This window comes from Ammodytes marinus (genome assembly GCF_949987685.1).
Source record: "Ammodytes marinus genome assembly, chromosome: 2".
Taxonomy (NCBI): domain Eukaryota; kingdom Metazoa; phylum Chordata; class Actinopteri; order Uranoscopiformes; family Ammodytidae; genus Ammodytes; species Ammodytes marinus.
In genome coordinates this window covers 3,482,949-3,555,037 of record NC_137231.1, presented here as the reverse complement: position 1 = coordinate 3,555,037, position 72,089 = coordinate 3,482,949, and the positions used below count along the sequence as shown (strand labels likewise).

Here is a 72,089-nt window from a genome sequence, read left to right as displayed (position 1 = left end):
TTTAATATACCTCTCAGCAAAACAGTGAAAAGCATCTGCCCCCAAAGGGTTTAACTATTCCTTTAAAAATTGCTCTCTCACCTCAGGGAAAGCAGAAAATCAGCTGCCTGACAGCCCAACAGTCCATTAGTGTCTCAACATGCAGGACCTTTTCCAAATGGGAACGAATCTCTTGTGTTTTCTGTCTTGTAGCTGTCATCTAAAAAGGCACCAGTCATTTCTAAGAGGACATGCAGCCCAGTTTGCTTTGAAATTACTTTAATAATGGACAATTTTGCGCACCTTGCAATTTATGTCCACTGCCAATGTTCAGCAACGGTGAAGGAAAGAAGTGTTAAAGCCAATTTTGGACCACCACTATTTCACTGCTTTACAACTTCATGTTCACAACTACAGACAACTAAAGACAGCCCAGTTTAAAGCTAGTTTAAACATGTAACAAATATGAAAACATAATGTACATTGTCACTTTGTAGTTACAATTACTCTGTGTGTATTATGTCCATTGTCCAATAAATAACGTGTAGGCTAGTGTGTTCTATGTCCATGTAAATCAAATCAAGATCCATTTGTTAAATGACACCAATGTTATTTACAATGATAACTTCCTACAGCAAAAACCCCCCACACTGTTAATACTTATAAAGTAACAGCTGCCACCAGGGCTCTGGCACAATACTGAATGAAAAACTGAATGAGATTCTTACATAATGCATATGGGTGTATTAGCATGCTGATAGCTTTCTGTTCTTTTAATGGGTTGCATAATGCATGCTGATTACATGTGTCAGAATGTACTGTATTGGCGCTCAGTATTGGCGCGGCGTCGCAATAATAAACCTATATGTACTAATATATGGCGATACAGCATCTAGTCACGCAGAATTTGACCAACACCTATACCACTTATAATCAATTGGATGAAACAACACTCTAAGGGTAAAAAAAAAACATGTTTTGTTTTTTTCAAATGGGAAGACTGAACCGTTGCTATAAGTGTAGAGAAAGTTAAATGAGGACTATATGTGTCAAGATATTTCATGACCAGCCCAGTGCTGCTCAGTAACTAGGGAAACTGGAATCAGAGAGGCCAAGAACGTTGCCATACCAACTATTCTGTCTGTCGGTAATCTTTTGATTTTTGATTATTCGCCAATGGCTCGCCAAAAACTGCTTATGTTTGTTACATGCATTCAGTATTTAAGTTAAAAGCCTTGCCTTGTTCATTCTTATTTGTCAAAAGCTTTGGGAAACAGTATTCTGCAAACCAAGCCCTCTCAATTCCCCAGCTGAATAAAGAGGCATTATTATTATTATGTAAAACAAATGTTTCAAATATTATTATATGATATCACAACTAAAAATGTGCTCTTTCTATGGTTAAGAAGACCGTTAAAGGTTCAAAGAAACGTGTTACTCTTTTTGAAATAGCCTATAATCTAGTTGGTGGTCTTGTGTTTTAAGCAGAGTTACAGTTTTCACACGTTTTACAATATAGAGACTCAATAACAGATAACATGACATGCCAAGTTAGTGCTATAAATCTGATGGATGATCCACAAAGGCACAAGGACGCATAGAGCCACACAGGGTAATTGAGAGGATAGTCAAAGCTAAATCCCTGCCGACGGGAAGCATGATGTTGATTTGTTGGTAGAGCTCTCTTGACAGGCCAAAAGAGTTTGAGCTCTGCCACAGTCGCTCTTTGCATGTAAAGGCAAGGTTTCTGCAGAGACGAGTTCATTTGTGCAACTCTGTAAACAGCATCAGTCAGAGTGGGGTCTGGCTTTCGGCAGTGTTTTTCTGAGAGCAGGGGAGGAGAACGTAGGTGATATTATCATGGGATGAGAATGTGTTGCCCTTGGGTGATACAAAAAGTGGTGGTGCCCACACACAGCAAGCTTAAATACAGACAAACACCTGTAAAGATTGTTGACCTTTCATCACGGAGAAGCCGCTTTCAGTTTTTATGCTCCACATATCTGGAACAAACTCCCAGACAACTTGAGGTCTGCTGCAACTCTCAGCTCTTTTCAATCAAGTCTGAAGACTTTTCTGTTTCACTTTTAACCTGTCATTTTATTGTATTTACCGTAAATGTTCTATTTCTATTCATTAGCTTTTAAATGTATTATTTCTATTCATTCACTTTTTTCTAATGTGTTTTATGTATTTTAATCTTGTCCCTGTAAAGCACTTTGAATGGCCTTGTGTCTGAATTGTGCTATAGAAATAAACTTGCCTTGCCTTGCCTTGTGTTGTTAAAGAAGAAATGATGTCCGTAGCCTACATCATTGCAGACTGCCATCCATAGAGTAACACCACTATCGCTCGTCAATTGAATTGTTTGAGTTAACCGTCATCTATTATCCTCTTTTCCTCACAGGACTGCAACGTCCCGGAAGTATGCGCTACAAGTTCAACTTCATTGCAGACGTGGTGGACAAGATCGCTCCAGCTGTGGTGCATCTGGAGCTTTTCCAAAGGTAAAAATGAACTAACTGAAAGCAAAGAAGATGAACACATTTAAACAGTCATGCTTCTACCGGTACAACATTATCCCTGCGTTCCAATTCCCATACTTCCATACTATTTAGTATGCCAGAAAAATATTTAGGACGTCCCAATACATGCACGTCAATTGTAGTATGCTGAAAATACATAAATGCCCCACTAACTCCAATAGCATTTTGGAGTATTCGTCTTTATTCTTGAAATTTCTCGACCTAATTAAAAAAAAACTTCCTTATCTGATTTTTTTTTCTCCTATGGATCGATCTAAAACTCTTCTGTACTTTAGTATGTAGTGTAGTAAAAAGAAAAAGTATGTGATTTGGAACGCAGGCTTTATTCCCCATCATGCCCTCCCCCTCTCTTTCCAGAGTACCATTCTCTGGGGAGGTGGTCTCTGTGTCCAGCGGCTCTGGGTTTGTAGTGTCGGAGGACGGCTGGATCGTCACCAATGCTCACGTACTCGCCAACAAGCAGCGAATCAAAGTGGAACTGAAAAGTGGTTCACAGTATGACGCTACAGTGAAGGACGTGGACCAGAAAATTGACATTGCACTCATAAAAATCAAACCAGAAGTGAGTATCCACTGTTTCCTCCTCCCAGCTCCCAGAGGGGTCTAAAGGGCACACTCACACTTTGATGTGAGTTGATCCGTGCGCCGTGCTCAGGCGCGATTGTGCCCCCCTCCCTAATCCTCCCCCTGGCCAGGCCCAGGCTGCACTTTCACTGCTTCAAAATAACCAGGCCTACAGTAGTATCCACGATTGCCACTTGCCATACGTCACCATAAGTCTTAATACACAGGTACTTGTATCCAATTATTTTGGAATATTTTCATCTAACAAAATTTGCATCAAACATTCCACTTCCACTTCAGACCAACGCACAACCCTTCGGAAAACAGTTTTTTTTATGTCCGTTGCACTCATGGACTGATGACTCTCAATGGTCAACAAACTAGGCTTTTGCCATCAATCTTGCTATTAGGCACGGCACGAATGCCTACTGTGAGTCGGCCCTGAGACCAAATTCTGTCTCATGTTTTCCTCTTGCCTGGCTGCTTGTCATCAATGTCCAACATCAAAGTGTATTAATCCTGCGCAAAAAAGTGTGGTGGATAGTCTATGGAAAAGTTGATCTCCAAAATTAGTTTAACCTCGTAAACATGGTCAATTTGTAATCCGACTTCCTTTGGGGGCGGTAATTGTTCATGTCTAGTAAATTCGAAGGGATCTGCAAGTTTTTTTCTTTTGACTTTTTTGCCAGCTGTTTTGTATTGTAAAAGGTACTCCACTCCCGACCGCATCAAGTCAGCATGAATCATCAGGATTAACATTTTTAGTAGTGATCCGAATGCAAGAACACCTCGGGATCACCAGGAGTAAACAACTGGTGAAGGAAATTTGTCTTAAAACAACTAGGGAGCAGTGACAGCTTTACCACTCTATATCTCTCTTTCTTGTTACATTCCTCGTAGAAGGAGCTCTAAAAGTTGCCTAAAAGGTAAATTTCTCATAAGGCTCGACGCCCCCGGGAGATGTGGCTATAAATGTGACTGAGTATTACTATCCAACCTCCAAATGGCCTCAGTCTGAAATAAGGGGGAGGCAAGCAGAGACATGCAAAGGCGTAGTTCATACTTGATAAATCGCATGGTGAAATCACATAGATTGATGTTAAGAAAGAATCACTTATTTCTTGCATAATGCTTGGTCTAAGGAACACATGCCGAGATTGAAGCAGAGCACCTGTCATTACCATGCTTTCAGCCTGAGAAGTAGCAATGAAGAATAAAACCTATACCTCCAGAAAAAAGTGGGTGGATGGTAACTATAGAAAACTCAAGAACATACAGTAAGTTAGACTGAAAAGTCAAGTACATCAAAACCCACAGTATTTTAGAACTTCAGGTTTCACAATCAATTCTCTTCAGGCAAAGCTGCGGGCAGAAGCCATTTTTATTGTTTGAAGTGAACCGTGTTAATGGCACACCGCACCGGTTTAGCACTGCAGTCCTGTATTACTGTCAGGCTCACAATAGAAAGTCATTTTATTCTTTGTTATTATTTTCAAACTTGCAGTCTTCCGTACCAACCAATGGTGACCCTTGCCACACTGAGCAAATAAGCAGCACATACTGTAGCTGCAAGCCGTAAAGGATACATTCCCACTATAATCAGTGAGAGTGACTACACAGGGCAACTGCAGACGGACTTAATAAGCAAAAGCAAATTTCGAAATGTCATATAAAAAAGTCAAGTAATCCCTGCTGAATAAGTGTAAAAGAAAATCAGGGGCCCAAATCAAAATAATCGACGTGTGCAAGTCGAAAGTGGATTATGGGGTCTGAATGTGGTGCTGTCTCTCTGTGCCTTTGCTGCAGAGTCCCCTGGCTGTGCTGGCTCTGGGCCGCTCCTCTGACCTGCGCCCCGGGGAGTTTGTGGTGGCGGTGGGAAGTCCGTTCTCCCTGCAGAACACTGTGACCACCGGCATCGTCAGCACTGCCCAGAGAAAGGGCCTGGAGCTGGGCTTCAAGGACTCCGACATGGACTACATCCAAACTGACGCCATGATCAATGTCAGTAGGACCACCACCTTTAGCATCGCAAACTAGGCATAGTGCCGGTAGGATATTCTCACTGTATACATGGTAACTTTAAGACAAAATAACGCTGTATCACGCTATTGCGGTGTATCACAGCTCTCAAATGTGTTATTTTTCAAATGTCTGGGTTAAAAACAACAAAAGAGAATTTCGGCTGAACACAATCTTTTTATTTTGAAGCAGTATATAGAATACTTCCCAGTGAGGCTCAGTTCTTCGGGTTGGAATCCAGCCCAAGTCATTCTCTGCATGTCATTCCCATCTCTGACACATTTCATCTGTGTCTCTCCAAACTGTCTAATAAAAAGCAACAAAAAAAAATGCCACAAAAAGTTATGATGTGGGAATAAACTTGTTTGTTAACATCCTGTGTGTGGGGGGGGGGGGCAGGGGGGGGCTAATACCTGAGAATGGTATGACGGAAGATAGTGGTTCTAAAACCATTACTTTTTCACACCGCAGTATACCTTGAAACAGCTTACCGGCCTATGCTATTGCTAACACAATCATTTTATTGTCTTGGGTTCTGCATTTCATTTGATCAATCTTGACTAATCAACAATGACTAAGAAAAATGTCTCGTTGCTCTGTCGATTCACAGCACGGGAACTCTGGTGGGCCGCTCATCAACTTGGTAAGAGGATTTAGAATGCTGTTATCATATGAAGAGTAGATAATGCCACCGCCATTTGCATGTTTGTTATTCTTTCTGCTACGTAGGTGATTCTCTCTTGTATTATTTATGCCGGTGAGGACTAAGGTCACGATTTTGTTTTATTTAATACCCAAAGTCCTCAGTCTGCTCCCTCATATTCAACATTAAGCTTCCCTCACAGTCATGATTATGGAGGCCTTTACATTACTACTGTGGAATAAAATCATACAAATGATACATTCATTTATCAAGGTTGCTGCCGCCAAGCTTCCTTACCGTAAAATCCAGCTCTTGGCCAGAGTTGCCGTAATCACTGTGCATTTTTTCAAATTGTTCCTTCGCCATGAAACATAGATAAGTGACTACAATAAGCAGGATGGCTGTTTTTTTTATCCAAGGTAAAATGAACACTTAATAGACAATGACCTATATAGTGGGATAATAAGAGGTTGAATACAGTAGCGAAGTGACACAATCAATGAAACACTTTAGGCCAAAATCTCATTGCTTTCTTTCCTTTCTGTGTTCAAAAAGGATGGAGACGTGATCGGCATGAATACTCTGAAAGTGACGGCAGGAATCTCTTTTGCGATCCCCGTGGACAGAATACGCCAGTTCCTTGCCGAGTCCTACAACAGACAAGTCAACGGTGTGAGCGGTGATCTAATGTTATTGGATGTATTCATGCTCTGTGTTCCAAATCACATACTCTTTCTTTTTACTACACTACATACTAAAGTACAGAAGAGTTTTAGGGCCACAGGAGAGAAAAAAAAAATCAGATAAGGAAGATTTTTTATTCATGATGTCGAGAAATGTCAAGATTCAAGAATAAAGATGAATACTCCAAAATGCTATTGGAGTTAGTGGGGCATTTATGTATTTTCAGCATAGTACAATTGAGGTGCATGTATTGGGACATCCTAAATCTTTTCTTGCTTACTAAATAGTATGGAAGTATGTGGATTGGAACGCAGGGACAGTCTCTGGTGCATTACTATAGAATAGTCATTCATTCATTTGTTCAAATACTGTAACTCATGCATTGATTGGTTCATTCATTTCCCATTAGGAAACACAGCACAGAAAACAAAATACATAGGTGTCCAGATGCTGCAGCTCTCACCATCGTAAGTAAACATCAGAACATCTTGTTTCCAAAATCCAATTGTTCAATTTAGCAATATAGTATCTCACAAAAGTGAGTACACCCCTCACATTTCTTCAAATATTTCATTATTCATTTAATTTTATCTTTTCATGGGACAACACTGAAGAAATGACACTTTGATACAATGTAAAGTTGTCAGTCTACAGCTTATATAACAGTGTAAATGTACTGTCCCCTCAAAATAACTCAACACACAGCCATTAATGTCTAAAGTGCTGGCAACAAAAGTGAGTACACCCCTAAGTGAAAATGTCCAAATTGGGCCCAAAGTGTCAATATTTTGAGGATTTTATCTTTGTATACTGTATATACATTTTACCTAGTGTGGTCCGATGGAATGTATTATAAGTGTTACTGCCAATCAACCCTTATTTAAAAAAGCAAGTGGCATGAGGTGAAGGGCAGAGGATCAGTAAAATATGTTATAGTCCATTCTGTGGAGGACACTAATGTCATTCCAAAATAGCATGGTATCCATCCAAATAGTTGTTGAGATATGTGAGGTTGACTGTATTATTTTTGTTCCTATAAGTATTTTTTTTTTATTGGAAAACATGATATCAATCACTACCACAATTGCCAACATGCAAACATGTGATTAATTTTTTGTTTGGAAAATGCACATGGAAATATTAATATTACACACAGCCGTGGAAGAAATTAAGAGACCACTCCAAATGTTCAGTGTCTCTTGTTATACTATTAATAGGGATATGTTTGAGTAGAATGCACATTTTGGTTTTATTTTATAAACTATTGACAACATTTCTACCAAATTCACAATAAAATGATTGCCAATAAGAGCATTTCCATGAAGTAATGTAGAGATGAAGATTGAAGAAAAATCCAGACTGGTCTCTTAATTTTTTCCGCCGCTGTATTTAGAAAACTTCACCTGGATCCACTCAGCTCTGAGCTGGCTTTTGGAGTAATCTAGTTCACCTTTTAACATCCTGCAGCTCTCAGGCTGCAGATTGGCATGTGTCTCTTTGAAGAACATTTTGAATTGAGTCCAGTTAGAATAGAACGGTCTCTCAATTTCTCTGATCCATCTTTGCTCGTCTAGTTTCATCCGCGAACTGCAGGAGCGTGATGGTGAAATTCCAGATGTGAGCTCAGGGGTTTACGTCTATGAGGTCATACCTGGAACAGCTGCATCCAGGTAAGAGTTGAACCACTATGTCTTCTACTATATTTTGTGAAACCTCATTGCATTAAAGCTCGTAATTATACAAGAAGGGGCCAATTATAATATATGGGCTCTAACGATCCATTGTACACCAACTGCCCTGCACCACACAGAAGGCAGAAACAGTTAGCCACTAGTTAGCTTGTGGACATTAGATTTAGCAGCCAAAGTTGCATCATTTTCACATGGGTTTGCCAAAATCTTCCCGGAAGTTAGTAGCCTACTCATCTGGGCATTTCTCGCCTACCCAAACTCGCATACACAACCGTCACATACTCAAACTGACATCAAAATGAGTATGAGTAGGACGTTAGTATGGCTTTCTGACAGTGGACTGTGAGGGTGTGGTCATATCAAACTGTCTCCATGGCAACAGTCATTGTTTTTATAGAATATTCAAGCAGAGAACTGCCATGGCAAAGACATTAGAGCGCCCCCTAGAGGCTCAGGCCTCTGCATGTCGTCCCCTCTTTGCCACATTGCAGCTCTGTCTCTCCAAATCGTTAACCCTTTATAATAATGTTCATTTATTACTTATTTGCAAGTCATATATAAGTAATTAGATAATGATGATAGATAATAATTGACACTGTAAAGCTGAGATGGAGCGGTGACTCCTCGTCTCTGGCGTGGTGGATAATAAGCAAAGCGGTAGATTCTCTTTAGCCGTTATGGCGTATTTATTCTCCTGAATATGTGACTGACTACTGTCCAGTCAATTCAACGACAATATACAACGTGACAGTGTGACCTGCTACTGTCCTAGAACGTAGTGGCATCATCATGTTGTCCCTTCAGAGTAAGGGCGCAATCATATAATAACACTTAACACCCCCACTCGTACTTAGCTCACTGGGTTACCTCAAAAACAGAACAATAACAAGGTTTCCCTCTTTGGCTTATCACACAAATATACTCTGCACTTTTAAGTGCCAAACATATCCTGAGCAAACTTATTTAGCTTTAGCTTGGTGGTTGGCTTTGTCAACACATCGGCAATCATTTGCTCAGGACAGTATTCCAAAGTTACCCTTCCATTATTTACAGTTTCCCTGATGACATCATCACGTTGTCCCTTCAGAGTAAGGGCGCAATCATATAATAACACTTTACAGACACATGCTCATGGCAATGGTATTCACCCACGGCTACCTAAATTGTCAGCTTTTGTATACCAGACGTTATATAGTTAAAAGATTAAACGTGTTTGTCACCCATTGATGTACGTTTCAAAGAAAGATACCAAAGCACTAAGTTTTCTTGTCTATTGTAAAGCCTTACCTGGAGGTAATCAGTGTGATGCTCAGCAAGAGCTCGTTCAGGCGCTAGGTTTTACAAAATGCAACAGGATTGCTGTGGACCGGCATTCAGAGGCCTCTGGATATATTTTCTGCGGCGTGGAATGAAAGCATCCCTGCAGTTGGCAAGGCTGCATATTGAACTGTGCTCTGGTTGCTCATTATACTTGTGTTTCCCACAGGCAAATCTCTGATATCGTTCTCTAGTTGAAGACAGGCACTCTCTCTGACTCTTTAGAATCTCTATATTCCCAATAGTGCAACGCCAGCACCAGTAACAGTGAAGCCTGAAGCTCTGAACAACACACAGAGATAGTCTAATGCCTTGTTTCCACTGAGCACCAAAGTTTGGTTTTCGGCACGGCACAGTTCGGCATGGCAGCCGACATTACCCTTTACTTGGTAGGGTTTATGCCGGATACAGTGATATCCGCGGTCAGAGTATATACAGTCTATTGGTCAAAGCCTTGGCCCGTGGATTAACTCAATGAACAGGTAAACCGGCACACACTAAACCAAAGATGCACGCTGACATTTTTCTTTAAACACAAGCCTCTTCACTGCTGTGATAACATACAGCGGTTTACCTCTCCCGCGCAAATTATTGTGTTGACCAATCAACAGACAGCATTGTGTAGCTTGGTACCCCAACAAAAGGGTGAAAAAATAAGTGCACACCACTCGCTTATTTTGGTACGCTTTCCAACATTTGACAGTGGAAATGTAAATAAAATGTGTGCTGAAACGCACCTCACCGAACTGGACCACTGGAGGCTTAACATACATCCAGTACAGCAATGGATGTCAATTTACCACAGTAAGGCTGAGAAGTCGACTCCTTGCAACCCCCTCACTGCTGCCACACTATGTAGTCTTCACTCTATGGAGTTGCGTGTTTTGTCAGCACCAGTCTGCATCAGATCATCAGCGTAGAGTAGAAAGCTCAAATGTAAATGTCAAGCAGTGCAGTGAAGTGCATATGAGAATGCCATGACCACAACGACTCCCATTGCCTCCTTTGTGTCTTAAAGTGGGGAAGAAAAACCGACACAGGCACACACTCGTCTAAAGGTCAATGATGTTTTTCTTAGGGTGTGGGATGAAATGAACACTGTTCCACTGAGGCTGTATGTGTGAGTGATGTATGGCACTGTTTTTTCTCCACAGCGCTGGCATGATGGAGCGCGACGTCATCGTAGCCATCGACGGACGGCCAGTCCGCACCATGCAGGACTTGAGCAAAGCTGTCCAGAGCGGCAGCGCGCTCTCAGTGCGGGTGAGACGAAACCACGAGGACGTTTTGCTAACTATCATTCCCCAAGAAACGGACTAATACAAGTACCATGACTAAACAGGTCAGCAATCGAAAGAAACATATGCCTTAAAAGTTACAGTGCGTAACTTCTGGCGCCCACATGAGGAAGTCTGAGTAATTACAACAACAACAATGTCGGCGCAACAGTCACAGTCACGGGGGGGGGGGGGGAAATCCTGCAATGGATATCACAAACTGTTGCTTAAAGGGTCGGGATACCCAAATCCATATAGATAGAGAAGTAATGGCTTTGTTTCCCCACGTCAAATAAATCCATCTCTAAGATGTATGCCTCTACCCATATACAATAACCAGAGAGATGTCCCCAAACTGCATGAGAAGTCCCACTGTCTGAAATCAACAGAGGAAAACATGACACAATTAGCAGTGTCAGCGGTGGTATAAATATCTGACATTTTGAAAGATTAATTTCACTGGGGAACTTTTAAAGCCTTGGGCTGGCCTTGTATCATCATTCAAAATATTCAGAAGACGCACAGTGGGAACCCCGCCATGTGTTGCTATCTGTAGCAACTAATGGCTACATTCATAAGCTCTGTGCATATTTACTGTTACATAAAACATTTGACACACTGCACACTTTGTACTGCATTACATGTGATAATCTAATCATAAAAAAATGAACTTCCTTTGTACATGTTAAATTTACTTTGCCTAGCCTATGATATTTTTTAACAATTCCTGACTGTATTTCTTTAAGGCCAGTGAATATTTGGAATGTTTACTAAGAACTCTCAGTCTCTGGAGGGCACCACTGATTCATTTTCCAGGTGAAACCATTTAAATTGCATGGTTGCATGGTAAAGTGAATGGTTTACAGTCTAATACACTGAAAAACGCTGAAGCCTGGCGATACTAAAGTTGAGCCAACAAGGATCTTAAGGGAACTTACCCACTTCTATCAATCTGTATATCTGTATGTATACTTCAAAAAATAATTTCAACAGATATTACTTGATATTTGGCCAGTGTTAACATACTGATCCTGTGTGTGTTTGGTATATATAGTATACGTATGCATTGCATTGTAGTTGATGTATTTCTTTGATATTGGTGAATATCAACTGTGTACATGAATGAAATGATACCTTTAAGATGAAGACGGAACAATAAAGATTTAACCATTTAAAGTGTTACAAAGTGTCTCAGGAGAGGGATTGCTGGCAGCGGCCATTATCATCACTGTTACTATGTCAATAGTTTTACAATCTTGTTCAAATTAATATCTGTGTTAAACAGATTCATTACAGTCACTTTCCAAACTTGCCTAACATTAGTATCAGACAATGTGTCATCACCATTTTTTCATTGTTGAAATATAGCTAAACAATATTTTGAACTACAGTAATAATCATTGTGCATAAACTGGCCCTTAGTCCATCTCTCAGGGCAACATTGTCATACGCAGAGCCGGCCCAAGCCTTCAGGGGGCCCTAAGCGAAATATGATTAGGGGGCCCCTCTCCAATGTTAGCGCTGCTGAAATTATAGATCTTTGTGAAATATTATTCACACACCCAGTGTTTTCCGCTAGTGCCTCCGCTGTGCAGCTGTGCGAAAATATTAGACAGCCGAGATTCAGACCCTCCTAGGGAGGTCCGGGGGTATGCCCCCCCGGGAGATTTTTTTAACCTTTTTAAAGTGAAATGCATGAATCTGGTGCACTTTGAGAGGAAAATTAAGAGGCTAAATCTGAGAAATTTAGTGTGAACAAATAATTTGGAGACACTGGGTCAGATGAATTAGAAGCTATTGAAGAAGGACACATGGATTTTATAAAATATAAAATAAAATATTATGTTGGGTCCTCTGGGTTGGGCTTGGAGTTCTTTTTCTTTTACGGGACATATTTCTCTGTAATATAGTGAATGCATTTAAATGCAGTGAGAGGAACGAAGCAGAAGAACTCTTGTCCTGCTATCTTTTTTTCCACAGACGAGGCTGAAATAGGCTATAGACCAGGGGTGTCAAACTCATTTTGGTTCGAGGGCCACATACAGCCTCTCTGATCTCAAGTGGGCCGGACCAGTACAATAATGGCAAAATAACGTACATCAACTCCAAATCTCTAGCTTTGTTTTTCAGTAATATGCTTTATCACTCAGTCTACATTTGTAACCTACATTATCACGGATCACAAGGGATCTCTGTACCCCCCAGGAAATGTCTTAGTAAAGGTTGCTGCTGGCCATGGGAATAGGAGGTGCGGCGCGCAGCGCCGCAGCAAAAATTTGGGGGGTATTTTGCTCAAAGATGCCAATACGCACTAATGAAATAAACAACTGTTTATTTGAATACACAAATACAACAGGCACTGACGTTACAGTTGTCCAATTTTGTTTACTATATGTACAGGGACACATTTTGTGCAAACATGCAGACAGTACAAAATAAAATTTAATAAAAGTGCAACTTCTACTGTTTTGATTTATTTTTAAATACAGAGGTTATTGGTTGTTTTGGAATTCGTTTTTCCCAATTTAAAACATAAAAATAAAGCAGCATGGAAAATTAGGAAATAAATCTTGTAGGCCTACACTAGCATGCTCCTGCTCGTTTCGCACGTGCAGAGCCGCGGACACATCGCGCTTGCTAGTACATTAATTGTTCAGCACTAAAAATAAAAATTGTTTTATTTATTTTTTATTTTTTTGGTTTTTACTTTGCCATAAAGCACTGGAGGAAACATTAATAGCGGTGAAGCAAGATTGCCATTTACCATTTCCCACGTTGCTAAAATGTGCTTTTTTTTTTATTTAGGCTGCCCCCTAGCGGCTGGGGTGAGCATTTTGGTTATTTCTTTAAAAATTCATATCTCCTCACAGGAATGGGCTAGAGACTTACTTTTTTTTTTGAAATGCTCATAAATGTGTGCTCTACAAGTCGCGGGCCGGATTAAATCATCTCGCGGGCCGCATCCGGCCCGCGGGCCGTATGTTTGACACCACTGCTATAGACCATACACAGTGCATGGGAAACTGAGGGCAGCCCCATTTCCAATTGTTTTTAAATAAACTCAATACACACTGTGCATGAATGTGAACGTGACATGATCAGATAATTTCAGATTACCTCACAGATTTTTAGGCTATTAATTATCTAGACCAAAACATTTTATTCCTTTTTTTGTATGATAACTCACATTTGCATAATATGATGTTAATATCAAACACACAAACTAAAAAATAAATAAAAATAAAAAAATATTTTTTTTTATTTTTTTGAGGGGGCCCCCCTGGCGGTCGGGGGCCCTAAGCGACCGCTTAGTTCGCTTATGCCTCGGGCCGGCTCTGGTCATACGCATCGTTCTTTTGTTTAATAATGCATAATTTTTTATTGTATAGATAGATTATCCTTAACTTGGCACATATTGGGGTGTGATATGCTAGCAGCCACTAGCATAGCCTTGAGCCAAAACCCTGCATTTGTAAACCTTGCTCTGACTTCCTTGAATCAGAGCAGGAGCAGAGTAGAGCAAGTACCATCAACTTCTCCTTCAAACCACTGAAATGCTCTGACCAGACTTATGGTCCTTTTTAATAGTCAAGACTATCTATTCAGTTATTTTAAGGTAGATACAGATGCGTGTGGATTGACAAACGATAAAGAGACAGTTGATTGATTGACAACTTGGGTTTACTGAATCCTCCATACCATAAAAAACAAAAACACTTTTGGAGAACTATTCAGACAATTATTTAGAAATATCAAGAGCATTAAAAAAAAGAGACCACACATTCCTGTTGCATTGTAACATAGTACAGCTTTAAGCACTTTTTTATTTTAAGGAGAAACCAGCCAATAAAGAACATTTGAAAAGGAAACATTGTCAAATCAACAGAAGACCAGGCGGAAATTTACCTGGAACATTTTCTTTTTTCTCTCTCACTCAACACATACAGCATTCATAGCTAATAAATAAATGGAGTGGATTAAAGTTACAGAATATAAAAACCCTTTCCCAATAGAAAGTGTCTGTTTGGGAGATCAATATTATATACAGTATAATACAAAGCCAAGAGACGCCAGAATATTAAAGGAGGCATTCACACAGCATGTTTAAGGATCATTACATGCTGATTTAGAGCAATTCTGCAGAGCTGGCTTTAGATTTGAGAAGGAAATAGAGCGGATAATTACATTCAGATTAAATCAAAGATGTATGGATGTTTGAAAAAAAACTCTTTATCTATATATTCGACAGGTGTGTTAAACAGCATATTAAATTACCACACTGGCTATTAAGTGGAACATTGCCACATGTAAAGCCGTGTCTTAATGCTTTCCCCATTCAAAAAAAGATGTTGAGCCTGCTGAAAATATATCGCCGCTTCTTGCTGCTGCATGAGAAGAGTTGACACGTTGACGATCACATCTTCTGCAACTTTTTACGACCTCAAAAAGGGTTTTTATGGATCACTCAGTAATGAAACCTGATCCATCTATGAACGAGCACATAAACCTTCCGTTCAGGTAAAGATGAGGGATTTAACAAAGGGATTTGAATATTTAATGTGAGACCTTAGCCTCGCACGGAGAAAGTCAATGAAGACTTGGAACATTTGTTTTAGTTTTGAGACATTTGAACAAGGTCAAGTCTCCACACCTGAATGCAAAGTAGGGCTTTTCTTTCTTTCTTCTTCTTTGAGGGGAAAGCTAAATCCAAGCTGAGAGCACTTGAGACCACCTCCTTTACTTGAAGATGTTCCTTCTAAATTTGAATTCACTTGTAACAGTTTTTTTTATTATTTTAATTGCCAATTGTTTTTTTTATAATTTTAATTTCTGTTTCCATGTTGTGAGTGTATGTGTATGCATGTAACTTGTTGCTGCCTCTTGGTCAGGACTCCCTCCAAAAAGAGGAATGTACTGCCTGGCATGTTTCCAAACATTTCAGTCAAAAAACTGAAAAGCACTAAAATCATGAGCTTGTCAACGTTGACTTATGAGAACACTGTCCATCTTGCCTTGGGGGGGGGGGGGGGGGAAATGAAACATACTTATAAGATCATTGCTCACTGTTTAACTGGAATGGAAGATTCTTGAGACAGTATGCAAGATTATGCAAGTTATTGTTGGTGTACCAATAGGCTTTGTGAACCTACAGTGTGTGTGAACAGGATATGGGGATAGGAATAGTACTGGAGTTACAGATACGTAGACTTACAATGTAACATCGAGACTCAAATCGCATTTTTTTTTATAATGTTACCAGATATGCATCAATCTCCAAACTTCCTATGACATGACAGACAATTCCAGAACTGGGGGCCACAGATCCCGAGATGCTGTACTTTTTATTTTACTTAAAGAACATTTTGTGGCGCTTTTTTTTGTTGCAGGATTTAAGTTGCCTTTCACCTGTAGTTCAGTTCATTTGTTGGTGAATAGCCATCATAGGTTAACTTGTATAGCTCTGGGAAGGGTTCATGCCTTGTACAAATAAACCAAGGGGCTGTAAGCATGGAACGACAGGCTTGACATTTAGGTGTCAGACTGGGGTCGTATTTCTACTAGAGACCACGTTGGGGAATACAATGTTGAAAAATGACAGTAAGTCTTGCTGTACTTTACTGAGCTTCTGTATGGTATCTGGTGCCACAAAGAGCTCCTGATTATGACTTGTGTGATATATATTGCTAGCATTAACTGACACTGGACCATGTGTGTCATATCAACAAGACCCTCTGGTTTACTTTGCTTTTACACTAACTAAGATCCTCTTCAGGTGGTCCAGTTGTTATGTGTGTAGCACAGATCAATTGACAGCTTTAACACAGTCTAAATGCACTGAATGAAAGGCACAAGACAGACAGACTACTATAAAATATCTTGACTGAGTGTCAACTGTCACAAGGAAGTGATTTATGCTAATCAGTTGGTAACCATGGTAACACATCTGTCAAGTGATTTCCCCTTCATTTGTGAGTGAAAACTGTCAACCTGTCAGTCAAGCCAAGTGTCAACGTGAAGCAGAACCAAATGCCAACCATGCATCACTCACTCTAGTTGCCTTGATCCGGACCGTATGAGCTGAACTACAGGGTGTGATAAGTGACAAGCTGACAATTTAGTAAAAAAAAAGCAAAAAAAAGCGGGTACTGTTATCATGGTTGCTCCGGTGAAAGCTTATGGAGGAGAATAAGTTATTTCTTATGCATTCTCAAAATGGGGGGGGGGATGTGAAATTAGAATGAAATGAAATCATCGCTTGTTTTCCGTCCTGGAGTCCCTGGGAACCCTTGTAGGGAGGTCCTCCGGAGGTCCCTGGACTCCACTCTCCCCTATGGAAAAGCCAGCACACAGATTCAGAACCATGGGCAGGCTGCAAACACATCACTGGAATTCTCAACATGCGACTGATTGGGGCGGCAGTGGCAAAGTGGGTAGGGAGGTCGCCTCTGGAGTGCAGGGTCGGAGGTTCGATTCCCCGCCTACCCGCCACATGTCGAAGTGTCCCTGGGCAAGACACTGAACCCCAAATTGCTCCCGATGGTTCAGAGAGCGCCTTGCATGGCAGCTACTGCCATCGGAGTATGAGTGTTTGTATGAATGGGTGAATGTGGTAAGAAATGTAAAGCGCTTTGGGGCTGAGAAAATCAGCTAAAAAGTGCTATATAAGTCAAGTCTATTTACCATGTATGCGTGTTCCTGGGGTCAGTAGTAGGTGCACCAGTTGCTGTAGTCGCTTGGCATGAGGCCTCCGGTGATGAGCAGGATCAGGTCCACGAACCACCAGATGCCCAGGCCTCCCAGGGTGAGCAGCTTGCCCACCGCGGTGCCCGTGTGGCCCAGGCAGAAACGGTCCACCCCGAAACAGCCCAGGAAGAACGAGTACAGCAGCGTGGTGATGAAATAGTGCCCCGTATATCTGTGAAAAACACACAAAAAAGCAACAAGAAAAACATGTCAAGTCAGCTGGAATGAAATATAGAAAACTGTTGTGCAAATAAAGAAAAGTTATGAGAAATGTCATTTAAACGCTGTTGAATGTCTGATCTCTATGCAGTTCCTACAGAAATTAACCTCATATGCTGGTGAATGCAGAGAGATGCTAGGAAAACACACCCTGCGTTCCGAATCGCATACTTTCTACTATTTAGTATGGTAGAAAAAAAGATTTAGGATGTCCGGATTCTTGTGGCCAGATGTAGGATGGTTAGAAGTACCCGGACGTCACATCGACGGAGCCTCCATATCAAAACGAACAGGGAAGCGACAGATATAAAAGCAAGAGGCGTTGTTATGATGAGAAAAATGAGTAAAAGTATGTCCCAATTATATGCCTACTGCATCCTAAATAGATTATTTTTATCGTCAGATGTAGTATGTAGAATAGAAAAAAGAAAGAGTATGCTATTCGGAACCCAGCCATGGTGTACTGTGAAAATATGGCAATCAAAAAGAGGAAAGTGGAGCTTCTATACATTTGTAAACATTGTCCTCTAGTGGTGAGATCCTTCAACTACAGCAGCAGGATCAGTTCCTGTCTCAATCCCCATACATTTGAACAAATTCAAATGAACGGATAGAATCAACCTTAGGACCCTCAAATTCATCAAGAAATGTATCCCAAAACATTTTTAATGGTCCATAGAAATATGTGACAGACAGGGATCACACCTGATTGATTGGTTTCTCTATCATATCTCATTGGAATTGGAACAGCTCCAGGCTAGACTTTAGCTTTAAAACCAGTGCACAAATCTTAAGACATTTACAATGTTCTGACAATTTTATCACAACCAAATCGCAAAGGGCGTGCCATTTCCAAACTGTCTGCTTCCTCATTTTTTCTGTGGCCAACCCCATCTCAAAGCCTCATGGCTGAACTGGAATGAATTGGATCCTGCCCCCCTACAGAAAGCAAGCTATTGATTCTGGTGACTCTACAGCCTTTTCCTCCAGTGCCAACATCAGTTTCAACTTTCCCTTTGCTAATGAGAGTACGACCCCCCCAGGCCTATTTCTCACACAAACACTGTTTCTGAAGAAACAGCCCACTGAATTATTGAGCTCAAGACCTTTCCGCTGGCACTACCATGTAGCCTAACTTGGACTATGCCACATAACTCCTCCAGCATCTATCCAGCACTATGTTGACTATCAAGGTGACACATAACGGGGTGGATTCTTAGGCTCAAGCCGAGGTCTGCAGCACCATGCCAATTCATTTATTCTTTATCAGTGGAGTACACCATCCCATGTCCCAGATGCACACATATACTAATACAGTTGTTTTACTAAAGTAAACTGATAATAACTCCCCCTTTTCATAAGCATGGTCTATAATGACAAGGAAAAGTTGTATTTCCATTGTAATAGTCAACTCATTAACACTATGCTTCATGAAGTTGCCGCTATGTTTTGGCGTTAGTAGATATATAGTGTTGTGTCTTACTTGATACAGGGTACGTTTCCTCTGAGGAATTCTCTTGGTCCGGCACACTCTATATCGCCCAGTGCGGTACAAATAACTGGTGTGTGGTTCACGTCTTTTTGAGTCTGGCCACCCCACTGAAAGGAAAAAAGCAGTAAATAAATGAATTGCCAATTAATTAATAGCATGATATGTTTTTTGTTTAACCAACACTTACCCCAACACAGCCATGGCCCATCTCCAGATAGGCACTGAGGTTGCCTGCATGATCCACTGGGTCCTGACAGTATATAAACTCCTCCGGTCTAGAGGGGCAGACAGACAGTGAAGAATGTATTAAAGCCACACATGTGATGTGAAGCTGACTAATACACAGTCCGCCAAACCCACTCGCACTAATGTAAACCAGTTAGAGCTTGATTTAAGGCATATTTATAATCATTTCTACCTTACAGCAAATTCGGCATAGACTACATGTTGCCAACGCAGGAACAAAATGTATAGTAGTAGACTAGCCCTAAACAAAAATGCAGGTCCACAACAACTGCTCACAGATGTTCAAACACCGAGGAAGTGAAAGACTGGCACGTTTTATTTGGCCTAGTTTTCACGGTTATATTTTAAGAACTGTTGGTCAAACAGCGCTACCTTTGTTACTGTATTATTGATGTACAGCCAAGTAATATGTGAGAATGACCTGACATAATTCTAGTCACTAAAGCATTCGGTGAGCTAACAAGCTAACGACAACAAAGCGGTGTAACTCACAGGTAGCTGCAGAGGACGACTGGTGACGGGGGTCTGTACTCAAACGGCTCTGTATTATTATTCGTACTTTCCGCCGGTATTTCATATTTCACCGTCTGGGGAGGCTGCTCGCTGAACGGGAGCGATGTAGCCCCGGGGCCAGTGGACGCATTGGGAGTCTCCGTGGTGGAGGTGGAGTTCTGAGAGTGAATTCCGTCCAGACATTGTAACAGAATCACCGTCAACAACAACAGGAACTGTCCACACAACAGAATGTAGCTGACCGAAATCATTGTCACCCTCGAAACGCTACAGTTACCCTCATAAGATAGCCAGTCATGGTTGAGAGCGACTACATTTAATGCTAGCTATCATACTCATTTTATAAACGCTAGCTATCTGCGAAGGTTTGTTTGTGTCTCGTGCGTATGACGTCGTCAAAGAGCGCTTGCAGTAGCTAGTGCGCGCTACGAGCGAGCGAGTGTAGTGTTTTGTGTCCATGAGAGGGCAGCAGAGGACAAGTAAATAGCAGCAGCTCTTCAAGAGAGAGGAGGAGAAAAGAAATTAGGACAAACTTAATCACAAACTTGTGTCCACGCTGTTTCTATAGGCTATGGCATGTTAAGTTTCCACCATGTTTCTTTTTCTAATGAAATACGCACGTAGGCTACTACGTGTGTGTTGATGTGAAACACAGTCTTCTCTAGCTACATTATAAAAGGCAGGCGGATTGGCCCAGCTAGCAAATTCCTCCTGGAGAAGTCTGATAAATGACTCCAGGAGAACGAACCAGAACATAATGTGCCAACACGTCTGTCGTTTGCTGGGAACTTTTGAGAACTGTATCGATGCACTGGTGTTTTTAAATTGTATTTTTTATTAATGCACTGACTTGAAATAGCTTACTTGTAAAATACAGTAGTACGTAGGGTTGGAGCTGCAGCATCGCCACATTACTGCATGCAGTTGTGGTTCCAGGGCAAAAAAAGAAAACTGATGGTTGTGATGCGCGTCTTCTAAAACTCACCAACCTTGATTGACTGAAACCGCATGGAAATAACTGTACAGATGGGTTCTCTAATTCAGTTGTTTTCCTTGTGTGCTACGTGTTCCAGTCATCTCCTAAATAGATTTTTTATGGTCCATCTGCTAAAATGTTTAATATTACTCTTCTTTACCAATAAAATTCCATTGCGTCGGACATAAGAACCAATATACATGTTAGGAAATGATTAGGTTATGCTATAATAGGCCTACAAAAAGTAGCCTAGGTCAGCACAGTAGCACATTGCACAGTTAACTGAAAACATAATTCATAGAGCAAAAAAAAAGAAGAAGAACATGGTTTTGACCAGTTTGTGAGAGACTCATTATTACAATAGGCCTATATCTTAAATTCTAGCTACGGAGATAGTATGTTCTTTTCGGAAGCTCGTGTGTGCCATTTTTCTCCAGGTGATTTGAACGCACCGCCGGTGGGAGTTCTCCTGTTACTTTAAAGAGGGTGTGTCTCGCTGGGAAATAGCCGTCAGTTTGTTACTTGGCAGTAACTTTTTCTCCTTCCCTCTATACCTCCCTGTCCCTGGTTTTTATCACCGACGTCTCTTCTATTAACTTCAGTCCGTTCAGGTTATGTTGGAGAGGAGGTGAGGGGGCCAAATACTGGAGTCAACGTCTCTCTCTCAACTCAATTCCTACGTTTGTCTTAAAGACCCTTTTGTACACCAGTGGACTCAATAGGGGACTCTTGAGTTTCATCCACCATGGGGGACGTGATTTCCAGTCACCTGGATGAAGCCAAGCGGGAGATTATCACAGGTGAGAGGCGCGTTTTATGGACGTTTGTTTGGTGCGTGCTGTTTTGGCACGTGTGCGTTTTTACGCAGTGATCACTGACTGTCAGAAATTTCGCTCTACGGGAAAGGTTGTACGTGATTTAAGGGAAATGCCAAGGAGTATTTTTTTATTTTGTTTGTTTGCCATGCCGTGAGTGTGACTGCTGGCGCTTTTACAAGTAACCTTTAGTCTATTTAATAGAGTAAAGGTTACTTGTATCTTGCTGTAATCGCCCGCGTTATCAATATTGAGCTACTGTTGCATTAAAGTCGAGTTTTGTCTGGATGTAAGCAGAGGGGATTGGAACACGGGGTCAGAATTCTGATCAATCCCCTCCCCACCCTGCAGATAATCGCCTAAAAACACTTTGAAGACACTAGGATACTGTCTGTTTTTGTTTCATTCATCTCTTCTGTCAGTTTGGTCCCCGTTATAACACGGTTAATGTGACTTTTCCCTGTGCGCCTGTCCAAAAGCTTAGCTTCTTTATTTTTCACAAAGTAGGCCACTGGCACTATTAAAAAAAATATCTAATCTCTCTTTGAACAAATCAACCAAGGCTAACTGTAAATTGTAACATATACATTGCATTGAAGTCCTCAAATCTTCAGGAAAAGCATGTGCACCCTTGACATAATATATGCAGTAGCTAGAGCTTTGATTCCAGCTGTTTCTTCTTGTATGCTACAGTATCACTTAAGTATCATGCTCGTTTCCAGGAAGTATAGATTTGTTACAATATGTCAAGTCTGAATATAAGTTAATATACACGTTGTGTTCTCTAGTAGCCATGGTGTGTGTTTGGCTTTTAGTTCTGCAACTAATGATTCATGTTGTTATCTATCAATCTACCTATAATTTTGTTGTTTTATTTACGAAACTGTAAAAATGTCAGAAAATTGAAAAAAAAAAAAAAAAGAAGTCCCACCACAATAAAACAATAGAGAAGGTTTGGAATGTTTTAATTGACAATCATCATAATTAGAGCTGCAAATAACTATTATTTTTATATTTTATCAACCGATTATTATCTTGATTAGTCAATATATGTGTTGTCTACACAAAGGTTGTGTGTTTACAAACTTCTCACAATCTCATAACTCTCAACATGTTGTTTTTTTATTGAAATTTCTGAATGTGTCAGGCAATGAACAAGTTTATATTGTAAAACTAAATTGATTAATCTAATCAATCAACTATCAATCATTTTGGCTGTGTTGGGCTATACCACACTTCAAAACCACACTGAAAATCAGCTCAGGTTTCAGTGTAAATGTGGTCTAATGAGGTGGAAATAGTTGACGGGTAGCTTGATTAATATGGGAAAAGGTTGGAGCCACACCCACCAGCCCCACCCTGTCTGTTGACTTAATCACAGCTGATTAACTCAGTCAGGTCCATTCACTTTCATCAGCTTTTGGACTTTGTTCTTCTTTTTAGTAACGTACATAAATATGAATTATATAGCCCTTTTATGGAAATTGTTACGCTTTGTCACTTTCTATAGACAGTGACTGGCAGACACAATAATGATGTGAAATAACCCTGAAGAGATAGAGGCTGCTTCACCCTTATCAACTCCAGCTCTTCTAAATGAGCGTTTGCCCTTGTTATTTGGCCTGTTGAAACTTGTTCATTTATACTGTAAGTGAAGTGAATTGAGCAGAGTTGACTGTAGCAGATAAGGTACAGTGCATTGTGTTGAGGAGAGAACTGGATATGCTAACCTTCCATGTATATCAAATGCAATGGTCCTGCCTCTTGTCCTTCTGACTCACAGGAAGTTTTATGTTGTTTATGACCAAATACACTGAACAACAAATTACAATAAAAATCAGCTTCAGTTGCACTTTGTGTGTCTAATTGGTGAACGATGGAACCTGCTATATGTCACCATGGTCATTGTTTGTTTGTTGCCTTGCTAAAATTGAGCATTTAGCTGCCGTCTTCCCTGTGAACTCCTCTTGTTGTTTTCAATAAGCAAAATAAGTTCTAACTTCTCAAATGCAAAAGGAAAAAATGTGATTCAATTCAGATATTTGGTCAAAGAGATATTAATGAACACTATACATTGGTAAAACATCAATCAATCCATGATGATGCTTTGGATATATTTTGGTTTGTAGCAAAAAAAGTACCAGGGTCCCATCCCAAATAGTTGATTTACTTCCTGGACAATATTGGTAGCAGAATGTTGGCCCCAAAGGTCCCTTGTTTACTGTATGTTTGAGGTAGAGGGAAAAGCATCTGGTCAAAATATTACAAAGTTGCCATGTCTGCAATGTAACTTATGGTAATGTAAATGCAACAGGATTATAGTACAATACACAGAGGGATGAACTGGGGGTTCAACAGAGCCCCAAAGATGATTTTTTTTTTGGGGGGGGAGGGGGGCTAACTTTTACATACTAACAATTCTCAATTTGCAAAATCATATGGGGAAATAAGTTCTTCATCCCATTTCAACTAATGGCCTTCCTTCGATCCTGCAGACCCAATGACCTTTCTGTGATCAATTGGCTTCACTGTGATTTCTTCATGAGGTTTTTAAAACACATACAGCTGACTAGAGGCTACTTCTCTGGAAGAAATAGAGAGAAAGCTATGTCACAGGCCAGGCTAGGTCATCTTTTATTTTTAATCTTAGCGAGTTAGCCAATTTGGAGTTAGACGAACATACACGTATCACATCTGGAATCCGAGGAATGCATGAAAAAAAAGTGTGTGTGTGTGTGTGTGTGTGTGTGTGTGTGTGTGTGTGTGTGTGTGTGTGTGTGTGTGTGTGTGTGTGTGTGTGTGTGTGTGTGTGTGTGTGTGTGTGTGTGTGTGTGTGTGTGTGTGTGTGTGTGTGTGTGTGTGTGTGTGTGTGTGTGTGTGTGTGTGTGTGTGTGTGTGTGTGTGTGTGTGTGTGTGTGTGTGTGTGTGTGTGTGTGTGTGTGTGTGTGTGTGTGTGTGTGTGTGTGTGTGTGTGTGTGTGTGTGTGTGTGTGTGTGTGTGTGTGTGTGTGTGTGTGTGTGTGTGTGTGTGTGTGTGTGTGTGTGTGGGCCTTGCGCTGCACAGCCAGCGTCACACAGTCTCTCTGCAGCCAAGACAAGCCCAGTGCCTGGCTGGCTCCAACAGAGCTGTCTAGATTTCTCATTGAAGGCCATAGTTCACTACACATCCACATGTTGTTCACTCATTTAGCCCTTTTCCTGATGCTTTGAGAGAAGTTGATAAACCACTGTGCCAGAAATAGAATGGGTAAAAAAAAAAAAAAGTTTTTCCCATGATTTGTTGAGTAATTCATGTTGAATGATTGCTTCATCACAAGGTGCCATTGTACTTCAGAGAGTGATTTATGAAAAGCTGATGGATAAGCCACACCTATCTGGTTGTCATCACACAGTCAGAGAAGCCTTATTGCCTTGTAACTCTGATAAGAATAACTGTGGGAGTCCCTGTACTGGGTCATGTGTGTGAGCAGCCAGCAGTGTGTTCCCACTTCCCTCTTAACCTCACCATGAGGTCAGCTCTGGAGGGAGATGTGGGGGTGTGTAGAGAGGATGGAACTGACCAAAATCACATGATTAACCTCTCATTTCCTCTTTTTTATAATTTATTTTTTACAATTCAGGGCTAACCATCAATCAGTAATCCAACATCCAATGATACGAATACAATTGATAGAAGGAATAGAAAAACATACTAGTTGATTAACACAATAAATATACAAACTAAGAATAGTATTAAGTATAATAAAGATAAACTCAGTGGTCTTTCATATTAACCAGAAAAACTTTTTTTTTCTTTTAGAAATTGGCATGAACTCACACATGTGCACAAGTCAGGCTCTACACATACACTTGGAGAAGCTGCTCCTTTTTTATTTGTGAAGATCAACCAGTCAGTGTCATCCTCCTCTAATAGGAGGAGGATGTATCAGGAAGTTTAATCTGTTTAATTGTGATGTGGGTTTTATTAATTATATATTTGAATCAGATGCCTTAAATATATTTGTTAAGGTTAATTCTTTCAGGAGATTTTCGGTGTTTTATGTTGTTCATAAATATAGGAACTTTCTTTTCAGCTATCCAGTTTACCTTTTAATAATCATTCACTCATATTTTCAGATACAAACCTAATTCATTGTTTTTTTTTATTGAATTCAAATTATTTTACATGCAACATCATTCAACTTTTCAATCCCATTCCTGTATTTTATACTCTCTTATCATTCAACTACTTTCAACAATCCAGTTTAGTGTCAGCTTTTCAGCATCCAGCATTCACACGCTTTTCTGCAGGAATTGCATTGTTCACACATTCACTCCCGTGCAAAGTTTTGGCCACACTCAAAATTTTGGATGGGAATTTTGTAGTTATTATTATTATTATTATTATTATTATTATTATTATTATTATTATTATTATTATTATTATTATTATTATTATTATTATTATTATTATTATTATTATTATTATTATTATTATTATTGTTACTGGTAAGGGGTGTAAGTTTAGAGGTATCCCCAAAAGGAACAAACAACTTTTGAATTATTATTTTAATAATATAGTCAAGTTTCAATATTTTTTCCTGACAGGAATCCCTAAGAATAAATATCCATTTTGCCACTTTTAAAAAGAGTTTCTTTATGTAGTCCCCTCTATAGAAACATGGTCAGTGGGTGAGGGGGCCAGGAAACAGGAAATCCTAACAGAGTGTTTTCAGCCCTGGCTCTGTTAAATGGTCAGGCTCTGGAGGGAGTGTTATAGGTGATCAACAGGCAAAAGCTCTGTGGCCTGGGCGAGGTGTGGCACTCTCACCTTCAACACACACACCCCACCCGCTCAGCACAGACGGCCTTGTTCTAAACAGGTTCACATAGCGGAAATACCTGCTGATGGGACCCTGCAACGCACGCATGCACACACACACGCACGCAGATACGCACAGACACACACGCACGGACACACACGCAAACACACAACACACGCACACTTTTGTTGGAGGTAAAGCATTAAATGATCTCATGAAACTGAGCCATATGTTTTTCTGGTGAGGTTACCCCACAGTCAAACCCAGAGAAAAGAGAGTTGTTATAACTTACCATCAAGTTCAGTTATCCAGAATTCTGACCTTTTATCAAGATCATGAAATAGAATTCATAATGTACAGTACCCTGCACCATAATTCAGATACCGACTTTCATATCAGACAGCCCAGTCCACCTAAAATAGGTTTTCCTGCTCAGGACATTTCATATTGTCATTTAAGAAACTAAAGATTGTAGGCCCATAGAAATCAGTCAAGATTGTTTTTTGACAATAGTTTATTGTCTTATAATGTTGTTGCTACTATAGCCGAGAAAATGGAGCAGGGTTTTTCCTGAATAGTTATTGTTGAAGTGGGCACCGAAGGGAAGTTTTGGGCTTTTGCCTTTTTATAAAATAGTTTGCTTGGACGCTACATTGATTTGTCTTTAAATATGATACATTATCACCTCATTCAGTTGATATCGTGAATGCATCCCAAACAGTTGTTTATTTACACACACTTATACCTTAACATAAGCCTTCATTTGGAGCCATGTTTCTATCAAACTTCTGAATATTACATTAGGTTAAGCAGTGTGGTGTTTGGTGTGGGGCAGGCAGTATACTGTGGTTTTATTGGATTTAATATATAACTAAAAACAGATCCTTTTTACTGCTGACAACCAGGTTAACGAGAGTAGCTCAGAGTAACTGATTTTAAAAGACAAAAATAGTATTATTCATTGTATGAACATATAATCAACTCAGAAAGGACAGTTGTGATATTGTTACGTGCTGAGGATTTGTGACCAAATCTTTCAATTTACTGTATTTTACTCTGAGCGCTTACATTTAGTTGACTGAGGACTGTTACAGGAATCAGGTGTGTGTGTGTGTGTGTGTGTGTGTACTTTATTAGGTACACCTGTTCAATTGCTTGTAAAAACAAATGGCAAATCAGCCAATCACATTGCAGCAACTCAATGCATTTAGGCATGTAGATGTGGTCAAGACAACATGCTGAAGTTCAAACCGAGCATCAGAATAGGGAAGAAATGGGATTTAAGTGACTTTGAACGTGGCAATGTTGATGGTGCACGGCAGGATGGATCCATGCTTTCATGTTGTTTATGCCAAATTCTGACCCTACTACTATTACTGTTGCCTTTCTATCATTGCGCACTGGCCTGCCCAGTCTCCTCTGACCTCTGACATCAACAAGGCATTTTCGTCCACGCAACTGCCGCTCACTGGATATTTTCCTTTTTCGGACCATTCTCTGTAAACCCTAGAGATGGTTGTGAATGAAAATCCCAGTAGATCAGTATTTCTGAAATACTCAGACCAGCCCGTCTGGCACCATCAACCATGCCATGTTCAAAGTCACTTAAACCCCTTTCTTCCCCATTATCATGCTCGGTTGGAGCTTCAATAAGTTGTCCTGTTCACGTCTGCATGCATAAATGCATTGAGTTGCTGCCATGTGATTGGCTGATGTGTATATATATATATATGGACAGTGCTGGTGTGTGTGTGTATATATATATATACACACACACACACACACACACACACACACACACACACACACACACACACACACACATATGTATATATATATATATATGTGTGTGTGTGTGTGTATGGACAGTGCAAGAACTTCCGATGGATCTTTGAGTCCTGCATCACATACGGATCAGCAGTGGTGTGGTCCTGAGCTCAGGATAAAGCCTAGAGCAGATCATTAACGGTGGTCTGCTGCCTAACACACCCTCTGAAAACCTTCTCTGGAGAAATGTTCGGCCTTTCCTCCAATGACCACAGTAAACATGTTCAAACTCAATCTGCTTTTGCCCTAGATCCTTGCACAAGCACACAGCCGCTGCTCTCGCTTCAGCTCTGATGGGAACTTTGTGTAAAATTTATGAGTCAGCCTATGGGTCTATCTCAGTGGAATGTTTTTGTTAAGGCACTGTGGAGAAAGGAGGAGGGGGAGTTGTCTTGTGGGTCTATTAAAATATCAGCCTCTTCTCAAGCTCGGCCCTCCGTGATCAAGATGTGTTGAGCTGACGTCAGTGATAAGACCAGCTGACATGTAAACGACATGCAGTGTTGGTTGAATTAGATTAGATTAGCAAAGCAACAACAGAGAAGTCCTCATCATCATTATAGCTGATGGCTGGCCTCAGTCAGCACTCCAGAGGCCTCCCTGGACAATACGTCTAGCTAGTTGGCTGCGGCATCGCTCAAATAACAACAGCAGCTCGTACAGCTCCTTAATATGTTTTAACAACTTCATAGCATAACACGAAAAAAGATTTTTGTGTGGAATGTGAGCCCAACTGTGTCGAGTAGTTTTTCTAGTGCTATCTTGGATGTTACAGTAGTATGCTATGTTCATGAAAGTGCCATCAGCTTGGTGGTGGATGGCTCTGAAAACTACATTACCCATAGGTCAGCGGTGGGATGTTGATTTACTCAAGAACTGTAATGAAGTGAAAGTCGGTGGTACTGCAACTCTATTCTACTGTCCATTTCATGCTACTATGTACTGCTGCTATACTACACTACAATTGAGAGGGAAATATAATACTATTCATACATAGTTGCTAAATACAACACATTAAAACCAGTGGTTGCCAACCATTTGGATCGTGAACCCTTATATAAAACAGTCTGACATGTGCAACCTTTCAGGAGTTGTTAACAATTCCACCATTGAGACATTCAGATACTAAATAGGTTTTCTGTGACCCTCAAAAAATATATCAGATAGTTTCATATAAAGAAGTCCGGAGATGTGAAATACTCCATTCATTCTAAAGCACTTGTTCCTATATCACTGAAGTTGATCAGCTGTAGTCATGTGACTTCTGTATGAAGGAAGGGGAAAATGTAGAAAAGTTTCATTCTATTGCAGTTTGTTGATTGTCTGTTCCTTACAAAAATGTTAGTGTCATTTTTTGTAGTGTTTAACCTAAGATGCGTTGCATTGAGTCTGCAGGACAATTGGTTTTCACGTTAAGGTAACTGTTGCATATAGCCTTAACAGTAGGCTTAATACCCTTAAGTCCATTACTTTTGCATTCTAGAAAATAAAGGTAAACAATGATGTGACAGACTCCAAAGGGCTAATACAATGGCCCATTCCAAAATGTAAGAAAGGATTAGAGACCCAGGCAGATATATAAGGTAGATTACCCTTGTCGGATGTGTTTCCAATCATTGTAACGCTGTGTTTATGCCAGGCCCAGCAGTTGATATTCAAACGAACAGTACGTACTGATTTGTATGTCTTAGTAGGTGATTGTAGTAGGCAGTCTTATTCATTTGTCTTTATTATTTACTTAAGGTGGTGAGTAGTGATACTGCTGTAAGCATAATCATAGATCTTGTGGAGACTTTGTTGTACGGAGGATAAGTGATAAAACTGTCCATGCTTCGGATCTGGTAAAACCTCCACCTTTTTAGCTTTAGGAGTCCTTCTCTTCTTATCGCTCTATTTCCTTGTGTTTTTTTTACATATAAAGAGTTCTCAATGGGTTGTTTGTGAGTAAATGTCTGTATGAAAGAACCCATGTCCGTATTTGAATAGGGCTTAAGACAAGCATGGCCAGATCTATAACTAGCCCTTGACTAAATGGTCGATAAAGACACCCTCAAACAATGAGGAACGTCAGGCTTTCACACACTCCACTTTTCCCAGGCTTGGTAAACTGGCCCTACCAGGGCTGCCTGGTAAGAAATAACTTGAGTCTCCTGCACATCCTCATTTTGTTGTTAACAGCCACTTTGGTTGGAGCTTCTCTGTTTTGACCATGACATCTGTCTAATCGGGGATTCTCTCTATCAGGAAGTGGATGAGGTCAGTGGAAATATTGAAAAGTGTTGCTGACTTGTTAGATTTGTACAAGGACTGATGAATAAGGATGACCAAGGATGACCAATTTATATCTCCTGCTGTCTTCAGTTGTGTCAAATGAATGAGGTCTTTTGATTGCCCTCAGCTGGCTTGATGCGGTCTGGTTATCATCATGTGATCACAATGGAGGGGCTTCACCAAAGGAAACATGTCAACCGTGGCTTTCAATGGAGCCACTTTAGAACAGCTTGCTGTCAGTCTTTCCAGATGGATGGAACTGAACTCCAGAGCTCTGCGCATGAGCTTTTAAAAGGCTGTGCTTCTTGTCACAAATATTAGTACTGCTGGTATACATACGAGTGTTAAGTTAAACAGCATGTCAGACAGTCTGGTCAGGGCTGAAAGCGTTTTTTTTCAACGGAAGATGCTAAAGGTCCACATGTTAACTCCTACAAGTAATGTTGTTATAGCAATTCCTAAAATCAGGAGATGGAAGCGTGTGTGTGTGGTTCACAACTCTCCCTCAAGATTTCTCATGTGTAGTCATAACCACACAGGGCTTAGTGCTGTGTGTGACTAAGATGTGTGTCAGCATGCAGATTGCATTGTAACTGTCTAATGTTGGTTCTAAAATGAGTCAGTCCTGGCACTGTTGTCTGGCTCACCCACCTATGAAACCTGTAGTCAAAGTCAAAAAAAATTCTATAGCACATTTAAGAACAACATCAGTTGACCAAAGTGCTGTACAAGATACAATACAAAATAACATATAAGATACATGAAAAAAAAGTTAGGAGTGTCAAAGTCTCAACTTGTGTTAAAGGCCAATGCAACAAAAGTGAGTCATCAGCAACGTATTAAACTGTTCAACTTTACAGGGATCCAGGTTCTATTCATTCACCCACAGTCGTGCCTTATCCCATCCCATCCAAAAAGGAGGAACATGAACGTGCACTAATGTTTAAGAGATACTGTTTACTCCTACGATCACTGATGGGATGAAATATACCATTTACAAAACGGAACATTCTCTGGAGTTGTTCTTGTTATCTATTCAGATTTTGGACTGGTTGAAATGTGTCTTTATCCTGATACGGTTCAGTATGTGTCACAATGTGGCTGTGTTCCACGGCGTAATGAGCAATACAGATTTGACATATGTTACATACTAAAGGATGACATTAAGAGTGTTCTCGGATTAGAATTTCCAATTCTAGACTGTATTTTTAGACAAGGTTCTTGTACAGCTGCTTTTGTTTAGGCCGCATTCATAATGCAAAGACCCTTTGTTCCTCGGGTTAGATCAATCACAGGAAAAACAACAGTCTACAAACATTCTCACAGGACTTTCTCTTGCAATCTTCTTTATTCCAAATGTTACGTTACATTATATTACATTACTTTTTATTTAGCTGACGCTTCTATCCAAAGCGACTTCCATTAAGTGCATTCAACCATGAAGGTATAAACTCAGAACAACAAGAATCCCGCAAGTACTATAGCTTCAAATAAACCAAACTACAAGGTGCCACATGTAAGTGCTACATGGAGATGTAATAAGCGCAGTGTTTTTTTTTTGTTTTTTTGTTTTTTTTTAACGTTCAAACTTCTTATTTTTCAGGGGGTCACTCACATTCCCTCGATACTTGTTTCCCAAAGATCCAGTTAGATACAAATTCCTGCAGCAGCTAAGTTACAATCAATCACACTGGAGAACATTCTAAAGTTTCTAAACTATCTCTAAAAACAGCATGAATCCAAGAATTTCTTATCTCAACAACATAACACAGCATATCATTTGTGAGCTTTATTTTTCCTCAGGATTCAGCATTGTTAAGGAACCAGTTGTTGATTAAACCAAATGACATTCTCTGGTGCATTCCCCTATTCATATCTAGAATCATGATGGTGTGTGGCTACCTCCCTAATGCCTTTCCCAGAAATATTAATAATGTACTTACTGAGTCTACCCAAATGCAAAAAAAAAAACGAATATGATAACTACAATGCCCTGCTGCAGATGAAACTGTTCGACATGTTTCCCAACAAGGCCAGATGGAATATAATTTTACCAATAACTATACCTTTTTATTTTTTCATTTTCCCCAAAATTATTTATTTTCACTAAAAATTGTGCAATGTTCTTTGACTCGACTCACTTTTTTGGAGCGTTAAGCCCAAATATTATTATTATTACTATTATTATTATTATTATTATTATTATTATTATTATTATTATTATTATTATTATTATTATTATTATTATTATTATTATTATTATTATTTCTGCATGGTTCAGTCACATTTTAAGATATATTTTGAAAGTAACTAAAGATGAGTGTATACGGAGAGTAACAGTGTCTGGCCAAGATTTGTTCTGTAAAACTGACGGTGATGATCTACAGATCTGGTCTGATGACTATGGATCTGTGACCTGGTTAAATAAAACTGTTAAAAGAAGAGGGAAGTAAATTATTGAAAAACTGGAACACAAAAGTGCCAATCGGAAGAGTGTTCACATCATATAGTATGCTTAACAACTTCAGACTTTGAACTTTAACATCCAACTTTATAACCAATTCTTTTAAGAATCACATTGATAAAACCCTGATTTAAAATGTCTAATGTATAGCCTATTTTCACAGTTAGACACACAATTTGAAAACACACAGTGAGCAAAATATTCCCATAGCACATGCGTTCTACATTCATAGTGTAAATATGAGAAATACCTAAAACCACAATATAGGGCCGTTTTCTGAACAGTGCAACTACTGTGCTAACTCTGTGTGTGTGTGTGTGTGTGTGTGTTGCAGCTCGGACTGGGGAGACGATGGGGAAGTTTGGCCATCTGTATGAGCAGCAGTATGCGGTGGCTCTCTTTAACAAAGTGCGCTTTGACGTAGAGGGAGGAGCCGGACCGCAGCCGCAGCTACTGCACCGCAAGGTAAAACATCCTCCTCCACCTATACTGAGCACAGATTCCATATTAGGCATATTTACTCAATATTAAAACCTTTTTAAACAAACTGCTAAAATGTATTTTTTTAAATGTACAACTGAAAACAGTATATAGACCAAGTTTAGCCAGGAAAATTAATATTAAAATATATATATACAAGTCAGGCAATATCGTGATTATTATTTTACCCTAGAAATCAATGTTTTGACAAGTATTTTATATTTCCTAAGATTTTTCCCTTGAAGCAGACATGGGCTTTCATACGAAAGTTAAGACAATTTTACTGCGTACATTTTACCTCCAGTGACGAAAGACTTTCTTGGCTGTGGCAAGAAGTGCACCATGCATGAAAAACTCTGTTGTCACTGCATGAACATAACTGCTGAATAGCTGAAATATAATCAAGATTACTGTTACAATATTGTTCATTTATTCTATGATCGGAAAGATTAAAAGTTTTTAAATCTTGTGTATTTTACATTTTGTTATAAAAAGTGCTTATACAGCTCTTTATCTTTACACATTTAACACCTGAGAAGAATAGCTTCTATTGTAAGGGGAAAAAACACGTCAATACTTCTCAAAGTAAAGTAGCAAATGCTATTCACTCCAAACTCCGTCATAGATCTGTCCTGGCACTACTATCGAAAAAATGAAAGTGAAACCCAGCCCTAATGCAGTACTAACACTGTGTCCCACCGTGCAGATGAAAATGTGTGTGTGTGCAGAAGTGTTGTATAAGATACATTGAAATGTGTTGTTAAGGGCAGAGATCATACTGTGTACTGAATGTGAAGCCCACTGAGGCAAATGTCTATCCCTGCGTTCCAAATCACATACTGTTTCTTTTTACTACACACTACATATTAAAGTACAGAAGAGTTTAAGGGGCCACAGGAGAGAAACAAAATCAGATAAGGAAGATGTTTTTTTCATTATGTCGAGAAATAAATACGAATACTACAAAATCCTTTTGGTTAGTGTTAGTGGGGCAATTATGTATTTTCAGCATACTACAATTGACGTGCATGTATTTGGACATCCTAAATCTTTTTCTGGCATACTAAATAGTATGGAAGTAGCAGGGCTGCCTTTACCTGCCACTAGGCCCTGGGGCTGAGAGGTTTCGTAGGCCCCCCCGGGCGGCGGTCTTACAATACAGATGTGTTAAAGCCATGTTTGTCTACACCACAATATCTCTATTGATGAAATACAAAATCACTTAAAGGCCTACTTCACCGGTTTGAACATGAAGGTGTATTGAATTCTGAGATCCTATGTAGTATAAATGTGCGAAAAAAATTGAAATCGGTTCATCCTAGCCTGAGAAAAGGCAGAAAGAGTGTTTTTTTAACCCTATATTTCTCTTTCTCGTGACATCACAGAAAGAGAAATATAGGGTTAAAAAAAACATACTTTGTAAATATTACTGTGATGTCACAGTAAAAGACATCACAGTAATATTTACAAAGTAAGTTTTTTTTTTTTAACCCTATATTTCTCTTTCTGTGATGTCACGAGAAAGAGAAGTATAGGGTTAAAAAAAACACTCTTTCTGCCTTTTCTCAGGCTAGGATGAACCGATTTCAATTTTTTTCGCACATTTATACTACATAGGATCTCAGAATTCAATACACCTTCATATTCAAACCGGTGAAGTAGGCCTTTAAGGTAACATGTAAATAACCCCCTCCTGGTCTAATGACTTTTAATAACCAAACACACAAGTTATTGAGGAGACAGCGGTGGGGTCCCAGGACCTTTTAGGGGGGTCCGGGGGCATGCCCCCCCGGAAGAAAAATTTGAACCTTTTTAAAGTAAAATGCATCAATCTGGTGCACTTTGAGAAGAAAACTAAGGCTAAATCAACTGTGTCCTATGTGAGCTATTTTCTGGAATAATTTGGAGACACAGAAATACCAAAAAGCAGAAACAAAAATACAAAGGTTTAAAAAACCCAGTCATTCAGCATTCCAATTTTTTTTAAATAATCCCTTATCCCAAAGCTACGTCTCTCTTTGAATTCTTCGTTTTGCTTTTAATGGCTCAACTCAATATAGGCCCTTAATCTGCGTTGCCCCGAACAATGTTATTTAAACAAAAATAACAAAAATTTACTGGTGAATGATAGGCCCCTTGATCTTCATAGGCCAAAAAATAATGTGATTTTTTTTCCCTTTTTCTTTACTGGTTCATGATAGGCCCCTGTTCTCCGTACGCCCGCCCCCCTACGAAGATTAGGGGCCTATCATGAGCCAGTCAATAATTTATTGTTTTAAATGACAATATTCGGGGCCTTCTTAGATCAGGGGCCTATATTGAGACAGAAAAAAAAAAAAAAAAATTTTTTTTTTTTTTTTTTTTGAGAGGCCCCTAATCTTCGTAGGCCCTGGGGCTTCAACCCAGGTAAGCCCGTGCATAAAGGCGGCCCTGGGAAGTAGGGGAGAACGGGGTAAGTAGGCACAGTTTTTACTCTAGTGAGAATTGCTCATCACCTAAACATCTTTCAATAGTCATTCCTACATTAAATTGAAGCTTAAGGTGTTGGCTTGAAATGTTTACCCCTCACTTTTTCTATCTTATTGTAATAAAGAAGAAATTATTAATCAAAGACACCCTTACACATTGTGACAACCAACCCCATCAAGGGGTTGGTTGTCACACACTATGGGATTGTTTGTCACAACATTATCTTAATGGGAATAATCTTAAAAAGAAGGCAAGAAAGCAGAACTAAATTTGAAATTTTAATTGCATTGTCAAGTTGACAAATAGGCCTACATAACTTTCTTTGGGATGCACTGGGTTGTTTTGATTATGTTGCCCTTTTTTCTTTTGCATGTTAGCTGCCTTTTCCTGCTCTATTCTTTCCTTCTCTGGGGTGTCAGTCAGGATACAGCTTGACAATTTCTTTCGTTAATGGGTTCCTTTTCTGGCTGTAGCCTTTGGATAACATGTAACAGCCAACCCCCCCAAAAAATGTGACGACCAACCCCAACTTGAATTTCTTGCTAGCATCAAGGCCAACAACCATCTGACAACTAATTAGCTTGCTAACCACAATATAAACTATAGTTTACCCTTCACACCTTTTATGGGTAACAAGTGTTTTGTTATAAACCCATTGTGTAAAAGCCTAGAAGAAAAATACTGAGGAGCTAAATATTTTCAATTTGACATGAAAAACACAAACGGTCCTCTCACCTCAAATTCAGCAGTCTAACTCCAAGGAAGACTATGCAGGTGACCTCTGATCCCATTTCTGGATATTTACATACCAAAATTTCACAGACAGCGCCTGGTTCCGAGATATAACGATTGTGACAACCAACCCGTGTGACATATAACCCCATTCTCCCCTATGGGGATTGGAACGCAGGGTAGGAGTGATATTGGGCTATACAAATAAAACTGATTTTCTATTATTTGTTGTTGCTCCCAGGTTCCTCTGGAGAACAAGTCCATCTTCTCAGGGTCACTCTTTCAGTACCTGGAGGAGAACAAGAAATGGAGGAACCGCTTCATCTTCGTTCCAGACTCCTACAATATCAACTTCTACACCAACAAAGCGGTGAGGGGGGAAAACTGACTGCACAGCCTGCTGTAGTGTAGATGCTGGTTTGGTTTAGCTGACATGCTAATTATTTTCTGCTATGCCTTTCTTAATCTCCAGTCCCACGACAGACGCCTCAATCCCAAAGGAACAATCAACTGTGCTGGCTACAAAGTGCTGACGTCCATGGAGGAATACCTGGATCTCATCAGCAACTGCCTGCCTGGTGAGGAAAATGATAGGATGTCTGTTAAGCTGGGCTGTGTTCGAAAAACCCTACTAACGTCCTCCCTCCTACATACTCAACATGTATATACTACATACTGTCTACTTAACGATCGATTGTGTATGCGAGGTTCATCGGACTGTTTACACTGAAGTATACAGAAGCAATAAAGAATAAAAAAAATAAAACTTCTGTGCCGTTTAAAAAGACGCAATGCATTGTGGGGCGGTTGAGTAGGAGAAGCTTCCTATCGATCCATACACAAAATCTTACCGGAAGTTAGTACTCACCCGGGCATTGCTCGCCTACACAAACTCGCATACACAACCGTCAAACACTCAAATTGATGTCAAAACGAGTAGGATGAGTAGTATGGCTTTTCGAACACAGCTCTGGAGTCAGCTATTCTGGAGAATGCTTGGGGGCGAAATCACTTTTTTAAAGAGAAATCAGTGAATATATCTCATCTCACCATCTGCTAATAAAACTAGTGTTGGAGCCTAGGCTCTGTAAACAAAGGATATGTTAACAAAGGGGCCCACCCTAGTTAGTAGCAACGTGTCTGTTTACAGAGCCTAGGCTGTGTATTAACACCAGATTTTTACGGACAGGTGGCAGATCATGAGGAGATTTCTATTGATTTTGACACAAGGTGATTTTGACAACAATCAATGAAGTTTATACCACATCAACTTCATTTCTGTGGAATGGCAGTGTAGTCCTGCTCAGTTTGGATGTGCATTTGTGTACTATACTCTATAGATGTTTGAGTTTGGGAGTTTAGGGTGAAGTGAAACAATGGATGTAGCATAATAAATGGAAAGAGGAAAAAAAAAAGCTAGTGTTTTTAGGGCAGAGAGGCCCATACTAAGGCTGCTGCTGCTCCCTTAAATGTGATATTTTATCCTTCAAAACATGAGAGCAAACCAGTTGTGTCTGAACCTGCCCGCGGCTGCTCAGAACAGCCTTGATTTAACCACCGCTATAAAGTAACTTAGGTATCAAATGGATCCTTATGAGTGGTTGTCAAACTGTGAGTTATGTTGTTATGAATGTTGTCATGTAATAGTTTGGAATGGTGCCGCTTTACTACCAGTATTCAACCTTATTTCTTTCATAATCTTTGTCCTTTACTTTGGTGAAGTCTACGTTGAGTATTACATTCAGATTATTAATATAAGGGTCTTTGCTTTTTTTTAAAGAATGACAGGTTACTGACTTGACTGCTATGCTATTCACAATAATATTTTCTTAAGCATGATGAATGCTTTACTTTACCACACGCATTAGTAAGATGGGACCTGCTGCAGACTACATAAACCGCTACAAGAGCATGTACATTCTATGTTCAGTATGAGAACAATAACATGCCGTTTAGTTCATACTAAATTGTGTGTGTGTGTGTGTGTGTGTGTGTGTGTGTGTGTGTGTGTGTGTGTGTGTGTGTGTGTGTGTGTGTGTGTGTGTGTGTGTGTGTGTGTGTGTGTGTGTGTGTGTGTGTGTGTGTGTGTGTGTGTGTGTGTGTGTGTGTGTGTGTGTGTGTGTGTGTGTGTGTGTGTGTGTGTGTGTGTGTGTGTGTGTGTGTGTGTGTGTGTGTGTGTGTGTGTGTGTGTGTGTGTGTGTGTGTGTGTGTGCGCGCTTCTTCCTTCCTTCCAGATGTTAAAGCCAAGGTTGGAAGTGCACCCTTCCTAAAGTGTGCCACCCAGTTCCCTCTGATCCTGTGGCACCCGTACGCCCGACACTACTACTTCTGTGTGGTGACGGAGAAGGAGCAGCACAAGTGGCACGCTGTCCTCCAGGACTGTGTCCGACACACCAACGATGGTGAGTCCTGCAACACACACACACAAACGCACACCCACGAACACACACGCACCCATACACATTTCTATAAACTCACTGATGAATGACTAATCACCATGATCTTACTATGAAGACTTTTCTATGACTAGTGTATTGGCAGTCCTAAAGTATTTGAATTGATAACTATATTAATGCTGATGTCGTGTCACTGTTTAAATGAGAAAGCATACACTGCTTCAAGGCAACACACTGCAGGCAATAACAGTGTTTTTTTCAAGCATTGCTTAATTTCTACATTTGTGTGTGTTTTTGATTCCAAAACATGTCTGTTCTGTTATACAAGTATAAATATAAGGTCCATAATGTACATTTAGGTGTTTATTTGACTAAAACTTGTCTGTGTGTGTCTGTATATTTCTCCTATTCAACCATGTTTAATGGCCCATTACCTCAACATTAGTTTTTTTTTCAATACTCTGAACCAAAAATCTCAACTTCTGAAGCTATCAACTGCGTATTTTTTCATTTTGTAAAACGATACAAAAAGAGTTCCCTCGATGTAGCAAGTCTCTTCTCGTCTTAAATGTTCTGACCCAGGATCAGTTTGCTTTCATTCAGTGCATCATCTCCTGATAGATTGCCAACCAGTTCAATTCCAGCTCTTAATGGAGCCCTTAAGCAACCATATATGTTGGGAAACATTCCTAAAAGTAACATTTTGGATCATGCTTTTCTTGGCATTCAGGATTTTGAATCAGAACCTATGAACCTATGTATTGGTAAAACATGGGTAGAGAAAGTAGAATACCATCTGTATTCATCCTGCATAGCTGGAGCCCACTGTATGTGCTTGATGGCCATGCATCCTGCATTCCTTTAGAGCGTTGGTTGCTATTAAGCACATGAGCAGTTGAGGCAGTATATCAGGCTGGTCAGTAAGGTCGGCAGCAGGCTCTAAAAAAACACAACAAACTGGAAAGGTTTGTTCAACCCTGCTGCTTTTACAGTGATCTACAATTTAAAAAAAGAAGTATACTGTATATTCGAGTATGAACCGGGCTTTGATTCAGTCCTTACCAGACTCACAGTTGAGATAATGTTGGATTATGATGCGAGTTGGGCTATGTTAGTAACCGCAAAAATCAATTACAGCAATATTAACACGCTAACTGTGGAGCACGGTAGGCTACCGCCAACCCCCTCACGTGACCTCACCTTGCCTCCTGTTTAGACAGAAACACATGGAAACTTCACTGGTACCTAAACCGAGGTCAACTACACTGGGTTTGGTTTGTTGGGAGTATATTGACCTTTTAGGCAAATTTAAAAAGGAGGAAGCAGCTCATGATTTACATTAAGCCATTTGTAAACATTCTGTGCCAGAAAGATCCATGTAAAACAAGTAAACGCATCACCACAAGGCGAATTCCTTCACTGTGACAGCCATAGATGTTAGGTCTGACATAATACTTTAGTTGACCACAAGTCACCTACGGTTGAAGAGTAAATATAGTTTTTCCATTCATGTGGTTTAGGTTGATTTCATAGTCTTCTCTCAGGTGTGTGTGTGTCTGGCTGGCTGGCTGGCTGGCTGCTACAATCAGAGGTCAATGTGAAACTGGCTGAGAGTAAACGCATGATGACATCATGCCATGACATATTTACCAGGTTGCCATGGTGCTGAGCTCAGATGAAGATTAATAGTGCTAGAGGTAGCCAGGAGGAAGTGTCTATCTATTCTAACAGGAGCTTTATTCAAACCGCTGTTTGCTTTAACAAAGAGGGTTCATTACCTTACAGCTGCTAGTACACACCTGCACTTACATTCTCAGACACAGTTTGTATGTACTGTACGGGGGAACGGACAAATAGTTGTTTGGGAGCCGGACTGTATTTGTGTGGGGGTGTGTGTGTGTGTGTTAATACATTAGCTCTTAGTGAAGATTAACAGGTACTCTTCTCAGGAATATGACCTCACGACCTGCTGATCTGTATGTACTGTGTGTGTGTGCGCTGAAAAATAAATCCATTGTCAATACACAGCCTAGGCTCTGTTAACTGGTATGTAAACAAAGGTGGGGGGCACCATAGTTAGCATCATACCAGTTTACAGAGCCTATACTGTGTTTTTTTGTGCACAAACAGTACACCTACCTCTAACAAACCCCCTTTTTGGACGGATGACACGCAGTGGGCTGGCAGGCAAGGAGATTCAAATGGGCAAGGGGGGGGGGGGGGGGGGGGGAATCCAGGCAGGCAGGCAGGCAGGCAGGCAGGCAGGGAAATCTTACCCTGCGTTCCAAATCACATACTTTTTCTTTTTACTACACTACATACTAAAGTACAGAAGAGTTTAAGGGCCACAGGAGGGGGAACAATTAGATAAGGAATTTTTTTTATCATTATGTCGAGAAATGTCAAGAATAAAGACGAATACTCCAAAATGCCATTGGAGTTAGTGGGGCATTTATGTATTTTCAGCATACTACAATTGACGTGCATGTATTGGGACATCCTAAATCTTTTTTTTGGTATACTAAATAGTAGGGAAGTATGGGGATTTGAACGCAGGGACAGAGTCTTAACATCACCTCCTCCGAACAGGTTAGCCGTGCAGCCTAAGTTACCATGGTGATCTAGCCAGGTAAGAAGAGAGACACCTATTTATGACACTGAAAACTCTTTACTTTAGACTCAACAGACCTCACTAACCCAAGCCTGCTTCCTTCTTCTCACTGAAAATGGATGAATTGGATGGTATTGAGTCACCGTCACTCTTTCACAAAAGGCTTTGTCAACTTGAAACCACACTTGGTATTTTTTTACGTCATGAATCACACTGTCGTTTTACACCAAGCGTATAGTAGTACAGCTTTGACTCAGAGCTGTGTTAAACAGTAACGTGTATCTGTTGGCAGGGACTGAGCGAGGCTTAACAAGAGCACATTGTTTCAACTGCACTGGAAGCATGCTCTCTGTTCGTATTTAATCGCTTTAGATTCCATTAGTCTGTCTAGCTCTGACAGTTAGTCCTTGTTATTTCAATGTGCTTCTCTACAGCTCTCTTCAATACAATCATGTGATGTTTGAAATATTGTACTTTTTTCAGTCATAAAATAATGAATGACTATGAAATCCACAAAATCGAAAAAAACAAATGTGTGAGGTTGTAGTAAAGTGATGTTGCACGTTCAGAACATTCGTCAGTAGATTTGTATTGGCCGTTTGGTATGTCAGCAGTGCAGATTAGAAGTGGTTGAGGCTGTGAGAAAGAGAAGAGAGTCCTGGCAATGGAAAGCAATAGTATGCTGCAGGCCTGAACCATGACACAGGGCCAGCTGTATGGCATATGGGCGGGCTGAGTGACTCCATATGTTCTGTGTATGTCACACACATGGCAACACAAACCTGCACAGAACTTCCTAACATCCCTGGGTGGAAGTCATTTCAAGTCTCTGATGTGTTGCACAATGTGACCACAGTCATGTCAGCCCGGGGTCAACACGTCATTCTTCTTGGTTCAACACAGGGATTTCTGTCAGTGTGTATTGGTGTAATGCAGGGCCGGGTCAGGCTTATACATGCACACCGTGTGGCAAACATGTAGATTTGTAATGTGTCCCTATCTTGGTCTTGGATATTTGTTTTCTTTATGTTTTGAAGGGAGGCTACTACTTTGGTTGTCAGCGATTCTAGAGAATGCTGTCAAAATCACTTTGTCAAAATAAGTGAATATTTCCTCATGATTCACTACCAGTTTGACTGTGTGCTGAATAAAAAATCCAGTGTTGATACTATAGACTGTAAATGTTAATACACAGCCTAGGCTCTGTAAACCGTACTTACTTCAGATGTATTTTTTCAGTACACACACAGTACGTATGTTAGCGGATCGTGAGGAGATAGTCACTGATTTTGTCAAATAGATTTTTTTCTACAAGCATTCTCCAGAGTCATTGACTCCATGTTTTGAAGCAGAACCAATTACAGAAATAATTCATTTATTTGGTCTCAACCAAGTCGTGTGAGAAATAGTGCTGCTAAATGCTCCACTATGTCTCACCAGCTATCTCTCACTGTGTTTGTGCCTGTATTGTAGTGTTCAGTGGGATTTCAGAGCTTTTCCACCTAAAACAACTAATGCTGCTGGGAACCAAGTGAAGACACTGAACCTGTAATTCAAGTTACAGGCCGTATAACCAACAGTGATCTGAGAGGTGGTGTAATGGAAAGGGTAATTGAGGTGATTGAGCAATTTTGACAATGTTGACAGAAACCAAATAGAAACGTTCCCTCTTAGAATATGATAATATATATTACAGGTTTGATTAGGGATTTACTGTCTCATTTCTTTTGAGAAGTCCAACTTTACTACCTGAGCTCAGCTTAAAATCCTTTTCCCTTTGTCAAAGTTCTGACTTTTAATTTCTTAAACCTTCTGGCATTTCCACTCAGATTTCATGTACATTTAAAATGCAGCTAGTGGCATCATGATTCTACATTTAAGTTCTGTCTTAAAGGAATAGTTCAACATTTAGATTGTCCATTTCTATATAAAACAATTAGAAAGGTAAAAAGCAAAACAAAGGTCTCTCATCCAGGTTAGCTTAGCTCAAACACTGGTAGTCAATGGGAGCAGGTCAAAAGATACAACTTACAACATCACTAAATGCTCCTGTGTGCTTGTTGGAACTTGTTTTGTTTTTTCAACCTTTGCCCATTTCTAAATCAAAAATGCATGCACAGTTACATGTACTATGTTTTTCTTCATCTCTAAATAGACTACAGTTCTCAGCAGGATTCGGTCAAGTCATTTATAATGGGTGATTAATATTATTATATTATTAGTATGAGCTGCATTGATCAGTAGTTTGGTTAGAGCTTAAGTCACTCTTATAAGGAAGCCTTGGCTAAAACTATAAGGTGTGAGTGATGCCCAGGAGAAGCTATTTTAAGGGTTGCTATGATAGTGGAAGAGGATAGAAATCCTAACTTTGAGTTACCCTGCGTTCTGAATCGCATACTTTCTACTATTTAGTATGGTAGAAAAAAAATGTAGTATGTCCCGACTTGTGGCCAGATTTAGCATGGTTAGAAGTACCCGGATGTCCTACTACATTCGGCCAAGATTTTTAGTGTTGAAAACAGCATCCTATTTGGGCAATTCTGACCCATAATCCAGTGCGAACCTGACGTGACGTCACATCGACGGAGCCTCCATATGAAAATAAAGGGTGATGCGAAGGATATAAAAGCCAGAGGCAAGATCGAGGCGCAATGTTATGATGAAATAAATAAGTAAAAGTATGTCCCAATAGTATGCCTACTGCATCCTAACTAGATTCTTTTTATTGTCGGATGTAGTTAGCCTGGTCCAACCAGACCATCGTACTTCATTTCATTTGTACAGAAGGTCTGGAACTGCTCTATTTGGCAAACGTTCACTCACTTGGAGGCGGATGTCTGTTGAAGTTTAAAACTATTGGATCTGCCCAGTGCCACTCTGGATCAGCCAACCAATCGCATATGGTTTGGTCGTGACGTATGAGCCGGCTTCTGACTGTGCGTTCCAGTTGTACTGGGAACTCGGAAATTTCCGACTTCACTACATATTGTAGTGTATGGATCTACCGTACCTGGCAACGGTAACGTGCTAGAGCCTAATTTGGATAATATTTGGATGAGAAAGGTTTTAGGCGTCCATACGTTCGCGAGCAGATGCACTGGAACACAGACAGGTCGGAACTCGGAACTACCAAGTCGGAAATCTCCGAGTTCCGAGTATAAAGGAACGCAGCATTCAAGTGAAACTGAGAACGATGACGTTGAAGTTGCGCTCCAGCCACTCGCTCTGTTCGCTGATTGGACGGCCGGAGACTGACTGACTACTGAAGGGAAAATTAAATTTGAGGGAAAGTAGGTAGGTGGGCGGAGCCAGGCTAGGATGTAGTATGTAGAATAGAAAAAAGAAAGAGTATGCGATTCGGAACGCAGGGTTAGTTTCAAATCCCCTTTATACCATCTGAGACTAAAGACAAAATAATTAGGACTTCCTGCCTCTGCTACTACTATAAACTGTGGTGAGGCCGCTGCCCCCCCCCCCACACACACACTTCCTGGCTTTGTCATAGGTCTGGCATTCTCACACACTGTCCATATGTTGTTCTGTGTTGGAGCAGAATGTAATGGTCTTAAGATAGACAGCTTTAGGAATGTTTAAAAATCTCAGTTTTTTTTTAGTTACACCGTCTTTCTCACACACCATTTCACCACTACACACACACACACACACACACACACACACACACACACATATTAACACAAATGTTTTTGTGAGGAAGATTCTTCCAAACTGCCCAATGGATTGCATGCTAACAGCTAATCTTGTAATCTCAGGTTTGTCAGAGGAAAATAAAGTCCAAACACCAGCCTTTACTGATGCAGTGCGACTCTACCGCCAAGCTCAAGGGAACTATGGCACCTGGGAGATGATGTGTGGTGTACCAGCACAGGTAAGCATGTGGCCGGCCATAGGAGCATCTAGCACTGTGCTATGCCTTTTTCTTTTCAAGTTTGAATGGCATCATATAGTAGGCCTATCTCATTGATGAAATGTGTAAATGTGGTTATTGATCAGCGCATGTTAAGTCAAGTCAACTTTATTATCAATCTCTGCAATATGTGCCAGACATACAGAGGAATCGAAAATAAGTTTCTCTCCAACCCACGGTGCAATAACTACAAAAGGATATTGCTTTTGTAGTTATCCAAATTGCTCCTGATACGATAGTTAGCCTCTTATTGGTGTATGAATGGAAACGTGGGTGAAGTAGTAGTAGTAGTAGTAGTAGTAGTAGTAGTAGTAGTAGTAGTAGTAGTAGTAGTAGTAGTAGTAGTAGTAGTAGTAGTAGTAGTAGTAGTAGTAGTAGTAGTAGTAGTAGTAGTAGTAGTAGTAGTAGTAGTAGTAGTAGTAGTAGTAGTAGTAGTAGTAGTAGTAGTAGTAGTAGTAGTAGTAGTAGTAGTAGTAGTAGTAGTAGTAGTAGTAGTAGTAGTAGTAGTAGTAGTAGTAGTAGTAGTAGTAGTAGTAGTAGTAGTAGTAAGTTATTGAGACCACCAGCCACTTTGACTGGTGAAAGATGTGTGCTCTGCCGGTTAAACTTGTGTCACCAACATTAATGCCGGGACAAGGCTTTCTACATTAAAAAAAAACCATTATCTATAGAGCGTAGCAGTTAAGTTTCCGTTGATACAAACAGAGCATTTCTGAGGCTGTGGCTTCACACTTCACATTAAAAGCATTTCACTGGAAAAATGTGAGTAGCCTTTTATTTTATAGCATAAACGGGAAGTTAGCGCTGACACAGCCCCGTCAAAGCCCAGCAGCGCTCCAGTCACTTGCAGCATAGCCTATGTTATCACAAGGTCACTTGTGACCCTAAGCTCACACCAAAAGCTTCATGAACGTTAGTGGCATTCATTTTCGGTTACAGTAAACAGATTGTTTACATGCACCGAATGGCACCGAGGGAGCTATCTACTAGGCTACAGGTGTCACAGCCCACTTCTGGCTTGGCATGCGTGCTACAACTATTTCGGCCCTTCTTTCGTGAAACCGTGTGCATGATGAAAGTTTCCAAAACGATTGCGTCCGAACACTTTTGCTTTTGAAAACGTAAAGAAAAACCCTTTACGTTTTTAGCGAGACCAGTGTCATGTAAACGTGGCCTAAGTTTCTCTACTTCTAGCAGCACTGAGCAGGTTTTTCTGGATGCTGTACACCCACAAAAGGCAGCACATTATAGACTAAGTGATGTATGCAGTTAGCCTGGTCCTACCAGACCATCATACTTCATTTCATTTGTACAGAAGGTCTGGAATCGCTCAATTGACAAACATTAACTCACTTGAAGGCGGGTGTCTGCTGAAGTTTAAAACTATTGGATCTGCCCAGTGCCACTCTGGATCTGCCAACCAATCGCATAATGTTTGGTCGTGACGTTATGTTATGCATCGTCTTCTGGGCCACTCCCTCTGTTCGCTGATTGGACCACCAAAAATCTGTCTGTAGAAAACCTAAGAATATACCGCAGACTCAGACTGACTACTGAAGGGAAATGAAAATTGAGCGGAAGTATGAAGGCGGGCGGTGCCAGGCTAGTATGCAGTAGGACAACCTTAACAACTGACGTGCTAATCTGTAACAGCCAAGTATCTATCAACTGATATGAGCTAAGCATTCCAAAATGTGCTCTAGCATTGCCAGCTGAGTAAAGTGACTTTTTTTACAGTGATTCACTTTGGCAGACTGGCTTCTTTTTTAGCAGTGCAGTTTGTACACTGTTCTGCTGTTGATTGAGGAAGTCGGATGTGTTTTTATGAGCGTATCCTCACTTCTTTATCGATCCAACAGGTGTATACTACATTCAGGTTACACTATAGTGAGGCAATAATACATAGAAATATATTTCAAATGTTGTCTTTTCTGGGTGTTATAGTGATAGAGCAGTGTTATCAGGATTAGAAAAACCTGAATGAAATGCAAATTATTTTAGATTTAGTTTATTATTTACACACACAACTATATTATATCATTTCATATTGGTATTGATGTATTTGATTTGACATGACACAGTATCTGTGACCCAATATTGTGTCAATGCAAAGTGTTCTAGTGATGTCACTTTAATTAATTTAGTTCTATTTGGATATAAACACTACAAGTCTGAAAATAAACTCAATCTGTGTCATTTCAAAAGAATGTTTCTGAGGAAGTAGAGGAATAATAAGAACATGGGGAAAAAAAAGATGGCTCTGCTGCATCAATCAATGAATTTTAACTGGCCATTTTGAACTAAACAATAGTGTCCAATGATGAATCCGTGGAATAGACTTTTAATAGAAAAACATGTGAAATATTTTACCCAGAACTTATTTAAAGCCTTCATTGAAAAAATATATTATACCCAGTACATGTTACAAACACCACTGACTGGAACCCCTCTGGATATTTTATCAGAGAGGCAAAATAATTCTCAGTGGTTGTCTGTTAGGACTGAATGTGAAGTGTGCAATGGTGTGTGCGTGCGTGCGTGTGTGTGTGTGTGTGTGTGTGTGTGTGTTGGTTAGAGTATGTTCTTATGAGTTGAGTGTCCTGTTGTCCCTGTAGATCCTGTCTAACCTAGTGATGGAGGGGCTCCTCCCTGAGCTGAGGGAGCTCATCTCCCCTCGACTCAAAGGCAAACTACATGACAGGCAGAGGACCTGGATACTGGTAAGAGACTACTCCATACACTTCCATCAACATTAAAGGTTCAGTAAGTGGAATGGTCAGTTTAGCTAACTTCCTGTCAGTTACTGCAGTTAGCAGTCCCCTCGCTCGTCCCCACGTCACCACATTAATGCACTGCGGTCTTCAAGCAGTGAGTTATCTAGCATCATCTCAGATCCGTAAGTGTGATAAAACATGATTAAAAACCATCAAAACAGACATTGGGAAGGATTTTTACCTGCTCCGCCATTGTAGGCGCATACACATTCACCCATCTGTCGCTCTGCACGTGCACCGGCAGTGAGACGGGTGCCGGTTTGTAGCATTCTCTCTTCTGATTGGTTATCAGTAGTGGGATCCCTGAAAAGTTTATTTGCCGATTACATGCAGAGCGGGTGACTGAGAGATTGGCTTAATGAAACGTGCACACTATATAAATGATCACTGTGTGTGTGTGTGTGTGTGTGTGTGTGTGTAGATTAGTGATGCGGTGTACAGCCTGGTGCAGGGCGAGTGCCAGGCCCACTATTCGGCGGTGTTGCAGAAGTGTGTGTCGGGCGGCTCCTCTCTGGAGGCTTCCATCCGCACAGACATGGACCAGATCATCACCTCCAAGGAGCACGTCACCAACAAGATCAGAGGTAGGTTAGTAGGAGAATGGACAGTTTTTATCTGCTGAAAAATACTGTGTGTGTGTGTGTGTGGGGAGGGGGAGGGGGGGCAGCAAATGTCCAAATTCTAACATTTCTGTAAGGATCTGAATGGTTAAAGTAATCCTTGTCTGAAACTGTCCCTGCATTCCAAATCACATACTTTTTCTTTTAACTACACTACATACTAAAGTACAGAAGAGTTTAAGGGCCACGGGAGAGGGAAAAAAAAATCAAATAAGGAAGATTTTTATTTCATTGTGTCGAGAAATGTGAAGAATAAAGACGAATACTAACTCCAAAATGCTATTGGAGTTAGTGGGGCATTTATGTATGTTCAGTGTAGTACAGTTGACGTGCATGTATCGGGACATCCTAAATCTTTTTCTGGCATACTAAATAGAAGGGAAGTATGGGGATTGGAACGTAGGGTAAGTTCCTACAAATAACCGTCATGTCTCCCTCCATAGCGGTGGTTCTCCCCAAGGCTGAGAAGCTCCTGAAGGTGAGCATCCAGCCCTACATCAGCTCCATCCTGGATGCCCTGATGGAGCCCACCAGCCGAGGCTTCTCCGAGGTGCGAGACGTCTTCTTCAGAGAGATGGTGGACATGAGCAAGAACAGCCTTAACGAGGGCACCAAGGAGACAGTGGCACAGGTATGTAGCTAGACAAGCAGAAGCTCTCAGTCAGTGCGTTTACATGCAGACTCGTAATCGGGTAAATAAACGAATAAGACTTCAACAGGACTTGTAAAATGCATGTAAACACCTTTATCCGATCTACTTCGCACACAAATCGGAACATTAACGGACAAGCGAAGTCAGATAAGAACACCTGGATAACTTGTTCATAGTCTGCATTCTCTCTGCATGTAAACAGGATCGCATATCGCACATAAGAGTTTGCGTTCTGCGCTTGCTCGGAATCCCTGCTGGGTAGATGACGTAATGAATAGTAGGGTTGTTGCCAGAAAGGAACCGGACGTGGCTCTATAACCACTTGTTGAAAGCATAGCGGAGTCAGCTATGCTCCGGCCATTTATCCGATTCTCTGAAAGGCCATGTATACTCAGACAAGTGACTCGGTCTGTTCGAGTGGCAAGTTCGGTATATGTCTTAATCCAATCTAGCTGTCCCATGGAAACGCACTGACTGTGGACTATCACTCTTGTTTTTTTAACGGCAAAATGAATTGATTATACAATTACACACTGAACTGTTATCAGCGTCAACTCTTTCCCTGATTTGGAATGCAGGGTATGTAAGTCACACTAACCTTTGACCTCCAAAATCTAATCGGTTCATCCTTGAGTCAGAATGGGCGTTTGTGCAAAGTTTGACCCTCCTCCTACCAACTCGGGTCTTTTGGACCCTGGACCCCTTTGTCAATCAATTTGTCCCCAATGACCTCATATCATTGTTTTCTGATTCCAAATAATCCCCCCCCCCCCTTTCTGTGCTTCCTCCTCAGCACATGGAGAAGATCTCCATGCTGGCCTTCCACCCGGTGAAGATGCAGAGCTGCTATGAGAAGGTGGAGCCTCTCAGCCTGGAGGGTCTCCAGCAGAGGTTTGACGTGTCCAGCCCCTCAGTGTTCGTCCAGAGGGCCCAGATTCTCATGAGAGAGGTGAGACGATCCCTGAGTTCCAATCCCCATACTTCCCTACTATTTAGTATTCCAGGAAAAGATTTAGGATGTCCCAATACATACACATCAATTCGGACAATTAGACAGCATATGGACACATAGTTAAAATACAGGTTTATTTTGAGGTCAAACCAAAAGTGACTGTGCATGAAATACAAGCAATCATCCCTCATTGCACAGGAAACACATCACTGTTCCTGCTCTGTGTTGATAACTCAATACTCTAAGGCTACATCTTTGATCAGTAACCGGGCCAAAAAGCAGATTTTTTTTAGTTTCCATCATTACAGAGTGGACATAATATGATTTATTCAATGAGATTAAAACTGAAGACCCTTTTGCAAGGCAACGCCATTAAAAGACAGCTATTTGCAGCCTAGTTGTAAGCCACTTGCTAGCTACAGCTAATGCAATTGGCAAGCAAAAGTTTTCTTTCAGTTTTGGCAAATTGACAGTCGCTGGCTGGAAATGAAAATCTGCTTTTGTCATTTGATGGTAAATCTGCCCCTGTCATCACTGTAGAGAAGCCTTCTCTACAGTGTTCAGTGTGTACATTCAGAATGTCTGTCATCCCTGGATCACAAAGGGTTAAATAATAATAATATATTTAATTTATATAGCGCTTTTCTCGCTCTCAAAGTGCTTTACATAGGAGCAGAACAGTAAACAAACAAAAGGAAAATGTAAAGTTGATGGGGCTTGGGTTGGTGGGTGATCTAGGGGTAGGCAGAGGATGGGACAAGAGATGGGACTGGAAGATGGTGAGGGACTCAGAGTCACGGATGTGTTGGGGGAGGCTGTTCCAGAGCCTGGGAGCTGCCCTAGAGAAGGCTCTGTCGTCAAGGCTGTGGAGGTTTGATGTGTGGGTGGAGAGGAGACCGGCTGAGGAGGATCTGAGGGCCCGGGGAGGGGGGGTTGATAGGGGGAGAGGAGGCCTTAACAATAATACAAACTTGGTATTGGGTTTCATTTGGCAACGATCTCAAAAGAAAAAAAAATTGCAAATGGAGTGATATGAGAAGCTGCCCTGAGGGCCACCGTCTCCACTGTTTAGATAGCAGTCGGTCACAATAAGACACTTCCCATTTGTTGTGGCTGGAGGTCTAAACACTCACTGTTTTGTTGCAGCACATTCATTATTCACTGTCAAATATGTCTATTCATAGAAGCTTTCTTCTAGTTCTATAGTCAAGTTTATTTTGCCCCACCAGCCTTTTTCAGAGGAACTACTATCTAGCAAAGAAACATTCCCTTAACAAGCGCGCGCGCGTGTGTGTGTGTGATATGGATTATCTACATTAACAAGAACCTGCAATATTATTCTGTTGCTAGTAGTTCAGACACAAGGTAAATCAGGCGGTTGAGAGACAGTGTAGCATAAGATGGTTTAATAGGAACAAACACACATCAGGTTATCTAAATTATCATCTGGCATTTGTTCTAAGATTTAAAACACTGAAAATACAGAAAGGTGTACTTTGTGTGTAAACAGATTGGTCCTTTGTATTAATGCCTGAAGAGAAATCCGTCCATGTTGAGGCACCCAACATTCATGCTCAACATAATTGTATTAGTCTCCCATGTATCCAGACATGCAAAGCCCCAGAGGAGAGATCCAAGGGGCAGGCATTCTGGCATTCAACCCCCCCGCCGCCCCCCATGGAGAAACACTTATCATGACCTCCTCAGTGGGGGCGGGGTTCTACACTTTAACACAAGGTCATTCAGAGTTCAAGTACTGTTTAGAAACAACATATTCTCAAGCTGTGAGTTCTTTCCTCAAGTCCATAGTCTTAAAGCGGCTACGAGGAACTTTTAAATATCTTTAAAACAGCCTAATTTTTCCTCTGATGATCATAAATTACTTTTAACAGCAAACGAGACCATCAGTGCAAAGAAAGCAGTTTTTATATAGTTTTTATTAATGCCTTTGGTCTGGTCGCACACCCAGTCCGATTTTTGGCTTGCGCATGCAGGCTCTATGGTCACATATTCGTATTGGTCGCAGATTTCAGTTTAGCGCAGCAACGCAATTTTTGAGTAGCCTATCCCTCCAGGTAAGGGAAGGGGAGCGGGAGCCTTGTTTGAGAGAGTTATTTGTCGTCATAATGGCTGATAATGGGGCAGAACCATCAAAGAAAAAAATAAATTTCAATTAAGAACAATAAAACGCTAAAAGGGAGAGTGATAGCGTTTGATGGTATCACACAGTCTTGCCCATGGAACTGTAGAATGTTCCAGTTTCAAAGGTCACCAGCAAGCTTTTATCTCAGCTTCCAAATATCATTTTTTCTAGCATTAGGAAACTATTATCCTGTCAAGTCAACATATAAATGACGGTTGTAAAATGAATTAGCCTGTGTGGATCTATAAAAAAGTCCTCATCAAAATAACTTGCTCTCACTTTAATCTTGTCAATGCAGTTGTGAAAGCATGTATGGGATTTACAATTACAATACCAGCCAGAGGCAATAGAAGAAAATTGTCTAAGAAGGCAAGGCAAGTTTATTTATATAGCACAATTCAGACACAAGGCCATTCAAAGTGCTTTACATGGGCAAGATTAAAACACATAATACACATTAGAAAAGCGAATGATATATTTGAGTTCCGTTGCCGCAGGGAATCATTTAGTTACATTATCCAATACGAAATGGTGCTTCATTAGCTGGGTGGAGTTCTTTTAATTGTCCTAGTCTGAATTCCAAAGATTATGCTCTCAGGCTAAAATCCACATTCTCACTCATGGCGTGGTACAATGACATCTGAACCTCTGTGTAACTTGCAGGTTAGGGTTGGGCCTTAAAGCTGATGAATCTTAGAACTAACCCTGCATTCCAAATCACATACTTCCCTATTATTTAGTATGCCAGAAAAAGATTTAGGATGTCCTAATACATGCAAGTCAAATGTAGTATGCTGAAAATATCTGGATGCCCCACTAACTCCAATAGCATTTTGGAGTATTCGTCTTTTATTCTTGACATTTCTTGACATAATAAAATAAAAAATGTCTCTCCTGTGGCCCTAAAACTCTTCTGTACTTTAGTATGTAGTGTAGTAAAAAGAAAAAGTATGTGATTTGGAACGCAGGGTTAGAAAGAGGAATTTCCGTGGGGGGGAAGATCATTTAATTCGTCTTCAAAAGTGCTGTTACTTTCAACTGAGACAAGCATTAGTTATACTGTGCCCCCTAGTGGTGGCTCAGGAACTCTGATGGAACAGTGAGTGAGTGGGACCTTTTGAATAGAGGATATACTGTATGTGTTCAGGTACATCATTGGACAACCACGACTAGGGGCAGTATACATTGTTATATTAAAACTTGAAATGCATGAATATTGAACATGCCAGTCAATCACCAGTTGAATTTGTTGCAAAGATTGAGCTACACATTATAATAGTCATGCAAACATACTATCAATACCAAAAAAAAACTTGAACTAGAACATGCTATTTATAATGTGTTTTCTCCATTACAAATCTCTCTGTCTCCCTCTCCTCCCTCTCACCCTCTTTCTCCCCACAGCAAATGGACGATGCAGTGTACACCTTTGAGCAGATCCTTCACCAGAGTCTGGAATCCCAGGGAACAGAGGAGCTCTGTAAGACCATCCAGCGCTGCCAGGACCGGGTCATCAAGGTGAAACACACACAGACACACACACACACACACACACACACACACACACACACACACACACACACACACACACACACACACACACACATTCTCTCTTAGTAATTATGTGTAAAAATGTATTTGAAATGGAGGTGAAAAGAAGCATTAAAAGTGAAGAAGCTCAAAATTGTACATAACTACAGTTCTGTAGATAATGTATTGATAGTTATATTTTGTTCTTGTGTCAATAATCACTTATTCAGAGATTTAGATGTAGTGTCACAGAACTGGTATCATTTCTTTGTTCTTGCTTATTTTAAATTTTTTTGTCTTTGACTTCAGAAATTTGACTATGACAGCAGCACGGTGAGGAAGAGATTCTTCCGAGAGGCTCTGCTCCAGATCTTCATCCCCTACATGCTGAAGCAGCTCAGCCCTACCTGTGCCCCGGTCAGTCGCAAAAACATTTGATCACCTAAACCTAAAACAATATTCAGTCATTTAAAGAACTAAAGGTGTATTGAACTCTGAGATCCTATGTACTATAAATGGGCAAAAATGTTAGAAATCGGTTCATCCTAGCCTGAGAAAAGGCAGAAAGAGTGTTTTATGGTCTCACTGTCCCTACATTTCCCCATGTGTGACATCATGCATAGTAAAATGTAAGGTTAGGATTCACAGGACAGCTGGGCCAAGGAAAGACTGAGGGGAAGAAAAACCTCATTCATTATGTTATAATAGCGATTTTATAATGACAGAACGCTGGTTCGTTATGGGTGAAGTATTCCTTTAATGTACTCCATCCTTCTAAGTCAGCGTTTCCCAACCTGTGGGTCGCGACCCCATGTGGGGTCGCCTGGAATTTACATGGGATCAAAATGCTAGTAAATTAGCTCAATATACTGGCCCCTGATCTTTGAAGAACCCAAAAAATATTATTTAAAAATAAATTATTGACTGGCTCATGATAAGCCCCTGATCTTCGTAGAGGGGGGCGTACGGAGATCAGGGGCCTATCATGTGGCAGTAAATTGTAGTTATTTTTTAAAGAACACTGTTCGGGGCCACAAAGATCAGGGGCCTATATTGAGTCATTAAAAAAACAAAGACTTCAAAGAGAGAAGGAGCTTCAGGATAAGGAATTGTTTTAAAAATTCCCAAAGCTGAATGGATTTATTAAACCTGTACTTTCTGCTTTTTGGTAATTCTGTGCTTCCAAAAATTATTCAAGAAAAAAGTACGAAATAGCTCACATGGACACAGTTGATTTTGCCTTAGTTTTATTCTCAAAGTGCACCACATTGATGCATTCAGACCAAAAACTTCAAGTTCGGTCTAATCTGACTATGCTGTGCCTACCACATTGCTTGTGGCAAGGCTTGGAGGAAGGTGCTCTGGTCAGATGAGATCAAAATTATAGTTTTTGACTTAATGCAAAATGCAATGTGTGGTGGAAAACTAACATGCATCATGCTGTGGAGATGCTTTTCTTCAGCAGGGAAGAGGGAAGCTGGTCAGAGCTGATGGGAAGATGGAAGGAGCGTAAAAAAAACGATTCCTAAATATTGATGGACCTCCTATATAATACTAGTCACAGGTTGAAGCGAGGGCATTTGAAGAGATGTTTATTCAAATGTAGATATTTCCAGGTTGTGACCGTTGTTGTTGCTTGTGAACACTAGGAGCTGCCGCGCTTCCAGGAGCTGATCTTTGAGGACTTCTCTCATTTCATCCTGGTGGAGAACATCTTTGAGGAGGTGGTGCTGCACTCAGTCATGAAGGACATCATGATGGGTCAGTAGTTCTCTACACTTAAATCAACCTGCATGTGTCTGTATGCTGCATTATGGGCTTATTTCTCACTGGAAGATGGAATATCTTAGTCTTAGGAAATCAGAAAAACAATCATTCAGGCACCAGTTACTCACTCACTCACACTCCAAGCTCTTTCTCTAAGTCAAAGTCTTTTATTGTCAGTTCTGATATATGCAAGACATACTGTACATCAGAATCCAAATGGCGTTTATCTCTGTCCCACAGAGCAGTTAGAAAGATAAAATAAAAAAATATATAGAGTTAAATAAGATAAACATAAACAATATTTACATAAGATAAATACTAAGTAGAGCAAAGGAATTTTCTGTGCAATATAAAGCAGTATATATAAAATAGAATAGAAAGTAGATAAGTTCAATTGAAATGTGCAATGTGATGATAAATATTTATATTTACAATGTGCAATTCTCTCTGTTTGTACAGCTGTGAAGGAGGCGGCAGTCCAAAGGAGACACAACCTGTACAGGGACAGCATTGTTCTGGGCAACAGCGACCCCAGCCTGCACCTACTGGGAGAAAACCCTTCTATCGACTGGGCCGGCGAGTATGGTGGAGCCCCCGAGGAGGAGGAGGAGGAGGCGGGCGAAGAGAACCAGGACCAGGCTCAAGCACAGGGTGAGGGTGTGGAGCACCAGAAAAAGAGGCGGATGAAGCAGGTGGTGTCCATGATCCAGGTGGACGGCTCTCCGGTCCTGCCCAACGAGTCCTGCCTGTCAGGCATCCAGGACATTCCAGAGGAGGACGGAGAAGAAGAAGAGGAGGACAAAGATGTTAAGATGGAGAGTTCCGATAGCAAAACTTCTCCTGAGCAGAATGGATCTGCCAGTCCCAAAGCTTCAGAGAAACCTCTGGACCTGTCAAATGGTTCCGTCTTGAAGGAAGAGGAAGCCAGACCAGAGGCACCACAGGAGAAAGAAGTCCCACTGAAGGTAGAGACTCACAAAGGTGTTCCACACATAGAAGAGAAGGTTAAGAAAGAGGACAGCCAGCCCATGGTCCAGGAGGTTACAGAGGAGGCCTTACCACCACCACCTTCAGAGGAAGTCCCATCTGGAGATACAGGAGCAACTCAACCACCAGCTTCAGACGTAGAGGAGAAGGTTAAGGAAGAGGACAACCAGCCTACCGTGGTCAAGGAGGTGTCAGAGGAGGCCTTACCAGCACCTCCTTCAGAGGAAGTCCCATCTGGAGATACAAGTCAACCAACAGCTTCAGACGTAGAGGAGAAGGTTAAGGAAGAGGACAGCCAGCCCATGGTTCAGGAGGTAACAGAGGAGGCCTTACCACCACCACCACTGTCTCAGTCAGAGGAAGTCCCATCCGGAGATCCAGAAACAGCTCAACAAAGTTCTGCAGACATAGAGGAGAAGGGTAAGGAAGAAATGGGCCAAATGTTCTTGATACTCTATACTTTTAAAGCTAAAGTGCGTAACTTTTGGTGTGCCCATGAGGAATTCTGAGTAATTACAGCAACACGGCCGGCGCATCTACATGAGGTAAAGCCTTCGTTAATGGATTTTATACATTCTGCTGTAAGTCAAGGTTTTTTCTCGGCAGTAAAATCAACAACTTAAAAATGTCTTGGGGCTTTTCTTGAGCTCCTGCGCCAGTGTGGGGTGGCGACCCCAAGTTTGTGAACACTGCTCTACTGAGAAGTTTACTAAAAGTTTTGTGGAGCTGATGGGCTTAATCGACTTTGTGTCAATTCATTGGCAATGGCTTGAATGTGACTGACATACATTTCTATAAAGGAAGTTATGCACTATAGCTTTAAAATCAGATACCTTTGTTATTTTACTCAAGTGGTACTGTAATAGGTGACTTGTTACAGAGTCATTTGTCAAGTTAGGCTACTCTAACCTAATTATGGTTTTCAGGTTCTCTTCACACCGATAATGACAGCCAGCCCATGGTCCAGGAGGTTACAGAGGAGGCCTTACCACCACCTCCTTCAGAGGAAGTCCCATCTGGAGATACAGGAGCAACTCAACCAACAGCTTCAGACGTAGAGGAAGAGGACAGCCAGCCCACCGTGGTCCAGGAGTTGTCAGAGGAGGCCTTACCACCACCACCACTTCCTGTCGTCCCGTGTGGAGATCCAGAATCAGCTCCAGAAAGCCCTCCAGAGGTAACACCAGACTTCCCTGAGCCTCGACACGACGACAGCGGTTTCCAGTCTCCCGCCAGTTTAGGAGAGGAGGTGGAGGTGATCCCCCAGCCCACTGAGGTGAGCCAAGTGAACATTGACCCAGCAGAGACCAAAGCCAGTGACTCTGAGGCCCCACACATGGGATGAAGGTGGTTTCCATCTGTTCTGACCCTAAGCTGAAGCCTGCCCTGTTTTTTTTGTGACAAAGATTAAAGGTGGACTTCGAGCTATTCTGGGGAAGGCTCGTTGGCTAAATTACCTTATGTCAAAATCAAAGAACATCTCCTCACAATCCTCTAGGTAGAGGATTGTGAGGAGATATCCACCGATTTTGACAACAAGCGTTCTCCATCATCGCAGACTACACATTTTTAAAATACTCTTTATTCAGTTTTAACTGCATCAGTTTTCAGTTTTCAGTTTTAAGGCTTAGTGATCATCCAGCAGATTGGTTTCACCGAGCAGGGCTCAGGTGCTGCCAGCATTATTTCTAAGTGTTTTTTTTTCTTTATCATTTTCACAACTTTGCCTCTGATATAAAAACATCAGCAATGGCTGAGCTTCAAGTCCACACAAGTTCCACACTTCATTTTTCTAAACATGGTATACATGGGAGCACAGTGGATGACCTTGAGTTCGTAAATGGTGTGTTGTAAACGTGTGAGTGCCAAAGCTGAGGTGCCTTTGGTGAAATGCATAAACTTGATTTAGCTCTTCGGAGTGTCTTACTATTATGTGGCCTTCAATAACCTTCAGCAATTAAGATTTTTTGTCATTGGTCGGTTTAAATACAGTTTGATTTATATTGAAACAATTGAATCGTCCAACAGAAAAGTCTTCAGAATGTGGAACAGTATCTTTCCATCTCAAACTTTGAATTACAATTCATTCATTGTCTCATTGTACACACTGATGTCTAAGGACTTGACAATTTCTTTTGTGTGAGTGGGAATAACACTAGTCTATCCCTTAACAAAGAAAGCTTGTGTATATTATGTATAAATACTTGTATCCATTGATGAACTACCAAACTGTAATTTTACATAATTTTATATTATTTCATCAGTGCTTTTCGCTGATTTCGTAACCCCCTTTTTATTTATTATTATTGCACCCCCTTCTCTTTTTTGACCAATGTACTTTTAAGGTTTATTTTACTCTTGTGTGATACGAATTATTGTTATTGATAATAAATCATTATTGGTTAATTATTATAATTTTGTCTTCATGGTTTTTGTTGTTACTATTAGAGGGATTGTAGGTGTATGAGGGTCTTCTCTAACAAACCCCATTTTATATATATGTATGTATATATATATACATATACATACATATATATATATATACATATATATACATACATACATACATACATACATACATACATACATACATACATACATACATACATACATACATATGTGTATGTGTGTATATACTGTATATGTGTATATATATATATATATATACACATATAAATATAAGATTGGGTTTTGATATTAAACAGTTTTGTCTGGATTATATTTCCTGAGTCGTTCCACATGTACCTGCTACTTGTGTCTGGGTGTGGTTGTGAAAGTATTTGGACCCCATGAAAAAACAGGTTGGGTACCTTTTGTAGTTCTACATTCTTATAAACAGGACAGGCTAGTTACTCTGTAATTTTCCTGAGTCTACAAACAGGTTTAAAGTATCTCTCCCCATAAAGTACATTTTTGTGATAAAGAATTTCCCTTTGGGGACAATAACTTCTAAAGGCTTTGACATAAGTCTTCAGGTTGACACGGCCAGCCAGGTCTGACCAGTTGTTCAGAAACCTGGCCAATCGTCTAACCAGCCGGGTCCTACCACAATGAAGCTGACGAGCAGCTTCATCCTGTTTTAATTATTGCCGAAACCACCAAGGTCCTGCTTTCTGTATTGTTTCTAAAAATGTAAAATAAAAATAGACCTAAAAAGTTCTTAATGCAAAGAAAGATACAAGGCACAAAGAAGTTGGAAATAACTGAAGGAACAGATTTGTGTTCAAAGATTAAGAACTTTTTGTAATGATTTCAGTAATGTTTTCAGTAATTTTGCAGTGATGAGAGCAGAATGAACTAAGCCTAAATGTTGCAACCAAACATAGGCCAACTTTACAGTTTTTAAGTGTTATTTATTTCAACAATACCACCAAAAGATTTCCAATGATTTATTGTCATGTGCAGAAAAACAAAAAAGTGTTTGCTTTAGTGAATACTAAAGAAGATCAATGTCTCTGTGTGAACTGATTATTTTGTGGAGATCTGTTGATCTGTAAAAAAATTGTGTGATTGTAAGATAATCAAAATAAATTGGTATGTATACCCAGGCCTGCCCAGACAAATGACTGGGCCCCTGAAAAGGTCCAGTCATTGTGCCCCCTTTACTCATACTGAACTTGTATCAATGTGCATGATGCGCTTATATCCTACATAAACACATACCTGTACACAGGGCCGGTTGTAGCCAGTTAGATTAAGGTGGGCTACTGGAAATAATAGTGGGCAGAGACACCGACGATGCGAGTGCGCGCAGCGCGCGCACGGAAATTTTCTGCTCTAGCAAGAGCCCTGCGCCTGCTTTTTGGCACATTTACTGTAACATTTCCTGTAATGTAAGCTTTTAGACACACCAATGCTGTAGGGGGGGTTTACCATGATAGCACTGCTACCAGAAGCTTTCCTCATCAGTATAACAACCATCTGCCACCTTCGTTTAAAGGCTAAATATGTCATTTTCAAATTTTGTTAGAAAATAATAGATAAAATATACAGAATAATTTCAACGACCCATGATACTTTTAGTTTTTCAATATAAAATGTGATATATTTTACCCAAGTAACAATGTTTTCTTTTATAGAAAGTTCTCTTGCGAATATAGCGTTCATAATAAAGGTTGGCTAAATTGGGTAATCTGCAAAAAAAATTAAAAAAAATTAAAAATCTTTTTTTTTTTCTCTCTGGGCCCCCCCTGGTGGCTGGGCCCTAGAAAGCTTTCCCACTTTCTACCCCTTATGGACGGCCCTGTGTATGCTGGGCTAAGTCAGAAATGTGCTACTATTCTAAAATAATAATGAGCCCTTGCTCCCCCAACTGTCCCTGCAAGTCCCTTGTTGATAAGATAGTTATTCTCTTTACAAATACATGTATGTGTTTGTTGCGGGATGAGCGCACTCACACACATTGATAGGAGTAAAGCATGGGTAAGGGGGCGGGGGGAGGGGGGGGGCATTGACTGGAGGTTTTCAGGGGCCCAGCCAATTGTGTGGGCAGGCCTGCCCCCAACCCCTACCTCTTCACCACCAGTCACCAAGCACTGAGCACTAAACCATAAACCCACAACCACCACACCACCCATATCAACTTTCAGGCCTGAAGGCTGAAATAAATAATCAGAACCAGCAGCAGGCTACATGTAACGTCCTGCACACTATGATTATTGCTGCAGTGTCCGGGTGCTTTACCTGAAAGTCTGGTACTGGAATGTTAAGGAAGTATTGTTGCACTATGTGGGAGTTTAGTGTCCACGTTTCTGAGGTGACCATGTAACAAGTGGGAAATTAGCGCAAAACATGCTATTTTGAAAGAGCGCACAATGCGCACACGTTTTGATCCTACGCTTAGATAAATTACAAATTGCCTGGGACTTTTTGTTGCTATTTGACACCCTCATTTCAATGCAAAATTATCCACACAATACATGGTTGAAAAGGAAACCAAAGTAGTTTATTGAAACCATATGGGGGAGGGGTTAGTCCGCGCTGTCTTTACTGGGCGTCTGCATCACCTGAAACGAAGGGAGATTGATTAGTGAAACCTTCTTACTCTTCCTTTTTGTTTGGTTCTGGAACTCCTGCCACTTCTTCCTCACAGCGCGCCAGTCATGCAGGCCACAAGGGCTGGAGGGGGACATATTTTCGGCTATGGCCTGCGCCTGCCTAACACGGTTCTTCACCGTGATGTTCTTTTTGTCCCTTGTTCCCCCGAATAAAACTCCCCGATGCTGCCAGACCTCGTCCACTAATGCCTCGTTTCCACCGAGTAGGTCGGGTCGGAGCGGCTCAGAGCGGGACAGCTCACTGTTAAGAATCTCGGTGGTGTTTCCACCGCCGACCATAGGCCTACCGTTACTGGTATGGCGGGGTTTATAGCCGCCGCCAGAATGTGGTTCAAACTATCGGGCTGTGGAACAACTGTGGTCAAGCCAGCGGTCTCTGGTTTTTGCTTGGTCAAACCAGCCGCTTCTTTATTTATTGCCCCCGTGTTGTTGTGAGCACAGAGACGGCTCGGTGCAACTCATAGAGACAGTGAGAGAACAGCGCTGGCTGCGGCAGCTACGTGACATCGTAGCAGTGGGACATAGTGTAGCCAACTGATTCATTTAATGACGAGGAAAAACACCACACAATAAACAGTCCTGCGCTCACATTTTCGCCAAAACACAAGACTCTCTTCACTCTAGCCGAGGTGACTACACACGGCAGAAATGATTATTTCGACCAACTGTGGTCAAGCCAGCGGTCTCTCGTTTTTGCTTGGTCAAACCAGCCGCTTCTTTATTTATTCCCCCCGTGTTGTTGTGAGCGTGTATGTACTACTATCTATGGCGTAAACACACAGAGACGGCTCGGTGCAACTCATAGAGACAGTGAGCGAACAGTGCTGGCTGCGGCAGCTACGTGACTAGCAGTGGGCACACAGTGTAACCAACTGATTAATGTATTGACGAGGAAAAACACCACACAATGCTGTGCTCACATTTTCGCCAAAACACAAGACTCTCTTCACTCTTGCCGAGATGACTACACATGGCGGAAATGATTCTTTCGACCAATCAAATGACGGCAGTGTGTAGCTCCGCCTTTTCGGCACCCTTTCAGGCGGCTAGTACCCCTACTGAGATTAGGAGCGGTTTAGAGCAGTTATGTGCGCTTAAACCGTACCCTACCCAACTTTTGGCAAATGAAAAGCCAAACTACCCGGACCGAACCGCTCTACTCGGTGGAAACGAGGCATAAGACGCCCATCTCCTCCGCGGTAAACGACGGTGCCCGCTTGTTTCTTTTGCTGCCGCTTTCTTCCATTCTCACATCACATGTGTGTGCCTATATCCACGGGGTATATGCGCTAATGGGCTTGATTACTACTTGGATACACTTGTTGCCACACACACACCCCCGCACCCACACACCCCCCCCCTCCCCCCCACACACACACGATACATGCGTAGCCTAATTCCACCAGTGTGGAGGAGACCACGGGGCGCTGTGTATGACTTATGCGCTGATAAAGAGGTGGGTGATCGATTCGCCTGGCATCGATTTATTCAGTTTCAGCACTACCGCGGTGGACAGCTCCCACTAAAGAGCTTCTTTCGCTTCATCTTACGGCTTCTCCAAAGATGGCACTTAAGAAGCCATCTGGGAAACACCCGTATCTTAGCGCTCCTTCTTAGGCAAACCCTTCTTTCGACCCTTCTTTGGTCCCAAAGAACGATCGAATCTGGAAAACAAAGACTGTATGGTAGCGGCACATAGATTTTTCTCCAGTCTAATTTACTTAAATGTTAGTAAAGATGAAAGCAGCAAGGCATCCTCCCTTCTTAGGCTAAAATGTGAAAGTGCACAATGATGTGAACAACTCATTTTAGTGTTTATAAAGTCGCTAGAATTAGGGGAAACAGTGTCTTTGAAGCAAAAAAAAGGCTGGGGGGGGGACCCCCAGACTCCCATTTTAATTGTATGAGCCCAACCGTTTTTTTTTAACATCTACAAACACAGTGTTTGGTGTTTTGTTACATTACATTCCATTTAGCTGACACTTTTATCCAAAGTGACTTCCATTAAGTGCATTCAACGAAGAAGGTACAAACTCAGAACAACAAGAATCACATCAGTACTATAGCTGCAAATAAACCAAACTACAAAGTGCCACAAGTAAGTGCTACATGGAGATGTAACAAGTGCCCCAAACAGGGCCTTCCAGGCAGCGCTGCCTTTAAGGCTCCGCTGGGGGAACAAAACACCATCGAGTTAGAAACGCCACTGTGTGTCCACATGTTGTCCAGAATGTGCCCTTCAAACAGTCTGAGTCCGCCCCTGCTTTCAGCTCATTTGGAATGATGTCCCATTCTTTTATTGCGCTGTAGGAGAAAGAGGACTGACCAAATTATTTTTTGGAGGGACTCTACACTCCACCCTAGTGGTGGACCTTGTAGTTATACAGGTAGTTTCAGAGCAGAGCTGGACACACATTTTCAAGGGAGAGGGAGCAGCCGGAGCACTATTGTTTAATCTATTAAACAGTAGTGTGGCGTGCATGTTGGTTCATTGGGACGGCTTACAGGCAGACCTAAACAGAATGCAAACACAATACAATACAATTATGCTTGTCAAAAATGTCCACCTTGATTCTGATCAAGTTCAACTCCAAACTGACTATCAATGACATTTGTTTTTACTACTTATCCTTTAAACAGCTTTCATCTATTTTCTTAATTCACCAAAGAAAGGTTTATTAGTCTTTTTTTTAACTTTATTTAATAAAAATGTTTTAACAATAAAACAAAGACACATACACAAAATACACTAACAACAACAATAACAACAAAAACCAAAGAACAAAAACATAGCTTACAGGTGGATTGCCTTAACATCAGTCAGTATTAGGGATAAAGCAGAGTCTAGAGTAAACTCAAATACTAAGAGCAGCAGAGCAAATTAACCAAGTAGTTAAGTATCATCCAACAATGTCAAAAATGGTTTCCACACCTTACTAAAACTGTCTTGTGAATTCTGTTTGTTAAAGCGAGTTTCTTCCATTCTAGCAAAGGAAATCATTTAGTTAAGTCACCGGCCAGTGGAAACTTCCAGTTTAATACAACTTTTTAGCTGCGACCATGAGCATTTTAAGAAGCTGCGTTTGATGGGAGGGGGAAGGGCCTTTGACCTGTCAGAACAACCAGATATTGCCAAATTACAGTCCGTCTGAATGTTAACATTGGTTTGAAAACCAATCACATATGTCACACCAGAACTTACAGACGTGGAAAAAATGAAGACCACTTCAAATGTTCAGTGTCTCTTGTTTTACTATTTATAGGCGTTTGAGTAGAATGAACATTTTGGTTTTATTTTATAAACTACTGACAACATTTCTACCAAATTCACAACAAATGTATTGTTTTTATTATTTAGAGCATTTTCAATAAGAAATGTAAAGATAAAGATTTAAGAAAAATCCAGACTGGTCTTTTATTTTTTTCCGGTGCTGTAATACCAGACAGTACCACATGGGTGTGATGATGAGCCTTCAGCCGTTTCACATCTGTCCCCAGTGAAGGACCTTCAAGTTAAGTAATCTCTGTCTAATTGATAGAACGTGTGTGTGTGTGTGTGTGTGTGTGTGTGTGTGTGTGTGTGTGTGTGTGTGTGTGTGTGTGTGTGTGTGTGTGTGTGTGTGTGTGTGTGTGTGTGTGTGTGTGTGTGTGTGTGTGTGTGTGTGTGTGTGTGTGTGTGTGTGTGTGTGTGTGTGTGTGTGTGTGTGTGTGTGTGTGTGTGTGTGTGTGTGTGTGTGCGCGTGTTAAATGTTATTTTGTGAAAATCACAACAGACCAAAAACAATTCAAATATTTAAATAAGCATGGAGCTTCAGGGGTGCTCAAAAAATGTTGAGCACACATGGGACAGGAACTAATAAGGCATAGCAAGGGAAGATTTAGTGACACATTCTTAAAATAGCCACATAAAACTGTTTCAGTGTTTGGAGATTAAAATCTAGGTGCCACCATCAACCCATGGCATATCAAGTATCTTGTGTAGAATGGGAAAACACACAGTTTGTCGGAAATCACATTGTATTGAATTAAACTTCAATCTTCCGTGCTAGTTTATGCTACATTCAAAAGCTGTGTATTAACTTTACATACAGTAAATGTTTGTCAGCAGTTCAGCCAGTGTAAAATATAACACACATAATGTCATGTTGTTTTACAATTGAAAGACTGATGATGGCTATCCAATGCTTGAACTAGTGTTACAAAAAACACAATATTCTTTAAGTTCTATTAATACATTTTATTATAGGTTGTGCCCCTTTATTTCTTATTTTAATAAGCTTAGGTCTCTCCCCATTTGTTACTAATGTCTGTATTTAGTATATCTATCTTGTACTTTTTTTTAATTATGTTTTTTTATTTTTATGTGTTATCTTTTTTCCAAGGATTGTGTGGGGTATGGGTTGTGATAGTTTTTTTGTTTAGAAATGTCAAAAAAATAAAAATAAAAAACGTTGATGGGAATAAAAATAAGTGTTACAGCATTTATTTTTAAATCAATCAAATAATCATGGTGTCATCATGTCAATCATGGTTTCACTATCGATAGGAAGTGAGTCCCCGCGGCTGACTATACACGGATTCTTCTTGAACAAGGCACCAAACCCCTGCTGCAGACCCTGTAATATGTCACAATCATTTATGGTAATTCTTCATGAATTCATTTCTATAGGTCCTGTGCTTGCGTGTGTGTGTATTGTTGCCTTTGTTATGAAAAGCAAAAGTCTGGGAAAAAAAAGTCAAACCAGTAACAGTGTTAAAAAAAACTTCAATTGTCACAAGAAATAATTGAGCAGAAGTGAGCAAGTCTCAAATTGGCTCAATTTAGTTGTCAACACAGTTCTGTGAGACATTTTTTTATCAAAGCCTGTTTTGACATCAGTTTTACAAAGTTATTCCGATTTGATGATGAATCTAATTGTTTTTTGGTTGATTGATTGATTGTCTTGATTTCGAACATGTAAGCAATAAAAAACAAAGTTATAATAGTAGTAGATTAATGAATAAAAAACAAAAAGCAAAAAATAAAAAACAGACACACTTTCTACATGCTCGAAAGGGGGTAGAAGGGTAAAAAAACGTAGCCTATCTAGTCCTACCCCTTAACAGATCAATTAAGCCTGGATAGTTAGTATTATGTTATTAACATGTCAGTATATATGATAAAAAGCTGTATATGTAAATATATGAATAATTATCATATCCAAATATAATAAACAATTATATATAAATAATATATGCAATTCATAAACATTATAAAAAACTATACATTATAAATATATTGTATTGTATATACTGTATCTTGATAGCTTACCTTTATGTTCATGTATGACTACTCTGGAAGTGCATCCCTACATGGTATCCCAAAATAAAGCATCCCACTACAGTGGCCCATCCCCCCAGCACTCTGAAGCACCATGCTCAGTCCCAAAAGTGCACCAAACTCTCTATTTTATACCCACAAAAATAAGTCAATATGATGAATTATGACATTTCCTCGGGCACTTGCATTAAACCGGTTTGCCGGACTAGATAAAGATCTGAAAATAAATGTATTTTCATCCATCAAACATTAAAGTTTTTTACATGGGCATTATGGTAATATGCTGGGTCGGTCAATATTCAAATTTCATTTTATTGTAGCCTACATTGTATTCTAGATTTATACATTTAACTTCATCTCTACGTTTAAAATTGTATTCGTACTAGGCCTATTTGTGTGTTTATTTAGGTCCCAGGTGGCTGTCTTCACTTGTGTGTTTCTCTTTATACATTTCTCTTTCATTTCTGCTATTATGTTGCATTGATGAAGGGAGCAACTTTGAACAACAGTTTGATAATTGAAGTGTTCTCCAGGCATTAAACTGGTGTGCGAATGTTACTTTTTTCGAATAGTCATGCCCGAAATTATTCATATACCCCTGGCAAATTTTGACTTAAAAGTGGTGAAGAAATGCTTAGCGGACGCCGGACAAACACATTAACGTTTTACAGTGGCCCAGCCAGAGTCCTGACTTAAATCCAATTGAGAATCTGTGGAGGGAGCTAAAGATCAGGGTGATGGCAGTGAGACCCTCCAAACTGAAAGAGTTGGAGCTCATTGCTAAAGATGAATGGGCAAAAATACTAGTGGAGACATGCAAAAAGCTGGTCAGCAATTATAGGAAGTGTTTGATTGCTGTAATAGCCAATAAAGGATTTTTCTATTGATTATTGAGAAGGGTATGAATAATTTTGGACATGCCACTTTTTGTTTAAATGTAAATAAAAGTTGAAAAAAAAATGTTTTCAGAATGATGCCTCTTATCTTCTGGGAGAAGCCTGTGTCATTTCCAATCAAGAAAAAACTTGCTGGTTGAATAAAAGTAAGTTTAAGTAAAAATTTGCCAGGGGTATGAATCATTTCAGGCGTGACTGTATATATTTTTGCCCTGCAACAGCCACAGGCTGAGCCTGAGACTCAAGAATGTTATTGCCAACAAATGCTGCTAATTGTTGTGCATAATGACAAATAGACCTCCACCTTCTTCAATCTTTAATCAATGGTATTGACGGGTCCTTGTTTACAAAATCCATATTCAGCCATACAAAAACAGAACTGCAATATTTTACTTTCTGACAGTATATTTCTCAAATAGGCTATTGTCACTGGTGAAACAGTCAATAATACAAGTGCTAGGATAGGCTACTGCACAAAAGAAAGAAAGATGGTTACAGAGTTTGATATTAATAGCCTGTCCTTTCAGTTTTTCAATCCATTTCTGTCCATTCGGTAAAGAAATGTTTGGTTTCGATTTGTGTGACGTGTCTGATGTTTGGCTGCACCTGAAGGCAGCACGGAGACTCCGCAGCGTGTTGACGTCACAAACCTACGTGTGTGTGTGTGTGCGTGTGTGTGTGTGTGTGTGTGTGTGTGTGTGTGTGTGTGTGTGTGTGTGTGTGTGTGTGTGTGTGTGTGTTAGTGTGTGTGTGTGTGTGTGTCAACTACAGCCGCTATCAGCAGCAGAACCATTCACAGTCAGTGAGCCAGAGCCAGTCAGCGGTGTACATCCATGTCGCAGGTACAGACTCTCTGCGGCAAATACAACGGAGGATCGGCGTGATCATCCGCGCTGCTATACCTCAATCCTCTCCGTCACAGCTTTTTCTCTCCTCGTTGTCGTTCTATATTCGTGTGTGTGTGTGTGTCCTCTCCTCCTGAGCTCCAGGGCGATGGGGGAATGATCAGTCCCGGCTCCCCCACGCCTCATCCTCCTTCTCCAGCCGTGTGTTCGTTCGGCGGTCGTCGGTCGGAGCTGTGTCCAGGATGCGGGCCCCGCTGCTCGGCCAGGCTGCGGTGTTTGCGGCCCTTCTGGCGCTCAGCACCTGCCTGACAGGTAAGACCCCCGCGGCTACCTGTCAATCCTCCGCCGTGTATTTCTCCTTATCCTTATTGTGCATGCTTGTTTTCGGGTGAGAACATGATCGCTTCAGTGAATAATCACATTTTCATGTCAGACACATTTTTAATAGGCCTACTTCTGTTGTGACTATAAGAAGTGTTCATAGGCTATTGTGATTGTAGGCTATATAGGCTACTACTGTGCAAATTGCTGTAGGCCTATGCCTATCTGTCTTGGATGTGTCTTAACTTGTAAAACGACATTAGTCCTCAATCAACTGAAAATTGATTGCTAATTTTTTTAAAGAGTATTTTCTTCCTTGGGTGCACATTATATCGACCAATCAGTGAATCAATTGAGTGGACATACATTTTTAATAAAAATAACCCTGCGTTCCAAATCACATACTCTTTCTTTTTACTACACTACTAAAGTACAGAAGAGTTTTAGGGCCACAGGAGAGAAAAAAAAATCAGATAAGGAAGATTTTTTTTCATTATGTCAAGAAATGTCAAGAATAAAGATGAATATTCCAAAATGCTATTGGAGTTAGGGGGGCATTTATGTATTTTCAGCCTACTACAATTGACTTGCATGTATTGGGACATAAATCTTTTTCTGGCATAAATAGTATGGAAGTATTGGTATTGGAACGCATGGTTAGTTGCAGCACTTAATATTCAAAAATAAGGAAGGAGACGTTTTTTTTTTAAACTGCTCGTGTCCATTTAGGCCTACTGTCAAAACTGAGATGAATTGAAGTTGGAAAAATAACTTAATTATTTACAGCTGTGTGAAGGGCAAAGCGTGTTGATTGTCTGTTTGAATCTGAATTCACTCTGCTTGTGTGAATTAGGAGAGAGAAGTCTTGAAGTCCGAAAGGTTTGGTTGAGCAAGTGATTGGCAGATTGATCGACAACTCAAAATCCTTTACAAGCATTTTCATAATCGTCAATTCAGCGAGTGTGTAGTAGATCATTCATCAGTTTAAAGCCTTTCTGTGCCCGTTAGCTTTTCTAATGTTTATGTCATTGAACGATTCCATTTAAAGAATGTATGTCTATAATAGGCCTACTTCGTGATCTTTGATATCCTAACAGACATGTATGGTATTGTATGGCCTAGGGTAGCTCAAATATAATTATGAATCAGTGGAAAATGTGAATTATTGATTTACCCTGATGAGAAAGGCCTACAGTTATATTTACAGCATAATTTAGTATGATACATTCTTTATGTCACAACCAATAAGATTGTAAATCCTTATAGGAACGTGTAGGCCTATATGAGCATATGGAGGACTGTATCAAAACAACACAGAATGTGTCTATGGGCTTTTCCACTCTGACGTGCAGGGGCTAAACCATGATTTAGACATGGGGAGGGGGGGGTCCAATTAAGACCATGATTTAGACATGGGGAGGGGGGGTCCAAATGAGAGCCTTACCCAAGAGATTTCATAATTAAGAGATACAATAGTTTCTGGTGTGGAAAATGTATCTTGATTTTCTTGACAAGCGTAAATCAATTGAATTTCATTTCATTTTCCTTTATTTAACCTCGAAAGATCAATTGAGGGGTGACCCTCTTTTACAATGACGTCGAGTTTGTACATATACACAATATACAATGAGAATACATAACAAGTTTACACACACACACACACAGACAACAACAATTTAAAACATTCAGATCAATTGAATGAGAGACATAATAGCCTAATTAAAACAGTTACAAGTGTAGAGGGGCTGATTCAAAATAATAATTTTAAATTGGTTAACAGTTATGAGTGTATTTATTTTAATTGTATGTTGTAGGCTGTTCCAGGAGTCAGGGGCACTATGGCTAAAAGCGGTTTTACCAAGCTCAGACCGGGCATAGGGGACATATAACATGAGCATGTCAGTTGAGCGGGTTTGATAAAGCCCATCTGAAATAAGCAGCATTTCTGTCAAATATAGTGGTAGCTTTCCAGTCAGAGCTTTATATATAAAAATATGCCAATGTGCATCACGTCTCTCCTTAAGGGAGGACCACCCAACCTTTTCATATAAAACACAATGGTGTGTATCATAAGCATCTCCTGTAATGAATCTCAAAGCAGAGTGAAATACAGAGTCTAGGAGTTTAAGGCATGAACGAGATGCATGCCGATAAACCACATCACCGTAATCAAGGACAGACATAAAAACTGCCTCAATAATCCTTTTCCTACTGAACAACGGGAAGGTGGCTTTATTCCTATAAAAATAGCCAATCTTTTGTCGGAGACGACAGACAAGATTTTTTATGTGAAATGTAAAAGAGAGTTTTTCATCTATCCAGATGCCAAGATATTTATATTCAGTGACTCTTTCAATATGAGATCCATTATTTGTGTGAATAATAAGATCATTAAAATGTGTAATTCTTGCTCTGGAAAAGCACATATATTTTGTTTTTTCTATATTAAGGACAAGCCTGAGATCCACTAGACAGTTCTGCAGGGTGTTAAAAGAGCTCTGTAGGTTCTGAACAGATTGTTGCA

At 40.5% G+C, this 72,089-nt stretch overlaps 4 protein-coding genes across 4 annotated transcripts in view; 3 read left to right on the top strand and 1 right to left on the bottom strand.

The window, feature by feature from the left end:
* htra4 (HtrA serine peptidase 4) overlaps positions 1–10,949 on the top strand; it is a gene marked incomplete at its 5' end in the record, with an annotated part of 14,539 nt that extends 3,590 nt beyond the window's left edge. The window contains 8 exons of the mRNA XM_080037322.1: positions 2,387–2,486; positions 2,883–3,087; positions 4,896–5,090; positions 5,719–5,751; positions 6,307–6,430; positions 6,854–6,902; positions 8,010–8,105; positions 10,598–10,949. Coding sequence (XP_079893448.1) covers positions 2,387–2,486; positions 2,883–3,087; positions 4,896–5,090; positions 5,719–5,751; positions 6,307–6,430; positions 6,854–6,902; positions 8,010–8,105; positions 10,598–10,763 — 968 coding nt within the window. The 3' untranslated portion in view covers positions 10,764–10,949. The remainder of the gene's footprint in view (positions 1–2,386; positions 2,487–2,882; positions 3,088–4,895; positions 5,091–5,718; positions 5,752–6,306; positions 6,431–6,853; positions 6,903–8,009; positions 8,106–10,597) is intronic.
* A 3,539-nt stretch (positions 10,950–14,488) lies between these two features.
* tm2d2 (TM2 domain containing 2) lies at positions 14,489–20,308 on the bottom strand. Its single transcript, XM_080050204.1, has 5 exons — positions 19,914–20,308; positions 19,363–19,450; positions 19,167–19,282; positions 17,402–17,636; positions 14,489–17,049 (listed from the first exon to the last, which is right to left on the bottom strand). The coding sequence occupies exons 1-4, from the start codon at positions 20,183–20,185 to the stop codon at positions 17,423–17,425; spliced, it is 690 nt and encodes a 229-aa protein (XP_079906330.1). The 5' UTR covers positions 20,186–20,308; the 3' UTR covers positions 14,489–17,049; positions 17,402–17,422.
* Positions 20,309–21,461: 1,153 nt separating this feature from the next.
* Positions 21,462–59,535, top strand: LOC307262077 (protein Niban 2-like). Its single transcript, XM_080042821.1, has 15 exons — positions 21,462–21,710; positions 33,423–33,553; positions 37,011–37,139; positions 37,242–37,347; positions 39,004–39,171; positions 45,547–45,662; positions 48,317–48,421; positions 48,897–49,059; positions 49,539–49,726; positions 50,541–50,696; positions 54,247–54,360; positions 54,682–54,789; positions 56,022–56,133; positions 56,599–57,546; positions 58,053–59,535. Exons 1-15 carry the CDS (start codon positions 21,656–21,658, stop codon positions 58,469–58,471), a joined length of 3,018 nt encoding a protein of 1,005 aa, XP_079898947.1. The 5' UTR covers positions 21,462–21,655; the 3' UTR covers positions 58,472–59,535.
* A 9,739-nt stretch (positions 59,536–69,274) lies between these two features.
* npdc1b (neural proliferation, differentiation and control, 1b) overlaps positions 69,275–72,089 on the top strand; it is a 40,934-nt gene continuing 38,119 nt past the window's right edge. The window contains exon 1 of the mRNA XM_080051862.1: positions 69,275–69,556. Within this exon, the coding sequence (XP_079907988.1) occupies positions 69,487–69,556 (70 nt within the window). The 5' untranslated portion in view covers positions 69,275–69,486. The remainder of the gene's footprint in view (positions 69,557–72,089) is intronic.

Excerpts from the sequence above, each read along its gene's own strand:
- tm2d2 (XM_080050204.1), bottom strand. The coding sequence starts at position 20,185 with ATGATTTCGGTCAGCTACATTCTGTTGTGTGGACAGTTCCTGTTGTTG. Across the intron at positions 19,451-19,913 it reads GTCGTCCTCTGCAGCTACCT|ACCGGAGGAGTTTATATACT; the intron begins GTGAGTTACACC and ends CTGCCCCTCTAG. Across the intron at positions 19,283-19,362 it reads TGGGCCATGGCTGTGTTGGG|TGGGGTGGCCAGACTCAAAA; the intron begins GTAAGTGTTGGT and ends TTTTCCTTTCAG.
- LOC307262077 (XM_080042821.1), top strand. The coding sequence starts at position 21,656 with ATGGGGGACGTGATTTCCAGTCACCTGGATGAAGCCAAGCGGGAGATT. Across the intron at positions 37,140-37,241 it reads ACTTCTACACCAACAAAGCG|TCCCACGACAGACGCCTCAA; the intron begins GTGAGGGGGGAA and ends CTTAATCTCCAG. Across the intron at positions 39,172-45,546 it reads TGTCCGACACACCAACGATG|GTTTGTCAGAGGAAAATAAA; the intron begins GTGAGTCCTGCA and ends TTGTAATCTCAG.